This window comes from Cenococcum geophilum (genome assembly GCF_001692895.1).
Source record: "Cenococcum geophilum 1.58 unplaced genomic scaffold K441scaffold_8, whole genome shotgun sequence".
NCBI classification, from domain to species: domain Eukaryota; kingdom Fungi; phylum Ascomycota; class Dothideomycetes; order Gloniales; family Gloniaceae; genus Cenococcum; species Cenococcum geophilum.
This window is the reverse complement of record NW_027137566.1, coordinates 3532118-3600545: the sequence shown is the minus strand read 5'-3', so window position 1 is coordinate 3600545 and position 68428 is coordinate 3532118. Positions and strand designations below refer to the sequence as shown.

The window sequence follows — 68428 nt, the reverse complement described above, 5'->3', positions numbered from 1 at the left end:
CTAGTATATGTGTGCTAATAATAAGGGAGCTATACGTTTAACCGGCGCCTCCCTAGCAAGTCTCTAGCAACCCTTATATTCTTTTATTATTCTTATTATATACTTAGTTTATATTTTCCTATTATAGCTATTAAATTTAGGTAATCTTAAGTCCTAGTATAAGGCGTTCCGTTTGTTTTACTATCTTATATATAGTTGCTGTATTATCCGCCTAGCGTCCCTTTTCTACCCTAAGGCTTAGGGGAACCGCTAAGACTTTAACGAGGTAATCTTCGCGGAGCACTTTTATGCTAATACGTTCTCCTAGCCTATCCCCTACCCTTACGGCTCGTTCCTTTGCCTATTAGTCCCTTAAGGTAACTCTAATATCTCTACTCCTAAGGTAACGAACTATAATAGCGTTATAAACCTCTTTGCGAATCTTTATAAGGACTTCTATTTCTAATTATCCCCTAAGCCCCTCTGCTTTTTCTGTGTTTAGTTATATTATAATTATATACCCAGATATTGTCTTTAGGGGAGTAGGTTCCCTATATTATAGAAGCGCAGCTATAGCGGCTTAGGTGCGGTTTGCTAGTAAGAAAGGGTTTTATTTATTTTTAATTTTGCTTAGCCGTTAGAGGATTTAATTAAGGGTTTACTAGAGGGGCGCCTAAGGTTCGCTAAACTAGCGGAGCCATTCTACTAGCTATATTAGTTCGTTATAGCTAACGGTTGCTCCCCTATAACTACGGATACTAGACGCGTCTAATAGGCTTTATATTTTGTTAAATGCCTTTTTAATAGAGGTCTTTCCGCTTTATAGTGTGGTATTCGCCCGTTCTTATTATAGAGGGCTATTGCTAGGCGTGGTTCTGGTGGACGCGCGCGAGTACAAACCACCGTCGTTCGACGTGTGCCTCCCCTGCGATGCGTGCATCTTAGGGGGATTCTCTGGGTGTTTTTTCAGGGTTCTTTTGGTTGGTTTTGGTCTTTTTTGGGCCGGGTGCAGCAAGAGCTCCAGTGGTTCATAGAACTTTATTATAAAGTTGCTAAGATTAAGAGATCCTATTACTAAATAAGATTATAACATAATCTTAGTAATAATAGATAAGCTAATTGTTTGTATTAACTTAATAATACAAGTAAGTCGTATCCAGGGGCACGAAATACGTATAGTATTATATGCTCGTTTAGATAGTAACTGTCGATTCTATTAAGGTAGACTACGTAGTCTATATACTAACGCGCCTCCCCCCCTAATTAGTTAGTATATAAGTGGTTAGTGCACCAAACGCGTAAGTACGCGTTTGGTACAATAGGTGCTGTAATTATACACTGGCGGTACTTAAAGATAGACCCACTTATATATAACCTCCGTAATTGCTTTTAATAGAACCGTAAAACACAAAAGAAATACATAGGAAATCTCTCCTAAGGTGCCTTCTAGGCTGCCTTCCAAACGGTGCTTTAAGCTGGCCGTAAGTCCTACTTACGGCCCGTAAAATAAACCGTACGGCCTTCCGACGGACTGTAAATAAACTATAAGTGCTCCGTTAGTCACGTTCCACCCATTCTATAACCTTTAGATTAAGCTTATTTATATTAATTAGGGTTTTTAGAGCTTAATACGGCTTTGCCTTAGTTATAGCGTCCGCTAAGTTGTCTCCGCTGCTAATCTATTTAACCTCCGTAATCTTACGTCGTTCGTAGGCCTAACGTAAGCATATTAAGTCGACTATAAGCCTCTTCTCTTATGTCGTACCTAGTTTAACTATGCAGTTGTAAAGGGACTTTAAATCGGTGCATAGAACTAGGGGTAATTACTTTAATTATAGGATCTTCTAGATTGTTAACTTAATTGCGGCTCCTATATTAAAGCTATAAGCTAGTGTATATAGCTTAAAAGCTAGTATACTACGGGTTACTCGTTTACATTTAATTAAAGACTAGTAAAGTATATTTGCATCCTAATTACGGTCTATAAGTACAATTACAAAGCCAATTTGTAATAATAGGTCCCTATTATTGGCAAAGGAGGCGTCCGTAAATACTAGTACGCTAAGGGAATTTAGGTCTAGTGGTACAAAAGTAAATCCTCTTATTGTATTGTTAATTTGCCACTAAATACGCTTATTAAGCTGCTTAGTATTTTCCTCTTACGGATCTATTACCTAGGCCGTAAAGAATAAATCATAGGCAGATTTAGGTTGATAGACTATAGTAATATAGGCGCCTCTTATACGCTATACAACGTATTAGTCCTTTATATTTACGGTCTTACGGGTCTCTCTGTGGGAACTAGTAAGGTCCGTAGGCTTTACTATAACAAGCCTTAGGTTTTAAGCTTAGCATTCCTAAGTTAGCTAGATTAAGTTACCCTTTTGTGTAATTAAGCCTCTATTAAACTTAATTGGGGTCTACTCAGTTAACTACTCTCGCGGCTTTACTAGGAACTTGGCTTCTTATAGTTTAGTCTCTTTAGCGTCCATAAAAGTCTAGTCTGCTAAAAAGAGGGTATTATTTATTTAGAGTCTAATAATACTAAGGCCGTTTAATAGGGTGTATAGGAGGCAGGGGTTATAGGTCAACTATTCCATTTTAAGTTTACTAACATAATACTAGTAATACGTCTTAAACCAATGATTTCTAGCTTCTAGCACTCCGTAAAGGGTTTTTATAACCTATAAAATTGTTCCTAGTTCCAAGTTAAGCTTAAGGGGTAGTTATATAAAGATGTCCCTACTTAGGTAGGTATTAGACTGCACGTAGGCTTATAAGATATCCCATAAGTAGAGGGCTACGGGTTTAGTTTACTATAGCCCCAGCGTAAGTATAAGTATAATCCGTTAGCTAACTCATTAAATTATAGGCGATTATATAAGGACTAAGTTTTTTCCTTAGTCGTTATAGGCTTATATAATAAGCCTTAACTTTTTAAAAGCTTTGTTAATACTAGGGTACTTAATTTTATTAATAAAGCGTAAGTTAAATATACGGACGCCTTATAGAACGTCTCTCTCCGTTATAACCGCAAAGACGCCCTTTTTAAGTAGTCCGTTAATCTTTTTACGTTATAAGTCCGTAAAAGGGGTTTCCTATACTAGAACTAATATATCTGCAGGCGGAGATTACCTTACGGATATTCCTGCGGAAGTCAGGTAATTCTTTATTATAGGGTTCTTAGTTACGGGGTACTTTCGGAGGCGCCCTCGGCCACGCTTTATAGTAGGTTTAGTAGGTTTCCGGGGGACTTCTAAAATAGGTAAAGATGTTTCCGGTTTATCTAGTTCGGTAGGTACTTTCTATTTATCTAGTTTAGCGGGTACTTCTAGTTCGTCTAGTTTAACGTTATAGGTGTTCTCGGACTAAAAATAGGGTTTTACGGACGTGCTTCTAAAGTTAGTTAGTCCGCTAGGAAGTTATACGCAGCACGTTTCGTTTTCTACAGCTAGTAAACGGTAAGGTCCAGTCCACTTGCCGCTTTTACGCTATATAATAACTTTAGAATTAAGCGGGAGGTCATAAACTAAGGTTATGTTTAGCCTATTACGGTAGTGCAGAGCGCTATTAATAGTTTATTTAGCCCATAGTTTAACTATTTCGGCCATTACCTTCCGTATTACAGCTGCTTATTCCATAATAGATGGGGTAGGAGGGTCTAGATTACTTATTCTTAGGTAGGCTCCGTAAACTAATAGGGTGGGTACTAGTCCGTTAGGGCCAGCAGTGTTATTAATAGCTTTTACGGCCATCTATAGAGCCAGTTCCTTTTAGATGTCCTTACATTCGTCCATAATAATCTAGTAAGCTCTCCGTAAAGCTAGGTAAGCTCGCTTAATAAGCCTAACGGACTAATACGCCTTAACTAGAACAGCTTTTATTAATATAGCTATGGCTATAGCATACTGCTGGAATTCCTTGCTAATAAAGTTCCTACCGGCGTTATAGGTAATATACTTAGGAGGTCCAATGTACGTATCAATCCAGTAGATCCGTAAAATATCCTAAGTATGCTTTATGGATATATTTTGCAACTAACGGGCGGCTTAGTAGCGGGTTGCCTTATCGATTATATATAGTACTAGGCTGCCGTTAATATACATAATATCTACGTACACTAAGTAGTTAAAGTCAAGATCCTTACAAAGTATGAACTTAAATCGGCCTGGGGAACGTCCGTATTTCTAGCAGTAGGAGCAGTATTTAGTTAGGTGGTTAATTACCTTCCTATTAACGTCATTATGTCCAGAGCGTTTAAGAACTCTATATAGCTTTTTGGCTAACGGGTGGCCGAAACGGCGGTATAGGCGGTGGATTTTAGTACTAGTAAGGTAACACGGGTTATAGTTAAAAGATTCCTAAATATAGGTCCGTAAAGTCTCTCCCTATATAAGGAACGGGTGTCCGAATTGTCGTGTAATTAGTAGGGTAGTATACTTACTTCCTAGGGCAGTTACGGGGCTAATTAGGGTATCTGTAACATTGTTGTAGTAAACCTATAGCCTGTCTATATCCGCGAGGCAGAGTAGAAAAGGGGTGTCCGCTTTTACTATATAGAAGTTAACTAAGCCAATTAGAGTCTTAACTGTAACTAATTTAATTAATGCGGTTAAGCCGATGCCGAATTAGACGTTTATGGCCCCAGTTTATATAGTATTAATGTCCGTATTATTATTTATAGTGGTCTTATATACAAGGTATTATCCATAACCTACAGTAGACTTCTTAGAGGCACCTATATCGATTATAATACCATAGAATTCTTTGGGGGTATAGTGTTCTATAGTAATATATGCAAATAGGTCCTGTTTGTGGTCTATAACGTCTATAACGGGGGTACTTACGGATTAGTTTTTAGGCGCAATTAAGTGTATAAAGGAACGGTCGGCTAATACGGTCATAATATTAAAGGCTTAGCTATCCATAAAAGGTCCAAAAGTGGTTAGGAACGTCTCTAAGGTCTCCTATTCCTAAGTATCTAAGTTAAAGTCAATTATAAGGGCTTCTATTAACTTATTAGGAGGCTCCTCTTCTTTCTCTCCTTCGTATTCTAAAATAAACTAGTTAATCCGGCTATTAAATCTCTTCTTAAACTTATTACGTTTTTCCTAAGTATACCTTATAGACCAACATCTTTCCTTGCCGTATATAAAGCACTTCTAGCTAGTTCGTCTACGGGGGTATGCTTTTATATAGGGGTTGCTATAGGGGTTACGGGTGGGACTTAGTCGGTACGGGTACTATTGGCGGTAACGGCGGTCTATAAAGTAGGCTTCTAAGTCTATTTGCGGATATTAAATATCCGTAATAAAGGCTTAAGTGCTGCCTAGTGGGTTTAAGACTTTATACGTTATAATAGAGGAGCGTAGATTATTAATAAGGCTAGCTAAGGTATCTGTAGGCTTATAATAGGTATACTTATAGGGCTCTACTTCCTAGCAAGCCGTAATAAGTTTATTATATAGGAAGTCGTTTATTCGGAGCTTAGTGTTAAGGCTATACTATAGGTGCCGGAGGTCTTTAATAAGGATTTACAGGCACTCTATAGTTAATTTTTCAGTATTCTTGTTAATTACGGTCCGTAGCTTAGTCGCATTCCATTAGGTAAGAATATCACGCTTATATTCTAGTCCTTTAAAGTAGTTACGTGTAGCTTCGTATAGCTTATTAAAGGGAATACTAAGGGGGTTACTCTTAAGGTTAGTGTAGTAGTGGTCAAGGGCTAGGCCGCGCAGTATAGTAGAGTAGGCTTAGCTAAATTCCTATTTAGGAATATCAGCCTTCTAACAAAGGTCCGTAAAGATAGTCAGTTTAAAGTCAAAGTTATCATTTTCACCGCTATACTTGGATTCGTTAGTATAGAGTTTAGCTAGGTTAGCTAGTTCCTTGCCGTAGGTCTTTACTTAGGTAGTTTACGGATCTGTAACTTAAATAGCGGAAGTATTTTAGTCCGTATTTTGGTTTACGGGGGTATTGCGGTCCGTAACTTAAGTATTAGGTGTGCTTTGGCCAGTAAGATCAATTCCAAAACCACTTAGGTTTATAGGGCGAATTTGGTTAAATAGGTTAGGTATAAGGCTAGCGATCCCATTAAGTTTGGAAGAAGTAAAGAGTTTTTTAGTGGCTTTAACCTAGTCTAGGATTTCCTCTTTAGTCCATTCTATTTGGTCCTTTTTATATATTATATTATATAAAGACTATACAACAGTAACTCATTTATCCCTTTTAACCCATACACCTTAGTAACGTAAAAGGGTTTATAGGTTACGGATAGTAGTAGGGTTGTAGGCCTTAAGAATAGCTTCTGTAAAGTCTATAAAGTCTTCCTAGTATTACTCCCATAGGTCGTCATTCATAAGCTTAAAATATTCATATTTAAGAACTTTAAATTTAATATAGTTGTTAACATCGGTAATAGACGTAAGGTCAACTCCCTGCCTCCACTTTTCTTGGCCTTCATCAACTTGCTTCCTTAGGTCTGCCATACTATATAGTATAGTATAGTACGTAGTAGGTGGAAGAGGTCTTATAGTGGTCCGTAAAGGCGGTTAATATCCGTAACGGTTCGCAGGAGGGTAAGGGGCTTCCGTAAGGGGTCCGAAAAAGGGGTCGGGGTACTAAGGGAGGGTATAGTAGGGGTAGGGGTTCAAGGTTTAAGCAGTGTACGAGATGGATGGATTGGATCTAGATCCAAATCCAGTTAGCCTCAAATCCATTAAATCCATCGGATCTGGATCGAGATCCAAACTTTATCCATGCCCAGGCTTCAATTTTGCCGTATATTAAGCCAATTCTGGCAATTTTCGCCACTTATATAACATAACGGCCCAGTGATTTTCAGTATAATCTGACTACAGCTGTTTGCTAAGCTCTACCGCAGCTGTCTACCAAGTTCTACCGCAACCGTCTACCAAGTTTCACCGCAACTGTCCACCGAGCTCCACCGCAACTATCCACCGAGTTCCACCGCAACTGTCCACTAAGTTCCACCGCAACTGTCTACTAAGTCCACCGAGTTCCACTACAACTGTCTACTGAGTTCCACTGCAACTGTCTACCAAGTTCCACTATAACTGTCCACCGAGTTCCACCGTAACTGTCCACTAAGTTCTACTATAACTGTCTACTAAATCCACTGAGTTCCACTATAACTGTCTACTAAGTTCCACCGTAACTGTCTACTAAGTCCTACTATAACTGTCCACCAAGTTCCACCGCAACTATCTACTGAGTTCTACTATAATCTACGGACCGTGACTTTTACTAACTAATTAGGATTTTCCATGCCCGGCATAAAAAATCGCTATTAGCTCGCTTACTACTAGCGCCTTAATAGCACTCGCGAGGATTACTTAAATTAATAACCTCCGCCTCTTAGACCTAATTAACTCTAGGGGAGTTAACTTTATAGGCTTAAGTAGAGTCATATTAAGTCTTAAATTAATAATCTTATTCTTATCCTAGGAGTAAAGACATAAAGTTGCCTAGATTATACTCTACTTAAGGTAATTACGGCGTTTTATAATTATCTGGCTAAGACGGCTAAAGATACGTTCTAGCTTATTGCTTATAGCTGGAATTAATAGGAGATTAATGGCCATTTGAGCAAGGTGCGGGTACTATTCACAGCTAATAGTTCTCCACTACTTAATTAGGGTCTCGTAATCTTTAACTTGATTTTGCGTACAATAGCGATTATATTTATCCTGCACGGTAGCAGAACATTATTAATAGCTACTCTTCTAAAGACCTTTTATTCTATAGGCCTCTATAATATTAAGCTCACGCTTAGGCTTCTTTTTCTCCGGGGATAGAGCTTCTAAAATAGGCTATTGCTTATAATCTATAAGCTATAGATATTTAACTAATTTACGGGCAGACGTAATCTAAGTCTTCTTATACTCCTATTAAGCTTCTATATACTGCCAATTGTATCTAGGATAGAGGACAACTGCGGTAATATAGGCTGCTGACTTATCGATCTTTATATAGTACTATTAAGCCTTATTAAGTACGAACTTAATTTATATAGCAAAATGCCATTCTCCTTTAATTAATAAAGGCGGTATAGATTTAAAGCGTTTATATATAGAGGTAAGTTCTTTAGTAATATATTCGATGTCCTGCTAAACATTAACTAGCCTATATAACTTGCCATTACCTAGTTGGCCTTATAGGTCTATAGTTGCAACCCAGTATAGTTTAAGTAAATTTTCGTACTATATTAGAACCTCCTAATTGTCCGCAGTAAGCGCATTTATAAAGATTATATTCTAAGCACTATCCTAGTCTTCTAGCTAAGTAGATTCTGGCCTCTCTTTTAGTCGTTTTACGCGTTGTTGCTCTAACTATATAAAGTCTTTAAATGGCGTGTGAAGCTGATTTAGTGTATAGAATTCCTTATAAGTACTATTCTAGCGGGTAGCGTTAGATTGGGAGAGGTCTCGGGTTATTATTATGTCCCATTAATCCTCCGGGAGGATGCTCTGGAGATATATCTTTTGGCCTAATAATTTGTTAATACTATTAATTAACTTATACTTTTAGAACTACCTACTTTTATACTACCGATGTCTTCTTTAAGGGCTCGTATATACCTATATAATTAAGTTATAAGCTTTACTAACTAGTCCTCGCTTCCTCTATATCTATAACTATGCCTTTATATCCTTAAGTACTATATCCTCCGCTTTAAATAAATCTAGGTTATAACTGTATAAGAGGTAGCGGGTAATAATATTAATAATATGGCCTGAATAACGTAGCCGGCGCTTAATTAGATTAAAGTCGAACTCCTTTATAATAGCCATTATCGCCGTATTATTATTGGTCGCATTATCTAGTATAAAATACCTAATCTGCTTATTCTTAATGCCAAAGTCTTTAATTACGGTAATTACGCCTTCTGCGATATTAACGCCAGCATATAAGCTAGTCTACTTTAGAATTAAGAAGAGTTGCTTAAGGCTTAAAATCTTTATTAAGAAAATAGGCAATAACACTATTAAGTAAAAGAAGGTTGCCCAATGTCTATAGGTTAAAAGATAAATAGATCTTACTAACCGCGCGTTATAGCTCTCTCTTTACTGCCGCCTTATAGTAAGTATAGCCCTTAATAATCTAAGATCTAACTAACTATCTACTAGGCATATATTCTGCTGCTTAAGGCGACAGATATTTAATAAACTCGCGAAAGACTGGCCTATTGACTTGCCTAAAAGACACGTTATTATAGACGATCTATTGAAGAAGAAGTCGCCTAAACGTCTTCTTATTAAATGCACGCGCTAACTTATTAAGAACTTGCTGCTCCCGGGGATTATTTATATTAAGACCTTTAAGTACAGAGATTGACTTTAACGTGTACGGCACCTCCTTACCCTTCTTGTTAAATGTACGACCATAGACCACTCAAATATGCTTTATGATATTAGAGCTTCCTTTGCGGGTGTTTTAGGAGTGGGCCTTAATACTATACTTATAATAACACTCCTTATAAAGCCACCATTGGTTGCTAGTCTTATAGTTCTCTATTAGTACACCTAACCGCCAGATTAGGGAGGAGAGCTTGCCGTTACCTTTAGAGATTGGGATAATATAGCTAGGTAATCTGTTCTAGTTAACCTAGGACCAATTAAACTGACTTTTATCTTTAGGAGGAGCCTCACTAGCGCACGCTTTAGCAGACTAATTAGCACTAAATGTACTAAACGTTGGAGCTGTTGTAAGAGTTGAGATCTTAGGTATATCGGGATTAGGCATCAGCGTTGTTTAAATTATAGTAGATTAATTTGGTTTAGTTATATTAGAGACTTAATCTTCTGGCCTCACTATTATATCTAACAAGTTAGGAGACCAGGCGGTACGGCGGTGAGGCTGCTAGGTAGGGCCATCTTGTGGCTAGAGGTGTAGAGGTATATTTAAGGGAGGTGGTGGTGGTAGAGGTAGAGGTGGTAAAGGTAGTTTGGTAATAGCCTTCTTCTTTCTTAGCTTTAGAGGTATAGTTAATAGTAATAATAAGAATAAGAGGTAAGAGACTTTATTATTTTTACTGTTATCTAACTATATAACGCATAAATGTACCAGTTTACCCCTTTTACGCCATCTAATGGTTAGTGTAGTGATTAATGCATTACGGCGTTGCCTTAACAACGCCATAAATGGATAACTATTGGATCTAGATCTATATCCACGCCACCAATGGATTAGGCGTAGATTAGTGGATTAATAGATCCCAATCCAATCTCGATCCATCCATCTCATACACTGGGTTTAAGGGTAGGGGGGTTCCGTACAGGTCTGTATTCGCGTCTATTATACTTCCGGTAAACCATACTAAGACTTAAATAAGTATATAGAGTTATTAATAAGTCCGCAATCCCCAACTTCCGACCTTCTAGCAGGTCGTACTAGGATTCTAAACGGGTGGTCGCTATCGTATATATCGCTCGGGGGGAGGTATCAAGTAATTGCTAATCTGTGCGCGCTCACTAATTAGTGTTTGTATCAACTTAATAATACAAGTAAGTCGTATCCAGGGGCACGAAATACGTATAGTATTGTATACTCGTTTAGATGGTGACTGTCGATTCTATTGAAGTAGACTACGTGGTCTATATACTAACGCGCCTCCCCCCCTAATTAGTTAGCATATAAGTGGTTGGTGCACCAAACGCGTAAGTACGCGTTTGGTACAACAGGTGCTGTAATTATACACTAATAAAGTAGGGATACTTTATAGCATATATAGAAGAAATCTTAGCAGAAGATATCGCTAGAATCTATATTAAAGAAGTATTTATAAGACATAGAGTACTAAATAAGATTATATTAGATAAAGATCTAAGATTTATAATAGTATTCTAAAAAGTATTCTTAGCGGAGTAAGAAGTTCAAACAGTAACTTCTACTGCATATTACCCGCAGACAGATAGTTAAATAGAAAGATTAAATTAGACACTAGAACAGTATCTAAGGCATTATATTAATTATATATAGAATAATTAGGTATTACTATTACTAGTTATACAGTTTATATATAATACAACACCCTAAGAAGGAATGGGTATATTACCATTTAAGGCGAATTATAGGTATAAGCTAAGAATATTACTATCGCTATAATAAGTAAAGAAAATAAGTAGTATAGCTAAGCAAAGAATAGAGACGTTAATAAATCTTTATGCAAACCTTACGGAAATAGTAAAGGTGGTACAGTAAAAAATAAAAAAGTACTACGACGCTAAGAGATCTGAGGGACCAGATCTTAAGGAGGGAGATAAAGTATAGCTACTATACAAAAATTTTAAGAGTTAACGACTAAGTAAGAAGTTAGACTATGTTAAACTAGGACCTTTTAAAATTATAAAGAAGATTTTACCAGTTATATTTAAGTTAAACCTACTAGCTAAAATAAAGATCTACCCTATATAGTATATTATAATGCTAGAGCTAGTATACGGGAATATTAAGCCACTAACCTATAAAGCAGACACGTATAGAGGATAAAAGGAAGATAAATAGCAAGTTTTAAAAATCGTTAGTTATAAAAATGTAGACAATAAAATATAGTATAAGGTAAAGTAGATAGGCTATAATAAGACTACCTAGAAGCCACTAAAAAATTTAAAGAACACTATAGAAAAGGTACAGGAGTATTAAAAGAGAAAAGGTTAGGCAACATTAATAAAAAAGAATTACTAAAGAACGAGCTACCTAAGGGGGATATAGGAAGAACAATTGCTAAACTACTTAGAGTTATTTCCTTTTCTATTAGAAGAGAATCCATTTTTTTATTACTAAGTTCCTATAAACCTTATTTTATAAGTTTCTACTCCTTAGAACAAACCTTCTTATAAACCTTTTTAAGACAAAGTAAATAAGCAAAAGCAGCAATCTAAGCCTCTAAGGCCATCTACTCTATATTATAAGAACATTCTAAATCTACTAAAGCTTAAGTTAGCTTACCATTAAGCTTTATAGTAGTAGATTAGACCTAAACCCCTAGCAGCAATTAATAAGGGGACTTAAAGACTATTAAAAGTAATAGGGCACGTATACTTAGCGTTAGAGACAGAGCGAACGTTATAGGATAATTAAACATTCGCTTTAGTGCACTTTAAATAAAAAGAGGGTTACTAAGACAAGGGACTCGCTAGCGTAATATAAACTAACCCCTCTTTCGCATAGCGAGAACACGGAGATGGCATTATCTTACTAAGAGATAATATTACAGCAACAGTCCGAGCACGGCGTTGTGCTTATAAAGAAGAAGAAGCTTTAGGTATAATAAGTAAAAATATTAACTAAATTAATTAAACGGATATTATACCTCTAATAAATAACTTAGAGATACTAGGTATCTTTAAAGACAAAAATAAAGAGGAAAGAGATGGTATTATAAACGCTTTAAGTATAATATTATAACTACTTAGAGAAGAGTTAGAAGAAGCTAGTTAGTTAATAAGAGTACGGTCTAGTATAGAACTAGTGGAACTATATAACGAGGAATAGTAACTAAGGTTATATAATGTTGTATATAGTGTACGAGTTGTATAAACGGAACGTACGTATAATAAGTATAAGACAAACCTTACGTATAAGGAGGATTTCTTAAGAGTACGGATGTGTATTTAAAGGACTATAGTCTTTACCTAGATAGTTCCTTCCTTATAGTAATTCTTAGAATATAATTAGAGTTAATCTATTAGGCAACTACTTCACCAGTTATTATTACGTTGTTAACTTTCCTATATTACCTATATACCTAGCCTATTAACAAATTTACCGTAGTTCCTACTATAAGGTCTACTAATTTAAGTCAATGGCAACAACAAATAGGAAATGAAAGAAATACTAGCCTATAAGCTAGTAAGGAGAACGTTAAAGTACTATATTAGTTAGAAAGGCTATAACCTAAATCCTACCTAGTACCCTATATAGAACTTTATTAGCAGTCCCTATAAGCTTTAAGAATTTTATAGCCGTTACCCTAATAAACTAGGACCCCTAAAGTACCTAGATAAGTAAATAGAGTACTAATATAGTAAAGATAATAGGCTACCGGAAGAATATAAAGATAAGAACGCCCTATAGGTGTAATATAGATATATAAAGCCTAAGGGCAGGCTTTACTAAGGGGGGGGGGGGGAGGGGGTAATATTATAGCACTAGCAGAACTTAGTAGAACTTAGTAAAACTTAACTAGTAAAACTTAATAAAACTTAGCAAAACTTAACTAATAGAACTTAATAGAACTTAACTAGCAAAACTTAGTAAAACTTTACGGTTATATAACTAGAGGACCGTATAAAAGAACCCTACTTTAACCGGCGCTACTTTTCTTCTCCTTTCCTTTCTCTAGCTTTAGATCCTTATTTATAGACAATCTAATTATATAGGCTTATATACATCCTTCTTACTATACTTATACCTCAGTTAACTAAGTCGCTAATATCTACCATACCTATATATACCCTAATATTAAGACTTTTACATAGAAATTATGGCAGATACTATAATACTAGCCTATTCTTGTAAAGGATAATGCCTTAATTTACTTAGTAAAAGCTACGCGCCTAGCTTAGGAATAAAATAGTATGCTTATAATGGAATAGCTAGCAAATTCCCCTAATTTAAATATAATTAAGAACGTCTAGAGGCTATTAAAGGGGAGGATATAACGCCGGTTCCCTATAACAAAGAAGGAAGTACGGTAGTACGCCGAGGAGGAATGGGAGAAGCTCGAGCCTAAAGAATTTAAAAAGTACACAGGCAATATAAGGGAGCGCTGCTTAGCTGTAATTGCTGCTAATAGGGGGCCTACAAAATACTAAATAAGCACTGTTTTTAATATGGCGATATAGCAATTATAAGCACTAACGGAGGCGCTTGCAGAGAGCGCTGGTGACCCGCTTAGGTTACCCCCTTATATGCCTAGAGGAACGTCAGTTCCGAAAGGAGTTTAGTACCGCCTAAGAAAAAATTAGATTGGGCTCGTCTCGCCCTCTCGCCCTCTCGCACTCTTCTTCGCTCTTATTTGTTAAATCTTCACGCTCTTATTTATCAAATCTTCTCGCCCTCTTATCAGTTAGCCTTTTACCTCTTTAGGCTAATTAACGTATTCTCTTCGGAATTTCTTCGCGCCGCCGGTATAGTCAGTTAGGAGGTGTACAGGGTTGTGTACGGCCAGCTTCACCCCCCCCTTTAGCGAGCGCTGTGAGATTTCAAATTCGGTACTCGCATCCAATCTCGCTTAATTGCCACCAGCTATACAGAGTAATTATACAGTGATGTGCAGAGAGCTCCAAAATTTTACATTCGGTACGCGCATCCAATCTCGCCTGATTGCCACCAACTGTACATAGTAATTGTAGCGAATGCCTATGGCAACGCGCAAGGACCTTTTTGGTTACCCTGGAGAATCGCCTTCGTCGGCCAGGGGAATCAAATTGAAGCAACTCAGAACTTGCCTGACGTACACTTCCTTGACATACGCTTCCTCTTTTGCCTATACCTCCGCCAAAACGCGAATACAACGGTGTCTCTGCAATTGCCGATGAAATTTGGTGATATCGTATAGGTGGAAACCTCACGATATTGACGAACTGCAGAAGTAAGGTTCTTGCAGCCAAGCATAAGGCTTCGCTACAATTACTATGTACAGTTGGTGGCAATCAGGCGAGATTGGATGCGCGTACCGAATGTAAAATTTTGGAGCTCTCGCTAAAGGGGGGGGTGGAAGCTGGTCGTGCACATCACTGTAGCAAACGGCTGTGGCTGCACGCAAGGACCTTTTTGGTTGCCCTGGAGAATTATTCTTATTAGCTAGGAGAATTAAATTAAAACAATTTAGAACTTGCCTGACGTACGCTTCCTCTTTCTCCCTTTTTTGCCTACGCCTCCGCCAAAACGCAAATTCAACGCTGTCTCTGCAACTGCTGCTGAAATTTAGCAATATTGTATGGGTGGAAACCTCACGATATTAATAAAGATCACGACACCGCGGAAGAAGGCCGATCGCTAGAAGCAAAGTTGTTAAAGCCAGGCATACGGCTTCGCTACAATTACTATGTATAGCTGGTAGCAATTGAGCGAGATTGGATGCGAGTACCGAATTTGAAATCTCACAGCGCTCGCTAAAGGGGGACACAACCCTGTAGTGTATTCGCTTATTGAGATCGGCTTATTGTTCGCTTAGGTGTACAAGGGGGTAACATGAACGGGTCAGACGCCCACCCTGCTAGTATGGGTGAAGAAATAAGCGAGTCCAGAGTGACATAGCGGGGCCAGGTTATTTTGTTTACTGTACTAGCAGGGTGGGCGTCTGACCTGTTCATGTTACCCCCTTGTAAACGTCCTGTCTCCTTTATAAAGTGGATCGTAGCTTTGACCGCGCTAATATCTGGGAAACGCCACAAAAACAAGGGTATGGCCAGAGCGGGTCGGCCGTCCTCCCTGCTAGCGTGACCAAGGTGTTCGTCTACCCCAAGATACGAGCATATTCAGTCGGGTGGCTTGCAAATTCGCCTTCTTACTACGCCATACTCTGGGCTGTGCGACCAGCCACACCTCTTACCCGCCCCAAGCTGAATCTATTCAAGCTTCTTGCAACACTTAAGATATACCTTGAGCAGTATCATGGTTACATGTACTTCTTTGGTAGAGCTTAGCGTTCTATTTTCCTTTATCCTCGCTAACCTCAACAGTTAGGACTTGTACTCTCGGCGTACGAGCGACTTGCCGTGCCTCACGCTTAACTTAGGCTGCCGCATTTGAGCCTCCTAGGCGCCATTTCCCTACCGCATGCGCCCGTCAGCATACCCCGAAAGCAATGCGTCTTTTGCTACGTAGCAACACTAGCAACTTCAGCTTCGCCGAGGAGTTCATAGGCGACGATGCAATCCCTCCCTATGCGATACTCTCACACACATGGGGGGCGGATACTGAGGAGGTCACCTTCGAAGACCTAACAAACGGCACAGGCGAGGATAAGCCTGGCTTCAAGAAGATCCAGTTTTGTGGAGAACAAGCACGGAAGGACGGCTTGCAATACTTCTGGATTGACACCTGCTGCATTAACAAAGCAAACCACGCCGAACTCTCGCAGGCCATTAACTCTATGTTTCGGTGGTACCGCAACGCCACTCGATGCTACGTCTATCTATCAGATGTCTCCAGCCCCCTTTTTAATACCAATGAAGAGTTCACTTCGCCGCCGTGGGAGCCGGATTTCCAGAGAAGCAGATGGTTTACTCGGGGCTGGACGCTCCAAGAGCTTCTTGCCCCAAGTTCGGTCGAGTTCTTCTCCCAAGAACAGAAGAGACTTGGTGACAAGAGATCGCTAAGGCGACAGATTTACGAAATAACAGGAATTCCTGATTTAGCGCTTCAAGGAGCTTGTTTGTCGCAGTTCAACGTCAACGAGAGATTGTCGTGGAAAGAAGGCCGGCACACCAAGCTCGAAGAAGATGAGGCGTACTCATTGTTAGGTATTTTCGGCGTTTATATACCCCCTATCTATGGCGAAGGGACTAGGGGGGCATTTAAACGGCTCCTGGACGAGATTAGCAAGCTAGAGAAATGCATGAAAGACTTACGCCTTACCGACCCCCGCGATGACAAGAAGCGTATTGAGGAGACTAAGGGCGGCCTGCTAGCCAACTCATACCACTGGATCCTCGAAAATCCCGACTTTCAACGATGGCGTGACGACCAGCAGAGCCGACTGCTATGGATCAAGGGCGATCCTGGCAAAGGCAAAACGATGCTGCTCTGCGGCATCATTAACGAGCTACACAAGTCGATAGCCAACACGGCTCTTCTGACCTACTTCTTCTGCCAGGCCACTGACTCGCGGATCAACGACGCCACGGCCGTGCTGCGAGGTCTGCTTTACTTGCTTGTTGAACAGCAGCCATCGCTCATCTCGCATATACGGAAGAAGCACGACTATGCGGGCAAAGTCCTCTTCGAGGACGCGAATGCCTGGGTTGCCTTAACGGAGGTCTTCACGGACGTGCTGCGAGACCCGAGCTTAAACACCACATACTTCATCATCGACGCGCTGGATGAGTGTGTTACCGACTTGCCAAAGCTGCTCGACTTCATTGCGAAGCAGTCACCCGCGTCTTCTCGCGTCAAGTGGATCGTCTCCAGCCGCAACTGGCCGGACATTGAGGAACGGCTAGAGCGGGCAGGCCACAAGGTGAGGCTGAGCCTTGAGCTGAACGCCGAGTCCGTGTCAACAGCTGTCAGCATCTTCATCGAGCAAAAGGTGTCTCAGCTGGCGCAGCAGAAGAAGTACAACGAACGGACCCGAGACGCCGTGCTAGAGCATCTGACGTCGAATGCAAACGACACTTTCCTCTGGGTAGCTCTGGTGTGCCAAAACCTCGAGGCGACGTCGGAACGGAACGTGCTGAAGAAGTTGGACTCGTTCCCGCCTGGACTGGACTGCCTGTACGAGCGGATGATGCAGCAGATCAGCAAGTCGGACGATGCTGAACTCTGCAAGCAAACGCTGGCTTCGATCGCACTTGTGTACCGCCCAGTCACGCTGGCAGAGCTGGCGGCCCTCGTCGAACAGCTCGAAGACATAGCTGACGACCCAGAGTCGATACGGGAGATCATCAGCCTTTGTGGCTCATTCCTCACCCTGCGAGAAGAGACAATTTACTTTGTGCATCAGTCGGCCAAGGACTTTCTCCTCGCTAGGGCGGCTGAAGTAGTGTTCCCATCTGGAAGGGAGGATGTTCATTATACTATCTTTGTCAGGTCACTCAAAATCCTGTCCAGGACCCTGCAGCGGGATATGTACGGCTTAGGAGCGTTAGGATATCCTGTCGAGGACGTCAAACAGCCAGATCTAGATCCGTTAGCAGCATCGCGCTACTCGTGTATTTACTGGGTGGATCATCTATGCGACTCAAATCCCACGTCTTCAGCGATCCATGTAGACGATCTGCAGGACGGAGGCGTTATCGATGTGTTCCTAAGGAAGATGTATCTGTACTGGCTAGAAGCTCTTAGTCTGTGCAAGAGTATGCCGAAAGGCGTGATCTCGATGGCGGAACTGCGGTTGCTGGTCCAGGTATGTTCGAAACAAGCAATATAGATGTTTGTCATACTGACACAAACTAGGGAAGAGAGGAAGCAACTCCATTTACTGAGCTTGTTCATGATGCGCATCGATTCGTTATGTATCACAAGAGAGCAATCGAGAGTAGCCCTCTTCAGGCATATGCATCTGCGCCGCTATTCAGTCCAACAAGGAGCTTGGTGAGAAGGCTGTTTCAGCACGAAGAGCCGGAATGGATCATTATTAAGCCGGCTATGGGCGACGGCTGGAGCGCGTGCCTGCAGACGCTCGAGGGCCACAGCGACTACGTCAGCTCAGTGGCCTTCTCTCACGACTCGGCCCGGCTCGCGTCGGCGTCAGACGACGGCACGGTCAAGATCTGGGACGCGAGCAGCGGCGCGTGCCTGCAGACGCTCGAGGTCCACGGCGGGCTACGTCGGCTCGGTGGCCTTCTCTCACGACTCGACCCGGCTCGGCGTCGGCGTCAGACGACGGCACGGTCAAGATCTGGGACGCGAGCAGCGGCGCGTGCCTGCAGACGCTCGAGGGCCACAGCGACTACGTCAGCTCAGTGGCCTTCTCTCACGACTCGGCCGGCTCGCGTCGGTGTCAGGCGACCGCACGGTCAAGATCTGGGACGCGAGCAGCGGCGCGTGCCTGCAGACGCTCGAGGGCCACAGCGACCACGTCAGCTCAGTGGCTTCTCTCACGACTCGGCCCGCTCGCGTCGGCGTCAAACGACCGCACGGTCAAGATCTGGACGCGAGCAGCGGCGCGTGCCTGCAGACGCTCGAGGTCCACAGCGGCTACGTCAGCTCAGTGCCTTCTCCCACGACTCGACCCGGCTCGCGTCGGCGTCAGGCGACCGCACGGTCAAGATCTGGGACGCGAGCAGCGGCGCGTGCCTGCAGACGCTCGAGGGCCACAACGCTACGTCAGGTCAGTGGCCTTTCTTCACGACTCGGCCCGGCTCGCGTCGGCGTCAGGCGACCGCACAGTCAAAGATCTGGGACGCGAGCAGCGGCGCGTGCCTGCAGACGCTCGAGGGCCACAGCGACTACGTCAGGTCAGTGGCCTTTTCTCACGACTCGACCCGGGCTCGCGTCGGCGTCAGGCGACCGCACGGTCAAGATCTGGGACGCGAGCAGCGGCGCGTGCCTGCAGACGCTCGAGGGCCACAGCGTCAGCTCAGTGGCCTTTTCTCACGACTCGACCCGGCTCGCGTCGGTATCAGGCGGCGGCACGGTCAGGATCTGGGACGCGAGCAGCGGCGCGTGCCTGCAGACGCTCGAGGGCCACAGCGTCAGCTCAGTGGCCTTTTCTCACGACTCGACCCGGCTCGCGTCGGTATCAGCGGCGGCACGGTCAGGATCTGGGACGCGAGCAGCGGCGCGTGCCTGCAGACGCTCGAGGCCACAGCGACTACGTCAGCTCAGTGGCCTTCTCTCACGACTCGGCCCGGCTCGCGTCGGCGTCAGACGACGGCACGGTCAAGATCTGGGACGCGAGCAGCGGCGCGTGCCTGCAGACGCTCGAGGGCCACAGCGACTACGTCAGCTCAGTGGCCTTCTCTCACGACTCGACCCGGCTCGCGTCGGCGTCAAACGACCGCACGGTCAAGATCTGGGACGCAAGCAGCGGCGCGTGCCTGCAGACACTCGAGATTGGCAAAGTGCTCCGCAACATATCATTCGGCACCACTGGCTCGTATCTACGCACTGAAATTGGTACTGTCAGTATTAGTGCAACGCCATTAGCTCCAAGTAGTACGCGGACTGTTATAGAGCCTCAGAATCCTAGATGTCAAGGCCTAGCGTTGAGTTCAGATGGGACCTGGATAACACACAATTCAGAAAACATAGTATGGCTACCGTCAGAGTATCGGCCGTCATGTTCGGCGGTGATAGGGAAGAAAATTGGCATTGGTGTTGGAAGTGGAAGAGTCTGGATATGTAAAAGTTTAACTTGATATGTCCTAGAGCGTTTAAATAGAGATAACCCACTATCCTTATTTTCTTTTCTACCTCTATTTTATAGAGGGGGCCGGGGATCCAGGGGACTATATAGCTTTCTAATTTGCCACATTGAGGCTTCGAGCATCTTCTGATCAAGTGATAAGGCTACTTATAGAACTACGTGTTAAAGTTTTGCCACTTGGACCTCGGTAAATGGAGACGAAAACGCATCGATCAAGCTAGCAGGGAGGGCGGCCGACCCGCTCCTGCCCTAACCTTGTTAAGGGTCTACTTCCTGGGATTGAAGAATAGAGGAAATAGGGGAACTGTGGTTGGTGTTGGAATAAACGGTCTTGAGTGTGGCGTTGTGGCGGTGATGCACTGCCTCCGCTGCTCGGCGTTTGGCTTGGCGCGGTTGCTGAGTCAACTAAANCATGCCGAAACCCCCAACCTGTATCCTCGTCAACGGATACACATCAAAGGTACAGGCGCTCCCTAGGCGGGTCTTCCGCAGGGATTAGCACTAGCCCCACAACCGGGGTTTTTTAACCCCAGGGCTCTTAATCACACCTACACTTTCAAATTCGGCGCCATTGACGTATTTCAGACCAACCCTTTCGTTTATGGTCGTCGGAGCAGAGTTCCTCCAGGCTTCGCGGAGCCACCTCTGGGGGCGATCTCTTGTCTTCTTCGTCCTCCCGGTACTCAACCGCATCATCGTATTGGCTGACAAACGTTTCTTCGGCGTCCACAGCTTGTGATTGGTTTTGGTGGCGGGGGAATTCCGACTGTTGAGATTCTGCCGAAGGGCTTAATGCTAGCTCCGGGAAGGCATTATTGAAGTTTAACGATGACTGGAGGTGCGAGCGGCGCCTTGATTTGCGAGATTGTTGTTCGGTCTAGACGAATTGTTAACAAGCAATACTGAGCTCTCTCGAAGATATCTCTTACAGCACGATCCCCTCCCGATTTTTGAAGGTCACCTACGATGGTAGCAGAAGTAGGTGCCATGCGAACGTTGCTATCCGCGTGACCTTGGCTTTGATCCTGCTCGTCCGTCTCAAATACTGCCTCAAGTCGACGTTGGATAATCCCGCGAACTTGAGGGTCCTCACAAAGTTGCCGGAAACTCATCTTGTGCTTGCCCAGAGGTAACACCCGTTCAATGAGGTTGGTTTGAGAACTTCTTTGGGTGTCAGAGGGTTCAACCAAACAAGAGTAGATAGAGGTAGAAGACCAGGATGCTATTTGGGAAACAGAGCGGTTATGTAAAGAGAAGATTGAATGATTCAGTCGTGTCAGCGAGAAATGTAAATAACCCAATAAGTGCGACTCCCTTTGAGTGAATGATGTAGACTCAGGGACATAAACAGCCGTTATGTGCATGTTGTGGAGAATTGTGAATGAATGAATTGATGCAATACGACAACTCTCTGCTAGACCCGGCTTTCCAAGCACAAAATAGTGCTTTTCTTGAAGATTGGACGCCGAACGGATTGACTAAAGGCGATATTACTGACTTGAAGCTCCAGCAACGCTAGATCGTGACTAGGCGAGGTTATGCAAAGCACGACCGGAAACTCCCTTTGATGCGCGATCGGGAATAGAAGGAATATGTACTAAAGGGCCTGAAAATGCTCTTACCCTTAGGCATGAATGCTGAAAACGTTCATAGTTTGCTAGAAAATGTTGGAGATCTTAATTTCGCGCCCTGTTTTTTAAATTCGAACCCACAGCCTTTACGCCTTGCAAAATGACTCCATCCTATGCATAGAATTCGTGGGACCCTTTTACCACTTCGATTACATCTTCTCACTGCCTCCCCTTGTCAAGTAATTCTACTCCAGTCCGCACGACTCCGACTGTCGCTCCCGTCTGTATCGCTTCGCTGCCTCCGCCACTCAACCTATACTCAACTTCTGCCAAACCTTCCATCCATGTAACCATTGTCTGAGCCGGAACGTCCTTTTTGACAAGCTCCTCACTCAACGCGGTCAAGATATCTGCTAGCGCCAACCCTTTAATTGCCTTAATTGCGTTGATAGACCTAAGACAGCTCGTGATATCTGATGTGCTTGTAAGATCTTGTAGAATTTGGTTGATATCAGCGGGATGCGGAGCTGCAATGCAGTCATAGATGGTCGTCTGGTCAATCAAATCCCTCTCCAAAGTTTTTGGGTCTAGAGCGGGTTTGCCTGGAGGTTGTAGTGGTGTACTGGAGGCATGGCAGGCTTGTAACACATTCAATGCTCGCCTCATATCACCTTTGGCAAGTGTTACGAGGGATTCGGTGGCGTCAGGAGCAATGTTCACATTTTCTTCCACGATAACCCTATCCACTAAGCTGCGAATGTCGGCGTCCTTTAGAGGAGAGAAACGGAAACGTGTGCAGCGGGAAAGCAGTGCCGGAGAGAGTTTGTGGGTATAGTTGGCAATGATACAGAAGCGGGTATTTGCGGTGTACTTCTCCATTATTCTTCGTAAGGCCATTTGCGCAGTCGAGGTCATGGCATCGGCTTCGTCAAGTATGATGAGCTTAAATGTTGCAAGGGAGGTATTTTCTCCAGCCTTAGGAGCGGCGGAAAATATTTGTTTCGTGCTGCTGAAGGTTTTAATTTGTTCTCTATGGGACAGAGTAAGCCGTTTGGTTTTAGAGGGAGGATCATAATATAACTACCGGACAACCTCAATGCCTCTATCATCACTGGCATTCAGCTCTAGCACCATCTGTCTCATATTTTTATTCCCGTATATTCGTCGTGCGAGAGCTAAGACTGTCGATGTTTTGCCGGTTCCTGGTGGTCCATACAAGAGAAGATGTGGTAATCTCTAAAGTCAATACATGTCAGCTCGGAAGTGAGAAGATAACCCTAAGGCGAGGCTTGAACTTACATTTGACTCTACAAACTTATTAATTGTCGCTAGAATATCTTGATGCCCAGCGACATCATCAAGAGTGTTCGGTCTGTATTTCTCCACCCTGGGATCAAATCAGCTCATGAAAATCTAAGTACGGACCATAAAAAGTACCATGGTAGAGAATCTTCAGCTTCAACCGGTAGATTTGCAGCGCTCCTCTTTCCTTTTGAGTCGGTGTTGTCTGAACCGAACTTGATTGCGCTATCCACAACTGGCGCATCAACGTCCATGTCATCCTCAAAGTCTGACATGTTTGCAAGATTATACAACCTTAAACAAAAGAGACAATGAAATTTTAGAAAGAGCGAGAATACGTGGAAAAGATCTGAAGGACGAGTGATGGGTTGAGGCTGGGAGACGCGCCAAATCGCGAAGACGTGTAAATTGCATCTGAAAATTACGCATCTTATCTCAATCTAACAGCTGTATTCAATCCTCCCACTTCAGCCCTATGAACTCGCTAGCCGCAGCAACGCATCCCCCCTCCGCAACACCACAATTGCCGTGCCTATTATAGCCTTCTCTTCCCCACTGATTCCCTGGGCAGGCTGAGCACCTCCACCATGCCCGTATGTCGTTCATTGCTCTAATTCTATCCCATTCACCCTTAGCTTGAGCTGACGCAATTTACTAGGCATACCATTCCGTCTTTCTCGACGAGCCAAACCAACACATAATCGGTACACTTAACTTCTCGCATACTCCATATAACGACCTGACATTTGAATAGGCAACTTTGCTCTCCTCCCTCTCCGCACACGCACACGTGGCCCAGCCCTCCAACTGGCCCCGCTGCCGCCGGACATCACAGACCTAACCGTTGATGCCTCACATGAGTCGTACGACCCCCTAGACGAAGTACTCTCATTGTTCCGAGCCAACACCTTCTTCCGAAATTTTGAGATCAAAGGTCCGGCGGACCGCGTGTTGATTTATGGCATTTTATTCGTGAGCGAAGTGCTAGGGAAGATTAAGCCCGGTATGAGTAGGCGGGAGGCAGAGAAGGTGCGCTATAGTTTCTTCTATATGACTATAAACCACTTGGAGAAAGATAGCTCTGCAAGCGCGTAGATACTGGTCCTCGAGGAATGACATGTTTCCATGGCATAGCATGGCTAAAGCTAACGGCGGCGTTACTTGTGACAGGCCGTCATGAACATCGCTCTGGACACTAACTTCGCTATCCCGGGCGATGCCGGTTTTCCGCTCAACCAAGCTTTCGAAGCTCCCCGTGACCGAAACGACGCCGAGCAACTACGAAATTACATCATGCAGATGCGACAGGAGCTGGCGCAGAGGTTACTGAATAGAGTGTACGGTGACGGGAATGTGCCAAGCAAGTGGTGGTTAAGTTTTACGAAGAGGAAGTTTATGAACAAGGCATTGTAGATGGGACTCTTAGGCGACTAAGTTAAATGTTGAAAATGAAGATGAAGGGCTTAGGTGAAATAGTGGCTGATATTTATCCTTGAGCTGCTTTATGGTGCTTTAAATTTTCATCCTATTCTCTACATTTTGTTTTCCATGAACGCCTTGTCCATGGTCGTACTCAGTCTAAGAGATCATGCTAAGCTTGCTACATCAGCCATTTTCCTCTTCTTTCCCGCCCTAAATCTACCGCGAGCTTCCACTTTGCCCTCCACAGGTAACACTCTCGTCGCTGTAAACAAGAACCCTTCTGCGCCGCCTCGACTTGTCATCAGCGGATGCGTTCTCCCAGGCAAGACCTGCCAAGACCTCACCCGGGCAGTCTGTAGCATTGGGGCTAGTAAAAGAGTCGGGTTCACCGGGAAGTCCGGGTCTACAGCCTCATACTCACCTTCCCCGAAGCCGCCGTCCTGGTTCATTTCCTTCTTGAACCTTTCAAGTTCTGGTTCCACTGAAAATTGAGGCTGTGTTTGCCTCGCCAGAAACGCTACCTTCCGCTCCTTGCTATACAAGTCACACAACCCAACGAGGGGCTCTACCGTTGGGTTAAAAACCACCACCTGGGCGGCGCCTCTTAGCAATGGCACACAGACTTTCAGCACCGTCGCGGGCTCCATCACACTAGCCACGACAAGTCCGTCAAATCCTCCCGCACGCGTCTCTTGAACTACCCTGGAGATTCGCTCCCAACGTCGTCGTTTCCGATAATATGCCCCTCGCTTACCACTTTTCCAGGTCGCGAGCACGCCATCCGAAACGACCTCAGGCTCGACGCAGCCAGGGTCCTCACTAGGGTGTAGTAGTTGTAACCAGCTGAGCGATTTGAGGCGTGTGAAAAGGGGGTGCGTAGATGTGGGGGAGGACGCATCATAGGAAAAGTATTTCAAGAAGCCCAGATTGGGCTGCGCATTACTGTGAATAACTGTGAGCGTGTTAGTGAGAGCGGACATAGCCGGAATATGCGGACGCGGTGCTTTGCGAACAGGCTGGGCCTTAGTGGAGAGTGGTTCCGATGCTGTTTCTTTAGAAGGTGAGGTGGGCACAGAGGTGTCGGAGGTTCGGTTGGGCGGTTGTATGTTGTCTGAGAAGAGGGCTTCTACAGGTGGCAGAACAACTTCTGAGCTTGGCGCGTCGACTATTACGAAGTCGCCGCCTGCATCTGTCTCCTGTTCTTGATCTTTTGTTTTCTTCTGCTTCTGTCCTTGTTCCTGCTCTGATTGTTCCTCCTCGTCTTCCAATTCTTCTTCGGGATATAATATACCCATCTTTTCAGCTAAAGCTGCGACTATCAAGCCTCCCGTGTCGTCCACGACAAGCCACCGCCCTCCACCAACCATTCCTTTACCATCGGCGGAGGGGACGATGCGACTAGATTCCCCACAATGAATGTTTGCCCAACTCCCAATGAGCCCAAGCATTTCATCCCTAAGTTCCATGATCCGGTGCGCCTCTTTGTCCAACACGAAATGCGCAAGCATTGATACATCCAGAGGCAGAACCGTAAATCGTCGTAAATACTTCTTCGACTTGCGCAAGGCATATTTTGCGAGGGAGAATGATGTTTTCTCATCTATTGCCATATGTGACGCCATTATTTTTGCTATTATTTCTTTCCCCGAACCCGTTCCAGTTTTTTTAAGCTCTTCAATTTCTTCCATTGATAATGTTTGCCGTGACGGGTCATCAACCGTCAGGCGATTGCTGCGCATTATCACCTCGTCATGTTCCCCCACAATATCGAACTCAACTCCTCCTTCTGCTAGCTCGTCCCTCGACTCTACTGGCGTGGCGTGGTCACTCGCGATTGATTCTGCATGCAGTTCTGACGCAGGCACGACGCGCAATTCTGTTTGCGCCCTTCCCTCTTCCTTGCCCAAAACCTCAAAGGTAAGGTAATACGGTCGTCCTAGCAGCAAGTTCGCAGGGAAAGAGCCATATTTCCCTATTGATATTGTCCTATGTGGTCCTATTAGAATTTCTCTTGTAGATATTCGAAGTGACTGGGGTCAGTGGATGCTCACTCCAACTAATCCACATACGTGTTTGGAATTATTTCGAGGACCTTCAGCGTCCCCGAAGGCAGTCGGAGGACAATGTACGTGTTCGGCCGTATGTGAGAATGCATTGCGTGGCTTTTCTTGAGGGTTACTGGGTTTATACGAGTAATGCAATTAGCCACAGAAGATGGCGATGGGTATTACTTTGGGCGAAGGAACAGAAGGAAAATAGCAGTGAGGGGCTACGCTGAGGTTTCCTAAACGGCTTTGAGACTGGCGGCGATCACACAGTCATCCGAGAAAGCTTGGGTTGGTGGGTTGAAAGTTTCGGCCTGGCGCGGCGAACGAGCGAGCGCGAGTGTTGCGGCGGTGCGGTGCCTGGGCAAAGTTCCAGCCCCCGTGCCAACTCGTCGTCATCGCGGGACTGGCCACCAGCCGCTTCCATCACCTTCAGGGCCGCGCAAGCAAGTTGCCCGCCAGAATATACCGCAACACCTGGCTTCTATCTTCTACCTAATACTTCCCTCCTAGAGACTTCTCTCTCACTCCATTCTGGACACTTAGAGCTATTGAAACAAGCACAAAATACAGCACAGCCACATCCGGAGGTCGAAGCCTCATCATCTCCAATTCTTGTAGCATCCGTACCGCTGTGAGAAGACCGACTCGCTCATTTGAAGCTTCATCAATATCACACAAGTTGAGATGGTGCTTCGAAAACCTACAGCAGACCTCGTCCCGGCCCCCCTTTCGCAAGCCGTCAACAACCCCCCATACCCAACTACCCCAATTTCATCTGAGCCACCACCAATCCCGGCTTCCTCTGAACAACATGAAGGTGTCTACTCGCCGAGCTTACATATGTCCCCAGATTTTCGGCTTAGAACATTGGAAGATGCAAAGGGGGCAAAGCATGAAGAAGACCCAGAGTCGGATTACGATAATTCCGACTGGGAGAAATCAGACGACGATGAGAGAGATACTCCAAAATATCTTCCTGGACCGTTGAAAATTGGAGGAGGTCGGCCCATCAAACAACTAGCCGAGAATGGCTTGCCGGCTACGCTCAGAGTGGGCCCACCGGAAGGTACCATACGAAGATCGCCGGAACCGCAAAAGACAGACCAGGAAATGGTATCAACTTCGTACGGAACCGCTAGTACTAGCTCCAAGGAGTCGAATCCACTGAAATCACACAATCCATACCTGCGGATGCAAAATACTGGACAGAGCAATTTCGGAGGCGAGAGTAGTGCCCTGGTCTGGGGCGACACTCCGTCTACAAATGCGAAATATGAGCCTCCAGTGGAACTGCCAACTGAAAAGACGCCTATTGATCAGATATCCAAACTCTCGCTAGGATACAATGCTTTTGCCCGGGATGATCCACAATCCCCATCTTTCAAACAGCCTCCCCTAATACCTGTTGACACCGAGACACCCTCGACCGCTCACCCTCGACATGATTCAAATGCTTCAAGCGCATGGGATCCGGGTATGGATATCTCGTCCTTGGACGCTTTTACCTCAAGGAGTCATGGGTTGCCCTCTGATACGATCCAAGAGGAGCCTCCACAACGGACTTGGCAAGAGCAGCAGGCGTGGGAGCAGAGCGAGAGACAGAGGAAAGAGCTAGAGCTAGCTGCTGCCCATGAAGCTGCACTTCGAGCAGAACAAGAGCGGAGGGCTGAGGAGGAATGGCACCAAGGAGAACAAGCTGCTAAAGTAGCTCTGCAACAGCCTTCAAGCTCTCAAAATGAGATACCCCCCGATTTACCTCCCCGGAGATCGCAAGATCAAGAATATCCACCTCCAAAGCCTCCGCGTCCACATGTCGAGACAGGACTTGGTGGTCCATCCGGGCGGCAAGAGGTGGACATGCCAGAGACAAGTGTGAAAAAGCAGAGAAAGGAGCACTACCAGATTAAACATATCCGGTGGTACGATGCAAATAAACGCGGAATCCGAAAATCACCCATCTTGACGCAGAATGCCAATGGACCATGTCCTCTGCTTGCTCTAGTAAATGCACTTGTGCTCTCCACGCCGGCGGATGAAGACACCGCACTGATCGAAACATTACGGACCCGAGAGCAGGTTAGTCTGGGCTTGCTTCTCGATGCCGTGTTCGACGAACTTATGTCGGGACGTCGGGGTGGGGCTGCGCAAGAGCTACCAGATGTGGGGGAGTTATACGCTTTCTTGGTCACACTGCATACTGGCATGAACGTCAATCCTAGTTTTGCCAAATCTGCCAATGGTATTTCACCAATCCACCCAGCTCTTCGACACCAACCCGGCGGCTTCGAGGACACTCGTGAAATGCGACTCTACAGTACCTTTAATATTCCATTAATTCACGGCTGGCTTCCCCCGAGCGAATCCCGCGCCTATGCAGCATTTGAGCGTGTGGCGAAGACATATGAGGATGCACAACACATACAGTTCCAGGAAGAGGAACTCGACAGGAAACTGCGCACAGAAGGTTTAAATGCGGATGAGCAACGCCTCTACGAAGACGTGCATGNCATCAAGGAATTCCTCACGCGTTGGCCAACCCAGTTAACTGAGTATGGGCTCGAAACAATTATCAGTAGTCTCAAGCCTGGGCAGATTGGAATCCTGTTCCGCAACGATCATTTTTCAACACTGTACAAAGAGCCCCGCTCCGAGGAGATCTTGACCTTAGTTACAGATGCAGGCTATTCTAGCCACGAAGAAATTGTTTGGGAATCTCTTGTTGATATCAATGGCCAGGGTAGCGAGCTTTACTCTGGCGACTTCCGCCCCGTCGGCAATAATGAATCTAGGCGCAACAGATACCCAAAATCCCGCATCACCTCTTATCAACAGCAAAGCCTCCTAGACATAGACGATGGTTCGGGCTGGACCACTACGGAATCTCGCAATAACCGTCGCAACCACCAACCTTCCGCATCAACATCCGCTCTTCAAACTCGTCAAGAAAGCGGCGTCATAACACGCCGGCTCTCGGCTGGACCAGCTTCCAGCAATCCTGCAGACCCAAGCAAAACAGAGCAAGAAGATCATGACTTGGCTCTCGCCCTCCAGCTCCAAGAGGAAGAAGAGGACCGCCACCGACGTTCATTAGAGGAACGGCGCCGCCGCGAGAACGAGCTCTCCCAGCAATTCCTCTCCGCTGAGCAACGCAACACCGGCAGCTCTGGGGTCCGTGGCGCCGAAGTTCGCCCCCTCATCCCACCACGCAGGAACAATATCCAGCGCCCCACCGTCTCAACGCGAGAGGGTCTCCCGCCCCCAACGTACGAGGAAGCGGCTAGTGTCCAGCCGTATCACCCGCCACATGGACACCCTGCGAGCCCGCATGCGCCTATCCGGCCGCAGGGGCAGCAAGGCAGTGCTTACATAGCGAACAGTCAGCAGGGCCCCCCTGGAACGGCGCGAAGGCGAAGCTCAAGACCTGGTGGGCCGCTGGTTGACCAGATTCCGCCCGGGAGCAGCTTGGGGAGGCCGGGCAGGAGGCAAAGCACCGGTGTTGGAGGGATTAGTGGGGTGGGAGAGGATCGAGATAAGTGTGTTGTTATGTAAGGCTATTAGGAAAATCGCGGGGAGGATGAGACAGAGTTGGGGTGCTACTGCTTTCTAGGCGTACGGTTATGGATTGGACTGGACAATACCCTTTCGATAGTTCCGTTATCGATACTGGTTTTTCCTTTCACTCTTCTCTTCTGGTGAGACGGTGACTAGACTGCTTGCGTGGCAGGAGAAGTCATCATTGTATGATAGAGTTTGTATTATTATTAAGCGGAACTCTTTATCTCACGCGCTTTATTATGGGAAACGGAGGGTATCTATTTTTTAAAAAAAATTCCACGTTTCTGAGTCTGGCTACGAAATTTGTTTCGCAACACGGGACAGGCTGTGTGGCAAGTTTAAAGCGTAGCATCTGGTGGCTGTAGTTTAAAAACGAGTACCAAGTTCTAAAGCGGTCTATTATGTTAAGTGAGTCTTTATATCATTCAATGACAGTAACTTAGACGCGCAATCAAAGTTATCTAGAAGCGTATTTACAGAAGTGTTCATGAGGAGATTCTAGTAGAAACGAGAGGGTGGCTCCCTGACGAATTACAGAAAGATAGCCACTATAACTGGCGCAGATTCATGTTTAAATCATGAACATCTTTAGAGGTAGCGCATCGAGAAGACAGTTCACTATCGTGGCAAGGGAAAGATAGCTAGACGTACTAGAATAGAAGTTGAGATTAAGTTACACCCCCGAATTAACTAGCTACAAAAAGCGTACCAGGGTACTGTAGATAGCGTTTTGCAGAGGGGCCAAGGAGACTTTTCGATCTAGAAGAGAACAACAGCAGAACAGACTGGGAAGCACTGTCCCCAAGCTTAACCTATGATAGATGCTCACTGTAAATTATTCAGGACCATCAATCCCCGCGACCGAAAGGTCACTGGGGAAGTGTTTTGTTGCCCTCAAAAACTCCTTCCCGTCCCAAGTCCTTAAATATGTCCTCCGTGTCTCTAGCCACTTAATAGCTCTCACGATTACCTGTTCTCGGAATGGATACCAACCATCGGAAACCGCAAAGCTCTTTGTTCCAGCATTTCTTACGAGAGCCTCATTACTTACTTTTACTAATTCATTGAAGAGTGTCCAATTTCTAACAATTCCGTCTTGCATCATAGGACAGTGCCTCTCGAAAGCTTCAAGCATGATTTCGGTCTCCGAGAACCAGTCTGGGTTGAATTGACGAGACTGATTTTGCCGCTGCCTAGCAAGGCTCACCGTTCATTTTATGTTGTGCAGGAGAGCGTCCTTGACAAACTGCACAGTGCTGTAACAACCTTTTATTCCCAAGAGAGCTTCATTGCGATCGAGCTGAGTGACCGACAATTCCATTCTCTCCCAATACGGCAAACTTTCGTCATCCAGAACTGAGTCAGGTACAGTTTTTGTCCAAATGGTGATGGGAAGATTACGCCACAGGATCTTCTCCTCAGGGCGTCCCAATATCCTCAGTTGTCTCTGCACACTGTGGAATGCCCGATAATTCGAATGATTCAAAAAATCCGTGAGATTGTGCCACCAGACCCATTCGCACTGCCCGGCAGTGGCACGCCTAGGCAGGATGCAATCCCATCCATTCAGACAAAGTGAAAATGTATTGGGCCTCCTCCAGATGTGTATGATCCTGACGAATCTGGGCCTCTCGGCCAATGTGCACGATTCCCGCCCCATTGTGTTGATATAGCGCCATCTTTGGAGCTGTACCGCTAATATAGCAGCTGATCCGGCCTAGTGCATTGCCCAAACTTTCGTTGCTGGGACGAAGGGTTGGTAAAGTGAGGGAGGCTCAGCTGATGAAGAAATTGTGAAAATTTGCGTGGTGTTAGGATCCTGTGGAAGGGGTCTTGGGTCAAGACGATTGGCTGCGTTAGTGACGGGCAGGGTAATCGTGGTAATTCCAAGTCCTTCAGGAATCAACTCAGAGACCGAATATATTACTGGAAATAGTGGTGTGGCCGACATCTATTGCCACCAGCACAGAATTGTGTCGACAACGACCTTCGTCGAGTTCGCATGGTACTAGAATCTGAAGTTGGAAGCATTTCTATTGAAAGGTTGAGGTTAGTTTATATGTTGAAGATCACGCGTAGTATTTTCGAAGAAGAGCCAATGACCTACTGGTCGTAGCTCGAAGTTCATTAAACAGTTTTTAGTGTAGTATTGAGGTGGGAGAGATCTTAGATGAAGCACCTTTACAAGATATTGCAGAAAACTCTCGCTGATGCTGCTACCGAAATATTAGATTTACTTCTAAGCTCGCTATTTTTATCTAGGCTCTATGAAATTATCTTTCCATGTGAATAACATCTCTCTTTATATGAGCATGGCCTCATTCACTATAATTCTCTAAAGTATCTATACAATGCATTCACTGCAAGCAACGATTTGGTGGCATACGGAATTCACGCCGGGGAAGGGAGATATATCATAACGAGACAAAATAATCTCACTACCATTTTATCTACTGCTACATCCCTGTGAAATCTTTTTTAACACACGACCTCGGACATACCGCTTTCAAGGACCATCACAAGAAACAATTATTCTCTCACAAGCCCTCGATCAGAAACCATGGCCTAGAACGCCAACAGAATATCTTTCTTTCTTTTCCCCGAAAGAAACAGTACTAGGTCTCAGGCCGTAGGCGACGGTCGCAACACCAGATCGCCCCATGGCATTGATGCTTAAATCAGGGTACCCCCGAAAAAAATTACAGAGTGAAGGTAGTAGACGCAAAACGCATCACTACACTTGCTACCTCTACGAATATGATATTGAGAAGAAACATATACCTCCGAACACTAGGAGTACGATAGGAGTGATCAACCTAGAAGAGCGGCTCGATCCTGGGTCAGTTCCACAAGACGCTTGCAATTCTGAGTATTTTATGATTTCACCAATTCCAATTATTTATGCACAGGCCGAATATATCCCTCCTCCGCCACCGGGTGAGACTCTGGGCGATGTGATGGAGAGAGTCAGTCAATATCTTGGATTAACCGAATTGAAGGTGACGATTTATCAATTCAATGGTAAAATGTTTGTTCATATTCAACGGAGCACTACGTTGCACTCCGTCAGTGGTGCTGGGGCAGGTGAACTTAATCAGGCACATGGGGGTATCGGCCGCACCTGCTTGTTAAAAAACTGGCTGGCTGTTTACCCTGGAATGAAGGAATGTCCCACATCTGGCAGAGCAGTTTGGTAGCGGAGCAGTGTGCAAACGGCCGGGCCTTCCATGCCGTGCAGAGGCAGCTTCGTCTAGCCGGAATTGCAAATGTTCTGGTACCATGGCACAAGATAAAGATTCCAGAGGACCTGATACTGGTGTTTGCTCCTGTGAAATGTCTTCCCGACGAACAAGATGGCTGAACGTGCCTATGTGAGGAAGCATTTTCAGCAAGCTATATTCTATTGAAGATGCCTTGCTATGGGAAACTCAAGGCTGGAATGTGCCAATAAATGGTTCATGCCAGGTGAACGTTAGGGGAATAGAACTTGCCCATCCTGTCGCGGGGAAGTGGTCCCTAAAGATATTGCATTCAGTGAGGGTGCCATTCCAAACTGGGAGTGTATAGAAATATCAGTAAGCCAACTAGATCGTCGATATGATTTACTCGACGGGAAGATACTGGTAGTTTATAAGCACCTCTTGATGAATTTGCTCCGGATGATTCGACTCGAACGTAACCGCACAAATCAGTCTGGAAGATTTAATGCTGGATTTTATGAGGAGATAACTCTTATAACGTGTTCGACAACTTTTGTGCGTCCAAAAGAGCGTCGAGGAAGATTTGAAGGAACTCTATGCGGAATTGAACACAGGGGTCGAAGCTGCTCTCATGATTAGTAGGAAGTCGGGCCCTGCCTTGATCGTTTCCAATGGGTTCAATTCGTCCCGAATCCGAACTGTCTAGCGCGCTATCAAGTGGTTGAAGGTTTCCCAGTGGAATGGTCAAGAATTTCTACAACCAGAACACCTTGTTTGACAGGAAGAATTGGTGCTTTTCGGAAATCCGGCAGTGATAATTCAGAGAGAACGTGAGCGTTGTAAAAAGATATTTTATGGGTAGATCATAATTAAGCCATTCTCTGAACCTTTCATAGATGGACTCTTCTGAATGGGACCTATACGGAATGGGGAATTTTCTGAAACTCTAATGGCACGATGTGCTTTTGGTGGAGCGGTTTCGTCGTATCTATGTATGCCTCTACCGGGCACCTTTAATCATTCCTTGAACTCGATCTCATAACGTTTTCTTAAAATGAACTCTGCCTACGGTAATGAATTTTCTTAAAGGACGTTGCTCATGCTTATATTCTCGCAGAATGGCGGCTACCTCGACAAATTGCTCGACAATGGTTATCTACCACATCCCGTTGTTAGAGTAGGATCCCTAACCTGACAATTGTGATCTCAGAGCCGTTCCTTGAATATTTACAATGCCCTCTTCTTAGACCCGTTCGTATATTCCTCCATTATACACTCTTCGCTCTCCCCAATTCTCAATGATCCCAAGGATGTTTCCAACCGAAAAGCGCTGGCCCGTCTTTCTTCGCGCGGTACATCAACTGAAGATATCGTCAATGGCAGTCCTATTTCTACTCAAGGTCCGCAACGTACGAAGAACCACATGCTTGCGCCTAGGCCTGTAGCAGCAAACCGGTAGAGGGGACGAACAGGGTGGATGTGGATTGGATGTTTGCCGTTGCCAGCCATGGTATCTTGGGATTTGAGCTCTGCAAGTTGTCAGTAAGGCTATGTAATAATCCTAATTGAGGTATCATCTCTACTGACTGTTTGTACAGGCCAATTGCTCCAAGACGGTGTGTTTCGATGGGCGCCGATGAAACTGCTCGCTCGTCGTTCGGTCAGATCGCAAGGGTCAAGCCTAAAAGAGCTTAGCGATATCTTGGCGAGCCAGGCTATCCGGCTCAATCGCGCTCCTAGGGCGGAAGTGAACGTATTGTTTGCCGCACCATGAACGTCCCAGCACTATTGTAAAACCCTTCTACCTATGGCAGCGCCCAGCCTCCTCCATCTTCCTATACCTGCTCCTCCTCAGCCTTCCCGTATGTTCCAACATAGCCTCCTCAACGGCCATTCTGCGACTAAATCATCAAAGCCTTAAGACGCGGGCGCTTTTCGGCTTCTAATTTCGTCGCAACACTCGATATACCTATCAAACAAGATGGCACAATCTCCGGCGGCGGCTCCGGTGAAGGGGATCACGCGCAAATTCCATGGATGCTCGAAAATCGGCGAATATGAGATAATGGGCAAGCTTGGTGAGGGTACATTTGGAGAGGTCCACAAAGCTCGACAGATACGGACAGGCGCAATCGTTGCGCTGAAGAAGATTCTAATGCATAATGAAAAGGATGGGTTTCCTATTACAGCTCTCCGCGAAATCAAGCTCCTCAAGATGCTCTGTCACGACAATGTGTTGAAGCTGGAAGAGATGGCTGTCGAGAGAGTCAAGGGTGAAGGGAGGAAACGAGCAATTCTCTACATGGTTACTCCATACATGGATCACGATCTCTCTGGTTTACTTGACAATCCAGACGTCCACTTCTCAGAACCGCAAATCAAGTGCTATATGTTACAGTTGTTGAAAGGCCTTAGATATCTACATGACAATCATATCCTGCATCGAGATATGAAAGCCGCAAACCTTCTCATCAACAACAGAGGCCGGCTTCAGATCGCGGACTTCGGTCTAGCTCGACATTACGATGAGCCGGTACCACAGCGAGGAAAAGGAGGCGGAGAGGCAAAGCGGGACTACACTACATTGGTTGTAACGAGGTGGTATCGCCCTCCAGAGTTGCTTCTACAGCTCAGGCGCTATACAACGGCAATCGATATGTGGGGCGCTGGATGTGTCTTTGGAGAAATGTTTAAAAGGAAGCCAATCCTCGCAGGCCAAAGTGACCTTAATCAAGCTCAGATTATCTTCGACCTGGTCGGGTCTCCAAACGATGACAATATGCCCGGCTGGAGCCAGCTTCCTGGGTGCGATGGAGTGAAGGCATTTCCACACCGAGTTGGAAATCTTCCACAGGTTTTCAGGGAGCAAGGCTCCGCTGCCATCTCTCTACTCAGCGAACTTCTGAAGCTTGACTGGCGAAAACGAATCAATGCAATCGATGCCATTGAGCATTCTTACTTTAAACTTGATCCGAAACCCATGAGGGAAGAAGATATCCCTACTTTCCAGGACTCCCACGAGCTAGATCGCCGAAACGCACGAGGTCAGAAAGCAGCCTTACCTCCAGCCCCTGCTGGTGGCACCGTAGGAATGGGTCCAAACGGAGAATGGACCGGCTCAGGACCTCCTCCAAATGGCGGTCCGTGGATGAATGGTGATAGACCGCCTCGAGGCGGCTGGCCACAAGACCGAGGACCCCCTGGAGTAGGCCCGCCGGGTGCCCGAGGTGGTTACGGCGGGCGAGGGCCGTACGATCATCGGCCACCTCCGCCTCCCCCGCCTCGACATCAACCAAGACCCGGTGGGCTACCTTACGGTGAAGGACCCCCGGGTCCCGCCCGACACGGTTTACCGCCCCCTCCTCCAGAAGGCAGACATCAGCTTCCGCACCCCCCTCCACAGTATCGGGGCGGGGTTGTTGAACCTCCATCTTATCGCAGTGGAGGCGGTGGTGCCGGTGGCGGAAACAGGATCGATACTTACATTCCTAGTTATTCAGATAACAACGCAGCGAGAGCACGAGATGACCGGCGTTCAAGAGAAAGCGATGAGCGTCCCCCACGAGAGGGCCGACGCGGCTCACGAGACTCTGGTCATTCCCCAGAAGGCCATTCCAAAGAGCGAAGACCGCCTTCGAGAGACGGCCGTGGAAGAGATTATAGAGCAGCCGATCGGCGCGACTTCGGTCGGGATCGAAGGAGCACTAGAAGCCGGACGCGGAGTCCTGACCATCGGGATAGGACGCGCGAACGGGAACGAGAGCGCGAGCGCGACTTGTACAGACGGTGAGAATAGTCGTATTGCTCACTCGTGCATTGAAACACGAAGCAATGGCGTATTGGGCAGCATTCTGGAAAATGGTCGGGCTGGCTGGGATCGGTCAACGCCATGCAAGGCGTTCGGTATGTAATACGGGATCAAGATGGAGTCAACGGTGGAACTAGTCTTTACAAAGCATTTTGAGGCGCAAATCAGCGGCAAGAGCGGATTTCTCGATTTACTGGCGCTTGAGAGCTATTTTAGTTAGTGTTTTTCTGAAGACAGACCCCTGGAATACCCTGACCTATCCATTTATTGCAACAATTAATGCTTCAGATAGCGTGGTTTGAATAAATAAAAATTGCTTGATGTGATGTAGCGGTATTAGGAATCAAGTGACGGCTGTCGTCTGGCATGGAAGGTATGGAAGGCGTCCAACAGTTTTTTCTTTTTCTTTTTCTTTTTGTTGGTGGTGATATCCCTGGTCTTGGCATGTGAACATCTTGAAGGCGGCGGCATGGCGTGATGGACCCTTGCAGGCGTGCAGGCGTTTAGCCTTGTTAAATAGCCCACCGATTGCGGACCCTAATAATTCTGCCACTCCCCTCCAAAATTTCCCCCGCTAAACAATATAGTCACAAGAAACGCTTTGAGCGCAGTTGCCAACCAACAACCAAAATGTCTTCCCCACTCACCAACGGATACACTCCTCGCTCCGAGCGGATAGCTCACCAGGAAGAGAAGAACCTACCCGGTGGTTGGGTCGTGCTCAAATTTGGTGGAACAAGTGTGGGCAAGTTTGCGGAGAATATAGCGGCGATTGTGCAGTAAGTCACCAGCGGCCCGCCCACCAATGCCGCCAGATAACAGCGGATGCTGAATACAATTAGGACAGGCCTGAAAGGCAATCGTGCCGCTGTTGTGTGTTCGGCAAGGAGTAGTAATACGAAGCTCGAGGGCACCACTAACCGGTGAGTCACACCTAATTATGATATCCGGAGGAGGGTTGAGGGGACGCCTGGCTGACGTGAGGCTTCGTATGGGAATCTAGACTTCTGCGCGCCGCGAGAGCGGCTGAAAGTGCTGGATCAAGACATTATGACGACATTGTCGAGGCTATACGACTTGACCACTTGCAGGCCGGCAAAGACGCCATCAAGTCGGAAGAGGTCCTTGCAGCGTACACTGAGAATGTTAATGCCGAATGTGATAGTCTTACGAAGATACTGGAGTCAGCGCAGCATTTGGAAGAAGTCACCTACCGTGCAGAGGACAAGATTGTCAGCAAGGGCGAGAAGTTGAGCTGTCGCTATATGACTGCGGTCTTGCAAGACCGTGGCGTTAACGCCCAATACATGGACCTTTCGGATGTGATTAAGTTCCCGGTCGCGGACAAAGGGTTGAATGAACAATTCTATTTGGATTTGGCCGAGGTAATTGGCCATGAGGTGCGTGCATGTGGAGATAAAGTTCCTGTTATCACTGGATACTTTGGCAATGTTCCTGGCGGAATACTGAACTCCATTGGACGAGGCTACACAGACCTCTGCGCCGCTCTTGTTGCTATTGGTACCAAAGCATCCGAACTCCAAGTTTGGAAAGAAGTCGACGGCATCTTTACTGCGGACCCTCGCAGAGTGCCCACAGCGCGTCTATTACCTTCTGTTACACCTTCAGAGGCTGCAGAATTGACGTTCTACGGCTCAGAGGTCATTCACCCTTTCACTATGGAGCAGGTTATCCGTGCCCGCATCCCCATCCGCATCAAAAATGTCATGAACCCGCGTAATAGCGGTACCATCATCTTCCCGGATGCTATCGAGGAAATCAACCCTCGTGCTCCCCTCCATGACCCGCGCCTCTTCCGCACCCGCTCTTCCAGCGGTATTTCGCAGTTACAGCGCCCTAAACGGCCTACGGCTGTTACGATCAAGCATAAAATCATGGTTCTCAACGTGCACAGTAACAAGCGCACCCGAGCTCACGGTTTCTTGATGAACATCTTCTCCGTACTCGGCAAGTGGCATCTTTCTGTCGATTTGATTTCGTCGTCTGAAGTGCATGTGTCTATGGCTTTGCATTCGGAGTCAGCCATGCTAAGCGGCGGAGGTGAAGACGAATACATGATCCAAGATGAGGATCTGCGCGGGGCTATCACTGACCTGAGCAAATACGGAACGATTGATCTCGTCCCAGATATGGCGATTGTGAGTCTTGTGGGAAGGCAGTTGAAGAACATGGTCGGTATTAGCGGAAAGTTCCTCTCCGTGCTCGGAGAGAATAATATAAACATTGAAATGATCTCGCAAGGTAAGTTTCAAGCCCTTCTCTCTCTCGCAGTCACTTTTCAACCTGCTCCTGTGTCGAGTTAGAAGCTCCAGTGGTGAGAGATAATCTAACGCTATACGTCATAGGTGCGAGCGAAATCAACATCTCATGTGTTATCGAAGAGTGCGAAGCTGATCGTGCTCTCAATATTGTGCATACGAATCTTTTCACATTTTTAGAATGAGCGTGTTGCATGTAGCGATGTTTTGGTAGATGGTGACAAAACAAAGCTCATTTCCAACTGCATAAGGTAAAATACCTCCGAATTTATAGAGTATGTTGGAGGGCAGAATCTTGCAACTTGGGTGGGTAATGCATTTACTGAGGATATTCTCAAACTTCATTAAGAATCTTGAACCCGAATACTACCTTACCGAATCCCTCTTGGGCAAAAGTGCAGCCAAAGACATTGTGAAATCTAGTAATTTCGTTTACACACTTTATTCACTTACTGATATGATATCCTGTTTAAATCATCAATATGCACGCGTCAATCTCTTCTCCATCTTGCTTCTGCATCCTTAAACTGCTCTATTCATAAACATTCTCCCAAACAAGTCACGTACCCGCACAGTGTCTCAATATCGAACAAAGAACTCTACAGTAACAACCACAATGGGTCTTTTCGACAAAAAGAACAGTAAATCACGCGCCGATGCGAGGTGCAGTATGTCTATTCCACCAAACTCTGGGGGAAATATGCTTATTTCGAGTGATACAGATGTGAATGACAAGGGCGCTGGCAATATTTCGAGGATCAATGAGCCCGAAACTCTCTTGAGTCAGCAGGAAGAAGATGAGCTCAGAGCTAAACTAAGGGCGCAAATGTTTGGCGGTCAATTTAAAGAGAAGGTCATAATAAAGATGGCTGAGGCCCGTTTTGGACAAATGCAAGCAGAAGAGGAGCCTGAATTTGAGAGCGAACACGAGGCCAGCGGGACTGGTCGAATACAAGAAAACGAACAGAGCAGTTACCTTGACAAGGATGGAACTGAACAATGCATTAGTCCACCGGAACGTGATGAATCAAGTAGTAGTCTTGGCCGATATCCTGAGAGGGATGGTTCTATCACGGACGATGATCAGGACTATGCAAAGCCAAGCATGGAATACAGTATGTCTATGTTCAGGTACAGGTACTTGACAGGGGGGCTGATGGGGCATCAAGGACTAGCAAACGGCCTAGAACACCCACAATCGAGAGTCAGTTTTGGGTTGGGCTCCTACTTCCCGCCATTCAACGCCAGTTTGGACCCATTCGTGGAGCGTGGAAACTCTAGCACGCCACCCCAGATGCATGGATATATTCACTCTGACGACCAGCACACTCACAGCGACGATGACTACTCAACCCAAGCCGATGTGTTGGATGAGTATACCAAAGAGTATCCAGATCTTGAGTATGATGGTGAGTATGAAGATCAGGAATTAACACCAACTAGGAATCTCTTCTGTGTCCCTCCACCTTCGAACCCAAGCAGTCGCACTTATGAATGCGGGATATCGAGCTCTTGCTTTCGTAGACCAACCCTCGAACAGCACCTTTCAGATTGCTGTCCAGGCTTCCAGTCAACCAGATCTGTTTCACAAGGTCAGAAAAAGCATCGACTCCAACCCCTTCCCAATTCACTTTATAGTATGAGAAATGTTCACATTAGGAATGTAGACTCCTTACTTAGCACCAATCGAGCATCCACCGCATCGGCCGACTCGGACGAGACGCTGCAGACTCTAACTCCCAGAGCATCCCCCGAGCAGAAACCGAGCCTCGTCCTCCCCAACCATAGCCCCACCGTACGATTCGACAAGGGGAAGCAGCCGTTCCCAACCTTCATCGTTAGCGAAGACAACTACGAGAAGTTTGCCGCATACGAGAAAGTCCGCACCATGCTCCTCGGGCGCTGGTTCGAGCCGAGCAACAGCACACTGACGCTCACGCCCCAATCTTCAGACCCCTCACGCTTGCATGGTATGCAGCCACAAACCCCAACTGGAAACTTAGTTCGGTCCGCTAACCATCCGACCGGTCGTGGCGGTGTAGGCAACTGGAGCGGCAGCACACCGCGGAGCCCTCGACCCGATGGACCGATTTGCTCATCTGCGAGCCTAAAGGGCAACCTGCGCAGCCCCAGCGTCAGAAGCGCTTTCAGTACCTTGCGCAGCGCGAGCGTGAGCGCGAGCGGCCAGCCGTCGCGGTCGCCGTCCGTTGCCGCAGCAGGCGGCGCCAGAGACAAGGGTAGGAGGGTGTGGGCGCCGCCAGCGAGGGAAGAGCCGTCCGTCCGCGCCCTGCGCATCGCGCGCGGTGTTCTGCTGGAGGTCAATGCGACGTTTGGCTCGCCGGCTGCGGGGACGTTCAATGCGCCGGATCTGGTCCCTGATGCCGTTGCTTCGTTTGAGAAGAACCTCTTTGATGCGAGGGAGGCTGAGCAGAGGCTCGAGGACTATGCTCTCGCTGGCAAGCGTGGCATCGTCGGCATTGATGGTAATGTGGTTGATGCTGCGGCGTATAAAAGGATGATGGGTCGGTATGAGAAGGATGCTAGGGAGAAGATTAGGAGGAGGAGGATTGAGGAGACTAGAATTCCCCTTTATGGGTACGAGGCTGCTTGGGCTGTCAGGTTTGTGGAGTGGGCTGAGCAGTGGGAAGGGGAGAGCAGGAAGTTGAGAGAGGATGGGCTGAGGGAGATGTTGGCGGCTAGGGGACCTCAAGCCGGAGAGTTGGGCTGGAAGACGCGCCAAGAGGATGGATTGGATGATGATGATGACAATGACGAGGACGAGGAAGCAGAGGCGGAGCTCGCTGAAAGCGAAAGTGTCGAAAAGGATGTTAGAGCGAGGATGGAGAGTTGGGCTGCTGAGGTGGATGCAGGACTACTGAGGGAGAAGGAACGGCAGGCCAGAGATGCGCTAGAGCCGAAGCACAGAGAGGCCGAGAGGAAAGCAGAGGTGGCTGCGCAGAAGGAAAAGATGAATGAGTGGAACCGCCAGCTCAAACAAATGGAGGTCAAAGAGAAACAGCGTCAGAAGCGCCAGGCAGACTATGATCACGAAGAGCTTGAACCCAAAGGGTGATTCTGGCGTTAACGAGCAGTTGAAGGTTTTCTAAAGACCCTTTGGAGTCTGTATTCACAGATGCAAATGTGAGCTGATGATCAGTGCTGTGGCACTGACTGGATCTGTAAGATTTTGTAATATCTCGTAAAGGAGTATTGGAAGAGGTGATTGGGTATGTATGATTGCATTGGACACGTCAGAAGCTGCAAAATGTGCAAAATGTGCGCAATGTGCAAAACGTGCAAAACGTGCAAAGTATGGTTTGTGTGATTGCACTGTGTGATTTACCTACTTAGGTGGTGCCAAAGGGAAGGAATGGAAAACATCGTGAAGTCTTGTCAGCGAAGAGTAACAGCGTCGTTTGTGTGACTGCTGCCTGACCTCTTTCCACTTTTAACTTTAAATTAGCTCAATTCCTGCTCGCGCCTTCTCCATCCTCTCAACAAAACCGCAAAGATCTGCCAGAATCTCATCACTCCATGCAGGGGCTACGTGGACTCAATAGCACTCATTCCAACATGGCAGAACTCGGCTTCCAAAGCCTAACGCCAGATGATGCCACCATAGACTCCAGCAACTGTGACGGTCGGGCGGGGCGCGAAAAATTTCTCAGGGGCATGACGGAGGAGGAGTCGGGGGAATCGGGTATTGTGTTCTACGAACCATGGTTCAACCCAGATACTAACACAATCTCTTTTAGACATGGATATGTTCAACGCCCCATTATACTCACCAGCGCAACCGCCGAACGAGACTCCTTCGAATAAGAGCGAGATGGCCGATTCTCCAGGTCCGCCAAAGCAAGGCGCTGAGGAAGCCGATCTTCTCTCTAAAAGTGGCGAGACCTGCCCAATCCTTCCGTGCCTACACTAATTGAAAGTAGTGCCTGCTCTCTTCGATCCTAAACTCCCGCCCGTGGGCCCGGAGCGGCAGGTTGCCTACGAGCGCCTCGTTAAGCTTCTCCGCGAGCGCTGGACCTTGGCTAAAGGAGAGCGATCTGCCGTGGAGCTGACGCGCGAGCTACGTGACGAACTGGCTTACGAGGTGGGGCGCTCGTTGCGTCTGGGGCGTGGTATGCGTACCCTATGGCGTCGGGATGCGGTTTTTCAATTCGAAATTCAGTGGTCAGAGTGGTTTCTGGAGAAAGCTACGATGGAGGAGACAGGTGAAGGGGTTGACATAACAGAGGAGAGCCCCAAGGAGAAGCCTACGTTACGGACCACAAACTTTGCCTACCATGACGGCTATGATGCTTGGTTCTACGGGGACGATGGAATGAGTTGTGTAAGATTAGCAGAGGCACCGGGGTTTTAGAGGGTTGCGTGTGGAAGCTTGACTGGGGAAACAGGGGTTGCTAGCAATTAAGGATGAGCCAGCGTAGTGAAAGGATATGAAATAATGCCCCTCTGAAATGTCCACTTCAATCACGATTTTACAATTCCTTATTCTAACCATGTTTCTGCGAAGCGGCACATGCCCTGTGTCCAATGCTGGACCTTTATACAGTTCACATATCAGCTGATTGATCGATGGCCGATATTTCAACGGGTTCGGAGAAAATTAATCGGGTATGTTGAAGTGCTACACCCACAGAGCGCGCTATTTAGGGAAAAGAAGTCATTATGCAAGCCCCTACACTTCATCACTAGGTCATTTCATCACATATGAAATATTTTCTTGGCATTGGGTTGGAGCTCGGCGGCCTACATGTTGGCATTCTGTTGCTAGGGACCCTTTCCAAAACATCGGTGAGCTACTTTATACGGCATCTCCACCTCTCCCTCGCCGGGTCGTTACTGCATGCAGAAGTATAAGGACATTGTGAGTGGTGATATTAGAGGGAAAGTTGCGAGGCTTTGCTGGGGTTTCAGCTGTAAGTTACCGCTTCGCTTACTAACTTACACCTTTTGCGCTCTACAAAAACCCTTCTACAACCACTAAAAACAAATCTTATTTTATAAAACTGGTAGATAAAACGATAAAACAGATACCGTTTGATAATTCTAGATACGTAGCAGCTTAGTAGATAATGTGGTTGTAAAATTTTAGGTGGTAGAGCGGTGGGCTGAGTATAACGTGCCTCACCCCCAAGCGAGACACCCCCCCAAGCGAGACACTGTTTATCCTTAACTAATACCCCCCTAATAAATAATTTAATAAAAAAAAACTATTAATATAATTATTTAATATATAGAAATTATTTTTATAAAAAAAAANATTTATTTTTTATATATATTTATTTTTTATTAATTTAGTTAACTTTTTATTAAAAATAGTAATAAATAAGCTATTTACTATTTAAAAATTCACTTTTTATATTTTTTATATTTTATATATATCTACATATCTATAATAAATCACTTATATATATAAAACTAATCCATAATACTATTATTAATATAAAATTTTAATAAAAATTTAGTAGATTAGTAAATTATTAAAATAGACTTATATATTATTACTATATTTATTATTATTTATTATTATTTTATATTATATAGTTATTATATAATATTATATTAAGTTATTAAAATTAGTATAATAGTATAATAGTATAATAACATATATAAATAATATATATTAATAGATAAAAATTTAAGTAATTATATAATGGTATAGTAATATAGTAATATAATAAATATTAATAAAAAGAGTATTTTTAAATAATTATAATATGTAAAACTAATAAATATTATAAATATTATTATTATTATATTACTATTATAAGTATAAAAATTAATTTTTTAAAGAAAACTCAAAGAAAAATTAAGAAAATAAGAAAAATTATATATTTTTATAATATTTTATATAATATTTTTAAGTTTTTTAATTATATACTATTAAATATATATATAGGTCATATTATGAAAATATACTTAATACTATTTATGTATAATTACTTATATATTACTTAGCTTAAATTTTTAATATATAAAAAAGAAAAAAATATTATATTTATTATATTAGAAGTTAGTAATTTTTATAAAATTAATTTTTATTAGTTATTTTTACTTAATATATATATTATAAAAATATAAAAAGCGTTAAAAATAACATATTAAAGTAATATAAAAACATTAATATAAAAAAGATTTGTTAAATTTTTTTTAAAAATATATTTATATATATAATACTAATTATTTTTATATACTTTGCAATTATATATAAAATTAATAAACTATTATAATATATTAAAAATATAAAAAATATAAAAAAAATTAATATATAACCTTAAGTTTAAAAATAAATAAAATGTAATATAAGATATACAGCCATTTTAAATTAATTTTATTAGGGTAGGGAGAATATAATTTTTTAATTTTTTAATCTAAATATTATTTTACTAATATAATAGCTTATATAAATATATTTTGTACTTCATTTAATAATAATATTAGTAAAGTTATTAGAGTTGTAAGTTAAGCTAAGAGTGTCTCGCTTGGGGGGGTGTCTCGCTTGGGGGTGAGGCACGTTAATATTTAAAGTCATATTTTTGTTTGCCAAGACTGAAATGAATATAAGCTTGTTCAGCCTTTAAATACTAACTACCGCTAAAAGCTCTATTATTATTTTATCTACTAAGCTGCTACGTATTTAGAATTATAAAGCAGTATCTATTTTATAATTCTATCTACTAGTTTTATAAAACAAGACTTATTTTTGGTGGTTATAGAAGCATTTTTGCAAAACAGGTGTATGTGTGGGCGGCTCGCTTATTCTCGCACGTGTCTGTTGTGACGTTTTAATGTTGCTTTCATTAGGCATCCTCATGTGTGGCTCCGTTAATATGTCCTCTTTGGGCCGCAAGTAGGCTATTGGCTCGGACGCTCGAGTCAACATCGAGCAGCACCTTCACTTCTGCCACCCCTTGACTTTTCTACATAGCCTTTCAAGAATCAACCTCTTCAACGTGCTTGTATGCTCTCGACTTGTTGGAAGAAAAGAAGCGCAGAATTACATCTTCAAAAGGTGTCCGCAGCCTCGTTTAGACTTTCCACCCCCGTTCCCCAACTCAATCCCCATCATGGTCTCTCATTTGACGGATATTCCAGAGGAGTTAATAGACAATATTTGTCAATTTCTTGCCACCAAAGATGTCAGCCGCTTTCGACTTACTTGTACCATCATCAGAAACAAATCCTATCATGCATGGGCAACAAGCTCCTTCCAGCAAATGGAGTTTATGATTACTCGCAACAGTCTCCAACATCTGATTTATTTTTCAAAGCATAAGAAGTTTGGTCCTTGTATCCGAGAGCTGCGAATCCACACCGTTTCTATCTCCGCGCTCAGCAAAGACGAATTTATTGCATGGAATGAAGAGAGAGGTGCGATCAAAAGGAGTGGAAGGCGAGCATACAATAGACTTTCTCACGACCAAAACAGACTTCGAAAACGGAGCATCGATGTCAGTATGCTTGTAGAGGCTATGCGAAATCTTCCGAATCTCAAGGTCATTAAGGTTTACGGCAATTCTGATGTCTCACGCGTTTGGGGCGTCAAACAGATTCGCAAGATGACTGGAATATATCCACCATCGGCTCCTGACCTGCGGCAGATGCGGCATTGGTGGACTACTGGAACGGTTGATAAAATGAACGCCCACGTCTTTGCTACAGTGCTATCCGCCATCGCGACAAGTGGGGTCAAGCTCCGAGGACTCTATATTAGGCCTCCTGTTGCTCTGCCGTCCAGGTTGCCAGTGACTCCGAATGGCAGAAGCCGCTCGTTCACCCCAAGGCAGACCCTCTCAGAAGCCCACATTGGACTCCTCAAGCCTGCTTTCAGCCAGCTTAAAGAATTGCACCTCACTGCGGCAAGCTGGAAGGATGATCCAGGGAAACTGATGTGGATCACACGTCTCTTAAGTCTATGTCCCGACCTGGAGGTTTTCCGTCTCACCGCCCCGCATGACAGTGCCCAGTTTATCAGCCGTATCTCTCGGTTCCAACTATTTCCAAAAATTCGTGTTCTCAGGTTCTCCAGAATCATCTTTTCCCCAAGCCATCTCATTAGCTTGCTCACCAATCATGCCAGTACCCTGGAAAGGTTCCATCTTCATAAATCAACAATGAAAGACTCAACAATGGAAGAAGGCTCTTACACCCATATTCTTAGGGCATTGCAGTCGTTGCCACGCTTAAATTTTGTCGATTTCAGCACTAATTTCATCACGGGGTGGTATAAGGCGGAGGAGCTATATGTATGGTATTCCGCTAACGGGTTGGAGGTGACTAATCTCATACTCGGCGCGGAAAACGGCAAAAAGATGGCTGAAGAGCTTGGAATGGTTATCACACGGCAGCTGGAGACTGGAGCGGCGTAAGAAACACTAAAATATGGAGCCTGAATAGATTGGATTCTATTTCCATTGTAGGTTATACTTGGATTAATTTAGGGAAGAAGGTGGTCTTTGAATTTGAGTAGGAGTGTCTTAGATCAACTAGATGGCGCGGCATGATATTTCTGCGAATCGAAATCATAACGCTGCTGCAAGCTTAGCTTGCATACATTGCCATTTATGACATTGCTTTGTCCTTGGAACTTCTCTTTTCCTTCTAGCATAGCTTTCAGGAGAGTACTCGACGTAGATACAAGTAGCCTAGCATGCTCTACAAGTGGCTGATGTCCGCACCGCTTCTTCTGCACCCGTGATCGGTCTTGAAAGTCGACCAGACATGCAAGGTTTGGAGGCCTGTCCGCATATAGCAAGGAATTAAGTGGTGCATTTCAGCGTGGAGAAAATTTATGTCGGTATAGCTCCAGTTCGATCACATCAGCGGTCCAGAGGCGAATGTGGCTCTTCCGCATGTTGTATACTGGAAATGCGATGATACGTCGGTCGCTCCATGGCTTCCATACCCTGTTCTTCCTCACTGTCCACGCCACTGGCGAGCCTCTCCACCGCCTCACCAAGCTGAGTCTGCGTGCTGGACCTCCAATCAGTCAACTGCACGGACTCTCCATCGCCCTCTCGCGCCAGCAGTGACGTCGCCGCGTCTGGTCCTCCCTCCGCGTCCATCTTCCCTTGCTCCTCCCTCGCCATGTCCTGCGCCGCCCTCACAACATCATAGTCGCCACGTTCGCAGTCCTCCAGCCACTTCTTGAAGTCCGGGTGCCGGTCGATCCGCCTCCCTTGCACGTAGTACGCCTGGTTGACCTCGACCATGACCTCCTCGTTCAGCGACGCCAGAATCCTCAACACGCCGCGCACCTCGGCCCCCTCGGCGCACTCGATGACCGAGAACCCGTTCGTCGCCTCGCTCCACTTCACGTACACGATGCCCAGCGCGCGCCCGATGCTGACGACCACGAGCGTCGTCACTAGGTAGATCATCGTGTAGTACAGGTTGCCGCCCCAGAAGGTGCCGAAGAAGAAGGTGAGCGACAGCAGGATGAGGCCCTCGAGGAAGCCGGCGAACATGGTGGGGAACGGCGAGCGGGCCTCGGTGGTCAGGTGGATGAGGATGGTGAAGGGCTTGCGGCGCGCGGGTGACCACGAGTGGATGTCGCGGCGGTTGTGGTACAGGAACTGCAGGCGGGCGAGGAAGGCGCGCAGGAACTGCGTCGCGATCTTGAACGGGTTGAGGTTGTGGGGCCGCAAGGGCGGGAGCCCGTTCACCACGTTCTGCACCGTTTGGATGTGCGAGACGTGGCGGATGGCGGTCGTGCCGTGCAGCAGGTGGATGCGCACGAGCTCGTGGTGGCCCAGCTGCCACGACAGGAACTTGAAGGCCATGCTGATGCAGCTGGCGGCGAGCACCCACCACGTCTGGCCCTGGGTCGTGCAGTCGTAGATGGGCCAGCCCGAGATGTAGTAGTAGAGGTTTGGGAGCGAAATGGTCAGGAGCAGGCCGACGTGGATGAAGAAGATGAAGTAGGAGAAGAGCCACCACAAGTTGCGCGGGATCCCCCAGTGCGACTTGCGGTTGCGGAACTCCTCGATGGCGCGGCGCAGCCGCTGGAACTCAACGTTGTCCGAATCGTGCGCGCCGCTGTTCCAGGCGTTCAACTCGGCGTAGGGGACAGCGTGGAAGGCGTCGTCGGCGCCGAAGGCGTTGATGGGTTGGCGGAGCCCCACGAAGAGGAGGATGCGGTTTATCCACGTGGAATTCTCTTGCTTCGAAATCCGATCTTGACCCAGTTCTTTTAGGCGGTTAAGGGATCGGCCGGGGAGCTTGGAGAGGTTCATTTTCTGGCGGGGATGTATGCCGCTCTTCGTCTTCACCGGCAGCCCGAAGCTCAATGCAGATGCCGACAAGCCCACGAAAAGGCTTGTGGAGAAGACCTCGGACGAGCTGGCAGCGTATAGATTTCCGATCGTGAGTAGCGTCGGCAAAAGCGTCATCAAAGTCGTTGACATTGCCATCGCCATCTGGACATATTGTGGCGTGACTTGCATGGTTTTGTTGATAGCCCACGCGCATTGTGGCTCAAGATCTCCTCCTGTACCGAGTCCAAACATACCAAATTTGGCCAGCCAGTATGGATCTGCTGCGGTCCATCCCGAAATGTAATCTGTTGTGACGGAGGGTGTATCTCGCGCATAAGCAGTTTTAAACAGCAAAGAAATGAAAAAGATGATGATATGCTGGCGCATTGTAGTGACGATAGGTAACCAGTATGAGAAGAATGGAGAACGTCAGGGATATGGCAGCTGCATGTATATGATTTCAGGGGGACATGAAGAGGAATAGAGAAATGAAGAGCCGAAAATTTTGGGGGTTGGAGACGTGCGGTCTAGTTAAGATATGAGTGGAGTGGGCAACCACAGTGAGAATGCCCATGTTGGTGGCGTTTTTAAAAAATCCTAATAAGCTTCGGGCTCAAGGCAGATGTGTCTGACGATATGGGCACTATTCTCCTTTTCGATCGAAGTAAGGATTCGAGCGAGAAAAGTAACCCGAAACTGACAGGGGCTGACATGGCTATTTATTTGTTATCTCGGCCCCCAGACCTTCCCGGTCGCTTGATACAACGCTTACTACTCTTGATCAATTTCACTGTCGGTGGTCTAGTCTCCCGTTTGGATACAGCAATTCTAGAGCCTAAATTAGGCAATAACTACAATTTATGTAAAGATTCTTAAAAGATAATTTTATTAAGAAGAACCTAGAGAACGATATGGAGGTAAGCTATTTGCTTAATTTTTCTACACGTGATGGCCGTCTGGTAGTGAGGTAATTATTTTGTACCCCTTAAGGGGATTTGATGACCCCGGTTTGGGATGAAGTTGGGGGCCAAAACAGAGCTAGTGAGCGGCATGCAGGTGACTCGCGCCAGACGGGAGACGAAGTAGCCCGTGCGCGAACGCCAGAATCAAAAGTACGCGTATGGTTACAGAGCCTTGATCTTATTGATTCTATTGGTTAGATCTTATCGATAACCCACGGACCTGAATCAACGTGCTAAGGGATAAATACAGTCAGAACACTGATAACGGATGCTATTAGCGAATGCAGAAGTGGAAGCTTAGCCTCTTAGCAAGTCTTAGCTTCTCAAACATCGATACATAGTTTCCTGGAGTTCGCCCAGCTACTATTCTCCGCTAAACAGCCTATCTTATTCGATTTCAAAACGAGTGTCACGGATACATCTGCCATTTTTCCCATCTAATCCTCCCATCTCTTTCTAGCTAAGCTCAAATCCATTCCTAAATCTTCTCGATTCCCCCATTTCCCGCATACTCTAGATTGTCCATTTGTATAATACTCCTCTTCCTCTCTTGCACGGCTACCATCTCAACAATACTCATATGGCGACCACCCTCGCCCATCTGCTCCATTTCCGCAAACGAAAGTGCGGGCCTAAAATTCTTGCTCTTCCACGCCTGGGATACCGTACCGTAGAGCTCATCGACTTGCTCGAGAGAAAGGCCTTTAGTTTCATAGATCATGAAGTAAACGAATGCAATGCAGACGAGGCAGAAGGAGCCCCAGACGAAAAAGACTTTGGATTGTAGGTTGGCATGCGCGGGGTCAACCATGTAGGGCGTGCAGTAAGCGATGGCCTGGTAGGCTTATTAGAGAATACACATATCGAATGTTCCGGTCTGAGTAATATGCGGATCGCTCGAGGGAATCGGGAAAGGGGGTGGGAGAAAAGAAGGGTAAGTCTACTCACCCAGTTCAACAACCAGTTACTTGCGGTTGTCATACTCAAGCACTTAGCCCTGACCTTCAACGGGAACAGCTCACCAGTCACAACCCATGCGACTGGGCCCCAGCTGCTTGCGAAGAAGAAGATGTAAATGCACACAAAAGCGATGGCCGCGCGTTGGGCGGGCAACTCGGCGGTGCCCGATGCGGTCCCCGTAATTGCAACAATAAATTGGCAGACGCACATGCCCATAGCTCCAATGAGTAGGAGGTTGCGGCGACCAAGCTTCTCAACAGCGTAGAGGCCGGGAAGGGTTGATGCTACGTTGATTGTATTGGTAATAACTTGAATAATGAATGGGTTTTGGAATCCAGCATTCTTGAAGTACTGGGTACCATAGTAGACTGTGAGTTACAGACACTGGTTAGCGGCTATCCGTGATATGCGGAATACGTCGGAAAAGGCTTTATGCATGAGGGGAGATAGAATGCGCACATATGAAGTTTACACCAGTCAGCTGCTGTAGAGCTTGCAAAAGACAGCCGGTAAGTAGGCGCTTGCCCATGGTACCTCTGATGCATTCTAGATACGAAGCATGCCCAATGCTCATTTCGTAATGATGATTCGCTTGCACTTCGTTGAGTTCCTCAAGGACGGCTGGATGGTTAGGCGGGAGACGACGAAGTTTACCGAGCGAAATTGCAGCCTGAAGTGTCTTGTCAGAACTCAGCCTGGGGTTTTTAGTGAAAAAGGAGGTACCTTGTCATAGTTGTCTTGCTTAATAAGGTAGCGAGGTGTCTCTGGGAGGAGCAGAAGACTGGCTACAAATTAGATGTGCTAACGGAGTTTCTAGAGTTCTATTTACCCGAGAACGAGAATTAGAGACCATAAGAACTGAAGAGCGATTGGAATTCGATAAGATCCGGTATCATTGCGATCCTTCGTGGAATTGTTGACAATCGCGGCAAGTAACAAGCCGATAGTAATGGCAAGCTGGTAGGCCCCAACAATTGTTCCTCGAATCCATTTCGGAGAAGTCTCAGACTGATACATTGGAACTATTATAGAAGTTAGCGGACTCTTGTTCTGGCGGATCCCCTAGCCGGGGGCCCGAAGCACACTCGAGCTTGCACCAACTTACTGATAGCAGAAATCAGACCAACGCCAAGACCAGCGGAAAACCGCCCGGAAATGAACAAAAACTGTGATGTGGCAGCTGTTTGACTAATTACACCAAGGTTGAAGACACATCCGGCAGCGATCATAAGACCAAGCCGACGGCCCACCCTGTCTGCAAGCGGAGCAGCCGAAAGGGCCCCGAAGAAGGTACCGGCGGACAGAATCGAAACGATGAGCGAGTTTTGAGAGGCAGTAAGTTTACCATCATTGCCAGGAGTGGTGAATTTCTCGAGCCAGTAGGGCATGGCCAGGATGCCGGAGATGGTTCCAGTATCATATCTTAGAAGCCGTGTTAGTTTGAAGGTGTCGTTGGGGGGTTGTGGATTCTGACCCGAAGAGCACACCTCCAAAAGCTACAAACAGACCAATACAGATAGCAGGCCTGAGCCAATTAGTTTGAATGAAATCCCAGATCGAGTGAAGCACCCACCAAGCTTTGCCTGGAACATCGGCAGGTTTCTTGAGAGCAAATTTCCCCATTATTGCGAGTCAATTACTGCGGTGGAGGGTGGTAGAGCTGGGGGGAAGACACCTAATTTTCCAAAGGGGACCATGAGGTACCACTCTGACCCTCAAAAGATCGAGCTCCTCCGCTCTTATTTAAGGCAAAGGACTCCAGATGTCCATCCCTGCCATAATACCCCCCCCAGCCTCCACTATCATGAAACGGCGAAGGTGGTCAGGAGTGTCCACTCCGAATTTCTCCTCGCGCAAGCCCAAGCTGCGGTTCCTACAAAATATTAATGCCTCATCTAACGTCCCATGATGTAAGTGCATGCGGGAACTGAAATACAGCGCCTGGGTGATGCCGGGGGAAGTAAAGAGGCGTCCACGATACCCCACATTTAAGTTTCCAACCATGATGCAGACGGCGGACAAGCAGGGACGTGCGCCCGGGATGGAAGAACGGTTGAAAACAAGCGTGTGGTCTCCGCCTCCAACTTCTCCATCAAAGCTTGATGAGCGCCTGTGGACCATGTAGGCCAAGTATGTCTAAAATGCCAAAATTCCGATTTGTGACATGCATGAAAGTTAAAAAAAATGAACGAGAGAATGTATTCTACATGAAAATGTGACATGTAAGACGCCTCTGAGACTTTAAAAAAATACCGCCTCGGGGAAGAGAAAATACCTCGATACCAACAATCTGCATTGTCTAAGAGTTGTACTGTCCAAGAGTTGTACTGTCCAGGAGTTGTATTGTCCAGGAGTTGTCCGGGAGTAGCAAACTGTCTCTGCGGAAGGAATTGCCTTTCATATCGCCTGCATGCTTATCATTCCTTATCTAGGTATATATAAGGCAGCTTGTCAAAGGGTCCTCGCGAGATGTGCAGCAAGATACAGAGCTCCGCTGACAGCTAACGAGCCCTGCCTGCGATCGCTGCAATTGGGATGGGTTGATAGGGGAAATACCCTTGGGAGTATGCGTATCACAGGATGCGGGGATCCGGTTAGCGGTATCTTATAAATCAGACGCTCCATAGTAGAATTTATCTAATAAATCAGACCCTCGGGAAGAAACCCTGCCACGGTGTAGCGCTAAAGGCTAGCGCCACGCTCGTAAACTCCTATAAATACTTAAGCCAATTAGATTACCTTACTTTAGTCCTATAGACTCCTATAAACTCCTTACCTAATTAGATTCTATTAAAAGGACTTTCTCCCTAAGGGTCTAAGAGCAAATAGGCGCTATTTATATATACTCTAAAATCCTTATAATTAGATCTAACTAAAAGCTATTTACTTCCTCTATTTAGGTAATAAAAAAATAGATATTAATAATAAAATAGATATACCTTTATTTAGTAATTTATAAAACTCTTTATCTAATACCTCTCTTAGCTCTTAACTAATATTTTAATAAATACCCTAATAGATATTTTAATAAACTAAATAATAAGTTTAATAGTAATACTATTAAGGCTCTTTAGCTTTTCTTTAATAAACCTTATTAGTAGCTAGGTAACTAAAATACCAAGCTAAAGACTAGGAAGTAGAGAAAAGGATACGTCTATATATATAGTGCTGTAATAACTTATACCTAGGGTTATTTACTAAAACTCTTACTCTATAGAGCTAGTCTTTTAGTTCTATTACCTCTATCCTTAAAAGCGTTACTATTAAAAAAATTTACCTTTATTAGCCTTTAGTAGATTTATTAGGCATTTACCCTTTATAGCGTTAACTATACTATAGCTTACTATCCTCTTATATTAATTTTCCATATATCTCTCTAATATTAGTCTATTTATTATTATATAATAGTGGTTTATTTCTTTATATTCTACTTTAATTCCTTTCTCTTCCTCTTTCTTATCTTAATTAAGCTCTTATATATCTTCTTTATTTCTATATATAGGCTTAGGCCTTAGTATAGCGCTATTTCTCTTCTACTTTTTCTACCTACTTTACTAATACGTCTTTTCTACTCTAGGATTACTAGAAAGTCCTTCTTTAGGAGACCCTAAGGCCCTTTTATGTTACGGCACTGGCAGAAAATGGCAGAACTTGGTTGGCAGAACTTGGCAGATCTTCGCACCAGCAAGTTGCTACAGATTGCCGCATATTGCGGTTACGTGACGCAAAGATCTTATAAAACATTAAGCGGCGCTACTCTTCTTCTCCTTTCCTTTCCCTAGCTTTAGATTCTTATTTATAGACAATCTAATTATATAGGCTTATGCGTCCCTCTTACCGTGCTTATATTTTAATTAACTAAGTCGCTAATATTATCTAAAGCTCTTTCTACTCTCTTTTCCTAAGAAGGAACTTAAATATATCTATAGAACTATAAATAGGACAAGAATATAGAATAGGACCCTAAGGATATTATTAGGACTATAAGGACAGGACCTAAAAAAGAAAAGAACAGAACCCTAAGGAAAGGACTATAAGACACGCATAGACTAGAACCCTTAAAGAAATTACCCGGAATTACCTAATACCCCTACTACTATGCTACGAAATATAGTAGTAGGTAAAGCAGCTATAGGACCCTTAAATACTTTAGACAAAGAAATAATTAATGTTTTAAACCCCTAGGCGGAACTTACGGCAGCTAATACTAAAATTAAATAACTACGAGAGCTGCTTAAAGCTAGAGATACCTCTATATCTAATAATAAGTCATTATTAAATAACTAAAGACTTGCTATAGCCCTTTAGGCCCTATCCTAGCGCCTTAGTAGATCCGCTAAGGCCTATATAGCACTAAAGCAGTTAGTAAAGGTCGCGAATCCCCTATTATTTACGGATAGGATAGACCTAATATTTAATAACTAGAAGCTTTAATTATGGGATAAGCTTAAAGTTAATACTAACTACTTTCCTACCCCCTAAGCTAAGATAGCTTATATCTTTAGCCGTACTAGCAAGGACGCCTAGATATATTTACGCGCGTAATACACTAAAGATTTAGTAGACCCCTTTATCTCTAAAGAAGAAATAATTAAATACTTGTCTTCTATTTATAAAGACCCTTTTAAAGTATAAAACGCCCGCCTTAGCTATAAAAGCCTAAATATAAAAACAGTGGAGACCTTTTTAGCCTTTTAGACCCGCTTTTTATACCTGGCTAAATAGGCCTAGATCCCCCAAGAAGACCTACTACTAGACCTTTTTAATAAGCTTACCCTAGACCTATAGTAGGCCGTATTACTAGCTTATACTACGGTATAAACGTTAAAAGAACTTATAGACTATTACCTAGCTATTAACTAAGGCCTCTGTTAAATTAAGGCACGCGCTAATTGGCTAAAAACTAAAAACCTTATAAACTAGGCCATAAGTACTACGAGAACGGCCTATAGTACCCTGGCATAATTAGCAACCCCTATAGCACCGGCCGCTTAGCCTATAGTTAACCTAGCAGCTAGCCGCGTAGCTACCCCTACTATAGGTCTAGTGTATACCCGGCCTATATATAGCGACCCCTATATATAGGCCCTTAGTAATTAAAAAGCTTACTTTTTATACGGTTAACTTAGCTACCCTATAAGAAACTGCCTAATAAAGGTAAAAACAAATAAGGTCCTATTAATTTAGGAGGATAGTATAGAGTTGGAAAAAGAGAAACTTTAGGGGAAGACTCCTCTCTAGGGTTAAAAGGAATTAATATATTATATATTAATCTAGGTCGGCTAGTTAGTAAAAGAAGCTGTACTATCCCTTATACTTTATTCCATAATAGATATTAAGTTTTAACCTCTACTTTAGCTAACTTAGGAGTAAATACCTTTACCTTAATTAATATAAAGTGCGCTATAAAACTAGCTAACCTTTTAAATACGCCTTTAGAAGAACTGCCTAAGCTAATTCCTATTTATAGGTATAACAGATAGGTAGGACTACTTATTATAACTATATTACGGATTTACCTTTATATTAATAGATAAAGGCAGTATAATATCCTCTTCCTTATTACGGACCTAGGAAGCTATAATATAATCTTAAAAAGAAAATGGCTAGCCTATTTAGGCTTATAGCTAAATATATAGAGTAAACAGCTTATCTAGTATAAAACCCTACCCCTAACTCCTTCCTTTATAAAAGAAATTAGCATTATAATAGAAAATCTTATACGGCCCTAGATTAATACTATTTGCTAGGCTAATGCTATACGTAGGGACTAGGCCTTTAAGAAAGATATATAGCTTAATCCGTAATAGATCTATATACTACGCCGCCCCTAAACTACCTATATTATACTACCCGTATTAAAGACCTAGGAAGTTAGTAATAACCTAAAAAAGCCCCCTATAGAGAGCTTAGGCCCTATATAGCTACAAAGAATAGTAAGGAATGTTAGACGTTATACTAAACTAATAAACCAGAGGGATAACTTACGAAAGATGGAATAGGAGCTAAAAAAGATTATAAACCCTAGACCATAAAATACGGTCTAGTAAATAGTTATAAGGAAACCTACGGACCTCCTACTATTAATATCTGCTATATTAGCGCCGTAGGATTCTACTAGAACTTAGTCTAGCCTAATACTATTACTTTTACGACTAGCTTATATAAAATTAACTAAATACTTAAGGAAAAGGAAAGCGAGCTTAGCGGATAGGAAAGCGAGCTTATAGATAAGGAGCTAGTAGAATAAAAACTACCCTATTAATACTAAAAGTTTAAGGACGTATTCTCTAAGGTAGTATTTAATATACTTCTACCGCACTAACCGTATAACTATAAGATTAAGATTAAGTCAGATAAAGAAAACGCCCTTAGCTATACCCCCCTCTATAAATAATCTATTGCCAAGTTATAGGCTATTAAGTAGTACCTTGTTAATAACTTAGTAAAGGGGTTTATTAAGCCTAGCTAGGCCCCTTTTACCTCCCCTATTTTCTTTATAAAAAAGCTAAATAAAGGACTTTATTTCTGCATTAACTACTATAAGCTTAATAATATAACCCGCAAAGACCGTTATCCGCTATCCCTACTTAATAAGATACTGGCCCAAATAAATAGAGCTAAGGTATTTATAAAGCTTAATATCCGTTAAGCTTTCTACTAAATTAAAATAAACCCTAAATCTATAGATTTTACTATATTTTAGACTTAATATAGATTATATAAATATAAAGTACTTCCTTTTAGACTAACTAACGGACCAGCTACGTACTAACGATATATAAACGATATACTCTTTAACTACCTTAATAACTTCTATACGGCCTACCTAGATAATATTATAATTTACTCTAAGAACGAGTTAGAATATAAGGAGCACGTCTATAAGGTCCTATAATAACTTTATAAAGCTAGCCTCTAGGCCAATATTAAGAAGTTAGAATTTAGTATGAAGCGTATAAAGTACCTAGGGTTTATTATTAGTACGGACGGAATTAAGGCTAACCCGGAAAAGGTAGCCGTAATTAATTAGTAGGAACCACTATAGACCTTAAAAGGGATATAGTTATTCTTAGGCTTCTATAACTTCTACTAACGCTTTATTAAGAACTATAGCAAGATTACTTAGCCCCTTAGCCGCCTTACTATAAAGGACTGGCCCTTTTACTTTAACACCGTATATAAGCAGGCTTTTAATAAGCTTAAGAAACGACTAGTCTCCACTCCCTTACTTACCCACTTTAACCTAAAACGGCCCTTAATGCTAGAAACGGATGCCTTAGATAGTATTATTACTAGCGTTTATTCCTAGAAGCAGACGGACGGAGAATAGCACCCCATTACTTATTACTTAAAGACTATAATAGATGCTAAGCTAAACTACCTAATCCACAATAAAGAAATATTGGCTATTATCTCTAGCTTTTAGCACTGACAAGTATAGCTAAAAGGGACCCCTAAGCCTATTTAGGTAGTTTCGGATTATAAGGCCCTAGAATACTTTATAATAACTAAGGCCCTTATAGCCTAGCAAGCGCGCTAGGTAGACGTTCTATTTTAGTTTAACTTCCTAATTATATATAAGCTAGGCGCTATTAACCGTATAGACGCTCTTATAAGACATAAATAGGACCTAAATAACTAGATAGCCGCGAAGATCTTATTATAGACCTAGACGCTACTATAACTAGAGCACCTTAACCCTTAGATATAGGAAGAACTAAGTACTAAATCTCTAAGCGCTAAGATATGTCCTATTAACTCTACGGAATTCAACCTTATTAATAAACTACTATAAGCAAACTGTATAGACCCTTCTTTACAGGAATACCGCGAAAAGGTAAAGGATATTACTAGCCTATAGTCCCTTAAAAATAGACTACTTAAGCACTGGGAATGGCTAGTAGTAGTAAAGGAACAGAATTTATAAACCCGGCTTATTACCGAAGCATATACCTAGGTCTCTACAGCCTACCCTAGAAAAAAATGTAACCTGTAAGATTATTAGTAACTATTACTACTAGCCCGAAATAGTTATAGATATTAACCGTTACGTATAGAATTGCAATAACTGCTATAGGTTTATAATTCCACAAGATAAGACCCCAGGACTATTAAAACCTCTCTTAATACCCGACCGCCCCTAATAGTATATCTCTATAGACTTTTATAAGCTACCTATAGACCGCGACGGATATAATATGGTTATAATTCTAGTTAACCGTTTTAGTAAGCACCCGTTCTTAATTCCCTATTATAAAAATATTAATGCTAAGGAGGTGGCCTAACTATATATCTACTATATTTACCGCATTTACGGACCACCAGATACTATAGTATCCGATTATAGCCCGTAATTTATATTAGCCTTTTAAAATAAGTTTACCTAGATCCTAGATATTAGGCTAAAGCTCTTTATAGTATACTACCCCTAGATAAACGGCTAGACGGAGATTATAAATTAATATTTAGATTAGAGACTTTAGCCTTTTATTAACTACTTCTAGGATAACTAGGGTAAACTACTACTCCTAATAAACTACGCCCAGGCAACCCTACCCTATAACTCTACGGGATTTGCACCTATTTAACTAGAAATGGGGTATTTACCCTAAATAAGCTTTAACTAGGATAGACTAGAAGGACTATAGACTATACGCGAGAAACTGTTTTATAAGGAAGCCTAGCAGTACGCTAAGCGCTTAAAGGAAGCCTAAACAGTAGCCCGTATAAATCTAGAAAAGGCCTAAAAATTAATAGTATAGTAGGTAAATAAGTATAGGCGTAAACCTAATTTTATTATAGGTAATATGATCTAGGCTATAATAAAGAACTAGAAGACGGAACGGCCAAGCTATAAGCTAGACTATTAAATAGCGGGACTATATGAGGTCCTTAAAAAGATAGGTAACTTATATAAAGTAAAGCTCCCGGATTTAATTAAGGTTTACCCTGTTTTCTTGCCAGATAAGCTATAGAAAGCTATAAACGACCTATTATCTAAATAAAAGAATAAACCTCCCCTACTAATTTAAGTTAGTGGCGATAATAAATAGAAGATTAAAGAAGTACTAGCCTATAAACTAGTAAGAAAAACGCTAAAGTACTATATTAGTTGGAAAGGCTATAACCTAGACCCTACCTAGTACCCTATATAGAACTTTATTGGCAGTCCCTATAAGCTTTAAGAATTCTATAGCCGTTACCCTAATAAACTAAGACCTTTAAAGTACCTAGACGAGTAAATAGAGTACTAGTATAGCGAAGATAATAGGCTACCAGAAGAATATAAAGATAAGAATGCCCTATAGGAGTAATATAGATATATAAAGCCTAAGGGCATGCTTTACTAAAGGGGGGGTAATGTTATAGCACTGGCAGAAAATGGCAGAACTTGGTTGGCAGAACTTAGTAGATTTTTACACTAGCAAGTTGCTACAGATTACTGTATATTGCGGTCACGTGACGAAAAGATCTTATAAAACATTAAGCGGCGCTACTCTTCTTCTCCTTTCCTTTCCCTAGCTTTAGATTTTCGTTTATAGACAATCCAATTATATAGGCTTGCGCGTCCCTCTTACCGTGCTTATATCTCGATTAACTAAGTCGCTAACATTTTATATCCTACCTAAGTATATCTTAATATACTTTATAGTACTATAGTTACGCTTCTTTAGTACTCTTTATATAACGGCCGCTTTAATATATAGCTATAGGAGATATATTTACTTTCTTCTTAAGTAGTACTATAGCCGTTTACTTATACCTAATAGTTATTTTCTAAAGGTAAACTACTTAGACCTTTTAGAGTAGCTTAAGGAGTAATTTAGGGAAGCTATTTTTGGTTTCTTTAATAGTTAGATAATTACTATATATAATAGACATAAATAGTAAAAATATAGACCGTATATTAAGTTGATAATCCTAAATATTATATTATTAATAATTATTCATTGCTTAATGTCTAATTTAGATCCCTATTAGGCCTACGCGGACTACTCCTTATTTATATATAGGGAGAAAACTCTATTTAAGAAAACCCTATAATCTATCTCCCTACCTTTTAGGACTTACCTACTTAGCGCCTGCAAGACGCCTACGAGTTACCTATAGTGCTCTACTACCTTACTTTTTAACCTCCTTAGGAACCACTGCTGCCGTAATAAGCTTACGGACGCGCTAGTATTATAAACTTTACTTTACCACTATAGAGTTATTAGGGGGCGCCTATTACTCGCCCCTTTACCTTTTATTATTATTTCCCTTATAATTTAGAACTGGTTTAGTATATTTTAACTAATAAGCTACTAGGTAACTGCCTTAAGACCTTTTTATATTAAGAGCAGCATATTATAGTTCTCTATACTAGCTACTAAAAGCATTACTTCTTAATTAGTGTGTAAGGGGCATAATAGTATTATCTATTTTAGTATCTATTTTAGCTAGCCATATTTATATCTCGGGCTACCTACTAAAATACCTACCTAGTAGAGCTAGTCTTTTAGTCCTATTATTCCTATTCTTAAAAGTATTACCATTATATTTTCTACCTTTATTAGGCCCTCTTAGAGCCCTTAAGTATTTACCCCCTATAGCGTTAACTATGCTACGGCTTAGGTTCCTCTTACCTAAGTTAGCCTCTATACCTTTAACTTATATACGCCTCTCTATTGTTAGTCTAACTAATATTATATTATAGTAGATAGTTTCCTAAAGTTTTTTTATACTCTACTCTAGCTCTTTTTTCTTCCTTACTATTATCTTTACTGGCCTTTTATACGTCTTCTATTTTTCTTTATATAGGCCTAGGCCCTAAAGCGGTACTATTATTCTTTTACTTTCTTTACTTATTTCTCTAATATATCTTCCCTACTTTAAGGTTATTGGTTTATTCTCCTATAGGGCACCCTAAGGTCCCTCTATAGTTTATTTAGGCGTGTTTTAATATACTTTATAATATTAGAGTTACGTTTATTTTACGCCCTTTATATTATAGTGGCTTTAATATATAGTTATAGGGGGGGAATATTAGCTTCCTTCTTAAGCAGCACTATAGCCGTTCGCTTATACCCGCCTATTATACTCTAAAGGTAGGCTATTTAGACCTTTTAGAGTAGTTTAACGAGCGATTTAGGGGGGCCTTTTTTAGTTTCTTTAATAGCCTAAATACTGGACCTATATATTATGGTTAGCTAGATAACTACTATATATAGTAGGCGTAACCTCTAAAAGTATAGACCCTATATAGAATAAATAATCCTAGATAATGCAATATACTATACTTAGCCTTTATAGGCCGCTTACGCCGTATATACGCTCTACTAAAGCTTACTATCTATCTATACTCTTAGTACCCTTAGGCCCTAAACTAGTTAACCCCTAAAGCCTTAAATATGAATTATATACTAGAGATCTATAAATTAGTTACGTTTTCTTATAAAATAAATTAGCTAGTATTTCTCTAGTAAGAATTAGACTTTATATTATCTTGCCTATTCTATATAGGTATTATAGGCTTTCTCTAGTGTTTTGCAATTCTCTACGGCTGTTAGCCTATATATAATTAGGTTTATATCGTTAATAAAGCCTATCCCCTAGGTTGCCCCCTTTTTTTTTTTAAAGAAATTAAGTAGGTTACTTATAAAGAAAAGGAAGAGTATAGGCGAGAGGGGTAATCCTTATAGTATTTCTATTGCAACTATAATAGAGGAGCTCTAGTATCTACTAAAGACTAGTAATATTTCTTTTTAGCCTATAAACCCTTAAATAAATTATACAATCTATTTTAGAAAGCCCTTTGCCCTAAGAATATATAGGAGACGCTTATATAGTACGTTATTATAGGCACTACTAATATTTAGGCTAAGTATTAATACTATAAAGTCCCTTCGCATCGCCTATATAGATTTAATAGTAGTAGTAAATAGCGTAAGTACTAATAGTATTAAGCGGTTCTTTCTTACCCCTATTTAGCTTTGTAGTAGTAGGGCGTATTCCTTAGCCATATCTGCTATATAGTCCGCTATTACCCTTTTTAAGATCTTACTAAGGGTGTTTTTTAAGGTAATAGGGTAGTAGCTTCCTAGGATTAAGTAATCTACTTTACCTTTTTTTAATAGGATAACTGTTGTTATAGATCTTCTAAGTCGCGGGTAGTAGCCTATAGTAAAGTATGCTTTAGCTATATCTATAAGCTAGGGTACTATAAGTAGTCTATAGGTCTTTAAGGACTTATTTAAAATCATATCTAATCCTAATGCTATATTATTTAAAAGGCGGCTAATAGTTCTGGCTATTTCCTCTATTATTATATCGCCGTTAACCTATAGGCGAGTTACTAGTATTTTACCTATAATATTACTAAGGTCTACTAAAGCTGGTTAGGGGAAGAACCTTTTTATAAGGATTTTTACCTTTTTATTATTGTTATTGTAAGAGGCTAGTTTAACCGGAACGTATAATTATTTAATTAATAGTATAAAATAAGAGTTATAGGTAAGTAGAAGATAAGTTAAGGTAGAATAATCTTTATATATAAAGGATAAATGCTTTCTAACCTCTTCTATTTAGAGACTAATTACTAGTTCTTCTTTAGAGGAGAACAAGCTCCCTATATAATCCTTTTAAAACGCTAGTAAAACCCTTCGCCCCTTATTTATTTAACCGTATCTCCTAGGACGTAAATAGAATATAAATAGGATATAAATAAAACCTTTTACTATCTTATCTAATATGTACCTTCTAGGGAATTCTATTATAATTACCTCCCCTTTAAGGGTCTTGGTCCTTTAAGACTTCGTCTTTACTAAGCTTTTATAGAGTTCTAGCTAAAACCACTAGGGAAGATTCTTATTAGAAAGGTACTCTATAATGCGGCTTATAGCTAGTTCTTTACTAGCGTAGAACCTTACTTTATCTTTAGTTCCTCTACTCTTCTTCCACTATAGCTCTTTATAATGCCTTTATAATAGAACTAAAATAATAATAATAATAATAATTAGATAGGATTTACCTTTCTTATTATAAGAGTTTGTTATAAGTTGACCTAGAGGTTGTCCTATATAACGTGTCTACAAGCTACTATCCCTATTTACCTAAAATAGGTTCTAATAATAACGTCTTTATTTTAATTTCTTCTAGTTTATAAGCTATCGTCTTTTACACATCTTTTTATTAACAACACCACTTATCTTATCTTTTAGTAGACTGTTTTTACTATATCTTAGCTTTTAGCTTTTATATCTCTAGCTATCCTTTTATAACTGCTCTATTCTCTTCTTATAATACGTCTATAAGTAATAAAATCCCTATTTTATCTCTATTAATAATACTAACTTCCCATAATATTCTTTTACAATATCTTATAGTTATACTACGCGTCCCTAAACCGACGGTAGTATTATTTTAGTGCCACCCTAGACCACCTCTATTACTCCTACAGTAATCTCTTTAAAGTGCTACCGTTATTGCATTTACGCGCTTATACTAGACCCGTCCTACGCCTATAAGATACCTTATTCTAGTAAAAATAAATCTAAGTATTCCTATTGCCGTAGTAGGAGAAAAACCTATATTCTAGTATTTTTTTATTCTGTTCTATTCTAAATTTCACTAATTATATTAGATCCCCGCTATCTATACGCATAAGACTTATAAGCTCTAGCGCGCTATCTAGGATTTCCACCTTTATCTAAATAGCGATAGATAGCGATAGAAGGTATCTACCCTTACTTATAGGCTTTTTAATTTAATAAGGGTTTCTACTACTATAGAGACGTAATAATCTTAGATATATAGTATCTAAGAGCGTATATATAAGCAGCTTACCCTTATAAATAATAATATCCGTACTTTTACGCGGGCCTTTCTAGCTAGGTAAGTTTCTCTAGTAATATATTTAGGAACTATACTAATTTTCTTAGCTAACGGCTTTCGGATCCCTACTTAGATACTAATTTAGAGCCTAGGGATACTAAGGATAGCGATAAAAGTTAAGATAAACGTTCTCCTTGCCGGTCTTCTGCCTATGCTAGTCCTTCTAGTTCCCGTTATACTAAGAAGAATATTAGTAAAAGTGCTAATGCTTCTAGGAATGGAAGTACTAATAATACTATTAATAATAACGTTAAGATGGAAGAGGAGGCTCCTATTACTACTATTAGTATTTAAGTTATTATCTAGTTCTTTCCTTATTTTTATAGAATAGCTTTATATAGTACTTCTCAGGTACCTCTAAAATGCCCTATTATTAGGAATTAGCTTTATACTTTAGGGATACCTTTATTTTAGGCTTTAGTAACAATTTATATAAAGGCAGTGTACTACTATAATCCCCATATATAATAAACGGGTAGTGTTTTTATAGGTGCTTTATAATTTCTTAAAAATTTTAATTCTTTATAGGCTGTCTTTTTGCTCCTTTTTATACTATTAACTCTATTATATATCTCCGGTGCTAGACCAAATACTTTCTTTTTATCCTTAGGGGATTCCTCTAAATCCCTAAAACCTCTTTTTATAGTACTACTACTTATTCTTAAATAGCGTCTTCTTTAGATAATATCCCTAGTAGTTCTCTTATAAATCCTTATAGGCTTTCCCTTATAGGGTTCTAGGATCCCTATTATAATAGTAAAACATTTCCATTTTTAATGCCTATGCTTAACCTTATAGTTTTAATTTATAGGGTTTTCCCTATTATTTCGTCTATAGTATATCTGGAACCATTACTAGATCTTTACCTTTAGTCCTTAAGAAGGTTTTAATTGCCGTATTATATCCCGGTTAAAGGCGCTTCTTAGGTTCCTAACTATTATACGCCTAAAAGTATCCTTCCTAATAGATTAAGAATTCGCGCTTTTTCTAGCGCTATCTTTAGTTTAAAATGTCTTCTATATTCTATTCTAGTTCCCTATTAATTTCGCTAAGTAGTAGTAGTTTTACACCGTTTTTTCTCTAATACGGCTTTAGTAAGGAAATATAAAATATAGGATATATTAGATATAATTTTAGCAATTTTAATTTATAGGCTTGATTTCCTTTAGTTTTCCTAACTATCTTAAAGGGTTTAAGCTACTAGTGATCTAGCTTCTTCTTAATACGTTTTATTTGGATATTTTTTATAAATAGTAAAACTTCGTCTTCTATCTTAAATTCTTTCGGTATATATTTTTTGTTATAGTACCTTTTTTACACAGCCTAGGCGTCTAGTAAGTGCTTTTTAAGTTCTTCTCTGCGAATTCTTATTTACTTAATTCTCTTAGACGCTACTAGTGCCTCCCTTTTAGAAATAATGTCCTTAATATTTTAAGGGTTATTTGCTTTTACCCCAAATAATGCTTTATAAGGGGTTATTTTTATACTGCTATAAATGCTTATATTATATACGTATTACGCTAAAGCTAACTATAATGTCTAATTATCCTATTAATAATTAATATAGCAGCGGAGGTAGTGTTCTAATAACGTATTTAAACGCTCTGTTAGCCTATCTATTTATAGGTAAAAGGCAGTACTTATTTTTTACTATATTTTTAATAAGAGATAGAATAAAGACTAAAATGCGCTGTTAAATATAGTACCTCTATTAGATATAATTCCCCTTAGCATACTAAATAAGAGCTACCGTTTTAAAAATAGGTCTACTAGTTCTGCTACTATAATTATTATTATAATAGTAAAGTACTCTAAGAACTTTATATATCTGTCGATAATTACTAAAATAGCGTTAGTAACCTGTCTAGTTCTTATTTTAGTAGGGGGTAAGCCTATTATAAAATCTATTATTAATTTTAATATAGGTCCCTACGGAATAGGAAGCACTAATAACTTGCTATATAGGTATTGTCTAAATATCTATACCCTTTAGTATATATTATATCTTAATATATAGTCCTTAACTTCTTTAGATATTCTATCCTAAAAGTATTTCCTTTAAACGGCCTTAGGGGTTCTATTAGCACCGTAATAACCCCTAAAAGGGTTATTATAAAAAACCTTTAGAATTTTGTCTTAAACCGCTTAGTTCTTTAGGGTATATATAGCACCCTTAAAGCGCAACAAACCCTTTTAGTCTTACTACCATAGCTTTTTAGTAACTTTAGCTAAGTTAGTCTCTACTATATCTTTCTACCTCTCCTTAGAGACGAAGACGTCCCTTTATTATACTTAAAGAAGAAGATTTAAAAAGGTTTTATATAGATCGCCTACTTCTATTTTACCTACCGCTATTATAGATATAAGGCGTAGTATAAGATGTTTTAAACTATTAGTGCTAGTAGATTTTCCTACCATTATATAATATACTATGCTGCGGATAGGCATCTTGCCTATCCCCTTTAGATCTAGATACTTGCAGCTAATACGCCGTTAAGTTAAAGGTGCCGCGATACCCCTAGCATATCTTATAAAATTCTTGCTAATTCTAGGGTATACTAACTTTATAACGTCTGCCTGGCCTATAACCTAGTCTATAACTATATCCTATAGCTCTATAATTATAGCGCTTTATAGCTATATTACTAGGACCTCTACCCTACTATAAAATTCTATAGTTTTAGGGAAAGAGTCTTCTTTCCCCTTAAGCAAATTTTACAATATAGGGATTATTTCCCCTATACTGTTCTAGATCCTTTCTATTTTATAATTTAGACGTCTTAATAACCTATTAGCAGGATTTATCTTTCCTAGGCGGTATATAATTTTAAAGTTATACTATAATAGTGCCTCTGCCTATCTAGCTTATTAACTACTTAATACCTTTATAATTATAAAGTATTCTAGGTTATTATAGTCTATAAGGACTTTAATAGGGTAATTGCTTTCTATATAATAATATCGCTAGTACTTTATTACTGCGACTATTATAAGTAGCTCCTAGTTATGCGTTATATAACGTTATTCTATAAGGGTTATTTTTCTTAACTAAAACGCCATAGGATGCTATTTTCTGTCTTTTAATTAAGATATAATTACCCCTAGGGTAAAGCCAGATATATCTGTTTTAAGGTATATAT

General features: G+C 43.0%; 14 protein-coding genes across 14 annotated transcripts; 8 read left to right on the top strand and 6 right to left on the bottom strand.

Moving 5' to 3' along the window:
* Nucleotides 1–15796: 15796 nt before the first annotated feature.
* K441DRAFT_630257 (HET-domain-containing protein) lies at nt 15797–20183 on the top strand. The gene is made up of 3 exons (XM_067646263.1): nt 15797–18073; nt 18124–18374; nt 19619–20183. The coding sequence occupies exons 1-3, from the start codon at nt 15815–15817 to the stop codon at nt 20028–20030; spliced, it is 2922 nt and encodes a 973-aa protein (XP_067507716.1). The 5' UTR covers nt 15797–15814; the 3' UTR covers nt 20031–20183.
* A 411-nt stretch (nt 20184–20594) lies between these two features.
* K441DRAFT_674833 (uncharacterized protein) lies at nt 20595–21150 on the bottom strand (the record flags this gene model as incomplete). The annotated part of the gene is made up of 2 exons (XM_067650799.1): nt 20595–20915; nt 21004–21150. 2 exons carry the CDS (start codon nt 21148–21150, stop codon nt 20595–20597), a joined length of 468 nt encoding a protein of 155 aa, XP_067507715.1.
* Nucleotides 21151–21828: 678 nt separating this feature from the next.
* On the bottom strand, nt 21829–23186 carry K441DRAFT_674832 (putative DNA replication factor C subunit Rfc3; the record flags this gene model as incomplete). The annotated part of the gene is made up of 4 exons (XM_067650798.1): nt 21829–22639; nt 22694–22845; nt 22909–22996; nt 23047–23186. 4 exons carry the CDS (start codon nt 23184–23186, stop codon nt 21829–21831), a joined length of 1191 nt encoding a protein of 396 aa, XP_067507714.1.
* Nucleotides 23187–23498: 312 nt separating this feature from the next.
* Nucleotides 23499–24411, top strand: K441DRAFT_741267 (ARP2/3 complex, 21 kDa p21-Arc subunit; the record flags this gene model as incomplete). The annotated part of the gene is made up of 4 exons (XM_067654375.1): nt 23499–23504; nt 23570–23615; nt 23666–23940; nt 24082–24411. The coding sequence occupies 4 exons, from the start codon at nt 23499–23501 to the stop codon at nt 24322–24324; spliced, it is 570 nt and encodes a 189-aa protein (XP_067507713.1). The 3' UTR covers nt 24325–24411.
* An 86-nt stretch (nt 24412–24497) lies between these two features.
* Nucleotides 24498–26488, bottom strand: K441DRAFT_546230 (Gcd10p-domain-containing protein; the record flags this gene model as incomplete). The annotated part of the gene is made up of 2 exons (XM_067642847.1): nt 24498–26319; nt 26403–26488. The coding sequence occupies 2 exons, from the start codon at nt 26486–26488 to the stop codon at nt 24498–24500; spliced, it is 1908 nt and encodes a 635-aa protein (XP_067507712.1).
* Nucleotides 26489–26805: 317 nt separating this feature from the next.
* K441DRAFT_655184 (uncharacterized protein) lies at nt 26806–30404 on the top strand. The gene has a single exon (XM_067647808.1). The coding sequence runs from the start codon at nt 27066–27068 to the stop codon at nt 29928–29930; it is 2865 nt and encodes a 954-aa protein (XP_067507711.1). The 5' UTR covers nt 26806–27065; the 3' UTR covers nt 29931–30404.
* Nucleotides 30405–34218: 3814 nt separating this feature from the next.
* Nucleotides 34219–34746, bottom strand: K441DRAFT_655183 (uncharacterized protein). Its single transcript, XM_067647807.1, has 3 exons — nt 34724–34746; nt 34550–34665; nt 34219–34497 (listed from the first exon to the last, which is right to left on the bottom strand). The coding sequence occupies exons 2-3, from the start codon at nt 34643–34645 to the stop codon at nt 34432–34434; spliced, it is 162 nt and encodes a 53-aa protein (XP_067507710.1). The 5' UTR covers nt 34646–34665; nt 34724–34746; the 3' UTR covers nt 34219–34431.
* A 159-nt stretch (nt 34747–34905) lies between these two features.
* Nucleotides 34906–37241, top strand: K441DRAFT_655182 (Pkinase-domain-containing protein). The gene has a single exon (XM_067647806.1). The coding sequence runs from the start codon at nt 35118–35120 to the stop codon at nt 36924–36926; it is 1809 nt and encodes a 602-aa protein (XP_067507709.1). The 5' UTR covers nt 34906–35117; the 3' UTR covers nt 36927–37241.
* A 333-nt stretch (nt 37242–37574) lies between these two features.
* K441DRAFT_545158 (aspartate kinase) lies at nt 37575–39408 on the top strand (the record flags this gene model as incomplete). The annotated part of the gene is made up of 4 exons (XM_067642799.1): nt 37575–37723; nt 37787–37867; nt 37948–39206; nt 39311–39408. The coding sequence occupies 4 exons, from the start codon at nt 37575–37577 to the stop codon at nt 39406–39408; spliced, it is 1587 nt and encodes a 528-aa protein (XP_067507708.1).
* Nucleotides 39409–40804: 1396 nt separating this feature from the next.
* K441DRAFT_345999 (uncharacterized protein) lies at nt 40805–42530 on the top strand. The gene is made up of 2 exons (XM_067641297.1): nt 40805–41193; nt 41266–42530. The coding sequence occupies exons 1-2, from the start codon at nt 40863–40865 to the stop codon at nt 42294–42296; spliced, it is 1362 nt and encodes a 453-aa protein (XP_067507707.1). The 5' UTR covers nt 40805–40862; the 3' UTR covers nt 42297–42530.
* Nucleotides 42531–42720: 190 nt separating this feature from the next.
* K441DRAFT_655180 (uncharacterized protein) lies at nt 42721–43709 on the top strand. The gene is made up of 3 exons (XM_067647805.1): nt 42721–42923; nt 42979–43113; nt 43162–43709. Exons 1-3 carry the CDS (start codon nt 42797–42799, stop codon nt 43590–43592), a joined length of 693 nt encoding a protein of 230 aa, XP_067507706.1. The 5' UTR covers nt 42721–42796; the 3' UTR covers nt 43593–43709.
* Nucleotides 43710–46302: 2593 nt separating this feature from the next.
* On the top strand, nt 46303–47604 carry K441DRAFT_674824 (uncharacterized protein; the record flags this gene model as incomplete). The annotated part of the gene is made up of 1 exon (XM_067650797.1): nt 46303–47604. One exon carries the CDS (start codon nt 46303–46305, stop codon nt 47602–47604), a length of 1302 nt encoding a protein of 433 aa, XP_067507705.1.
* A 225-nt stretch (nt 47605–47829) lies between these two features.
* K441DRAFT_345913 (uncharacterized protein) lies at nt 47830–50168 on the bottom strand. The gene has a single exon (XM_067641296.1). The coding sequence runs from the start codon at nt 49876–49878 to the stop codon at nt 48055–48057; it is 1824 nt and encodes a 607-aa protein (XP_067507704.1). The 5' UTR covers nt 49879–50168; the 3' UTR covers nt 47830–48054.
* A 534-nt stretch (nt 50169–50702) lies between these two features.
* K441DRAFT_605087 (general substrate transporter) lies at nt 50703–53338 on the bottom strand. Its single transcript, XM_067645360.1, has 8 exons — nt 52987–53338; nt 52888–52938; nt 52519–52835; nt 52243–52435; nt 52137–52194; nt 51873–52083; nt 51402–51781; nt 50703–51288 (listed from the first exon to the last, which is right to left on the bottom strand). The coding sequence occupies exons 1-8, from the start codon at nt 53034–53036 to the stop codon at nt 50932–50934; spliced, it is 1617 nt and encodes a 538-aa protein (XP_067507703.1). The 5' UTR covers nt 53037–53338; the 3' UTR covers nt 50703–50931.
* Between the last annotated feature and the right edge of the window lie 15090 nt (nt 53339–68428).

What these genes read in the sequence shown, in the direction of transcription:
- K441DRAFT_630257 (XM_067646263.1), top strand. Translation starts at nt 15,815, where the DNA reads ATGCGTCTTTTGCTACGTAGCAACACTAGCAACTTCAGCTTCGCCGAG. An exon ending in AACTGCGGTTGCTGGTCCAG is followed by an intron (nt 18,074 to 18,123) that starts GTATGTTCGAAA and finishes GACACAAACTAG; the next exon opens with GGAAGAGAGGAAGCAACTCC. An exon ending in GGCCACAGCGACTACGTCAG is followed by an intron (nt 18,375 to 19,618) that starts CTCAGTGGCCTT and finishes CGACTACGTCAG; the next exon opens with CTCAGTGGCCTTCTCTCACG.
- K441DRAFT_345999 (XM_067641297.1), top strand. Translation starts at nt 40,863, where the DNA reads ATGAGAAATGTTCACATTAGGAATGTAGACTCCTTACTTAGCACCAAT. An exon ending in AGACCCCTCACGCTTGCATG is followed by an intron (nt 41,194 to 41,265) that starts GTATGCAGCCAC and finishes GTGGCGGTGTAG; the next exon opens with GCAACTGGAGCGGCAGCACA.
- K441DRAFT_655180 (XM_067647805.1), top strand. Translation starts at nt 42,797, where the DNA reads ATGGCAGAACTCGGCTTCCAAAGCCTAACGCCAGATGATGCCACCATA. An exon ending in GGAGGAGTCGGGGGAATCGG is followed by an intron (nt 42,924 to 42,978) that starts GTATTGTGTTCT and finishes AATCTCTTTTAG; the next exon opens with ACATGGATATGTTCAACGCC. An exon ending in AGCCGATCTTCTCTCTAAAA is followed by an intron (nt 43,114 to 43,161) that starts GTGGCGAGACCT and finishes AATTGAAAGTAG; the next exon opens with TGCCTGCTCTCTTCGATCCT.
- K441DRAFT_345913 (XM_067641296.1), bottom strand. Translation starts at nt 49,878, where the DNA reads ATGCGCCAGCATATCATCATCTTTTTCATTTCTTTGCTGTTTAAAACT.
- K441DRAFT_655182 (XM_067647806.1), top strand. Translation starts at nt 35,118, where the DNA reads ATGGCACAATCTCCGGCGGCGGCTCCGGTGAAGGGGATCACGCGCAAA.
- K441DRAFT_655183 (XM_067647807.1), bottom strand. Translation starts at nt 34,645, where the DNA reads ATGGCTGGCAACGGCAAACATCCAATCCACATCCACCCTGTTCGTCCC. An exon ending in GCGCAAGCATGTGGTTCTTC is followed by an intron (nt 34,498 to 34,549) that starts GTACGTTGCGGA and finishes CGATATCTTCAG; the next exon opens with TTGATGTACCGCGCGAAGAA.
- K441DRAFT_605087 (XM_067645360.1), bottom strand. Translation starts at nt 53,036, where the DNA reads ATGGGGAAATTTGCTCTCAAGAAACCTGCCGATGTTCCAGGCAAAGCT. An exon ending in TTTGGAGGTGTGCTCTTCGG is followed by an intron (nt 52,836 to 52,887) that starts GTCAGAATCCAC and finishes ACGGCTTCTAAG; the next exon opens with ATATGATACTGGAACCATCT. An exon ending in TCTCTAATTCTCGTTCTCGG is followed by an intron (nt 52,195 to 52,242) that starts GTAAATAGAACT and finishes ATTTGTAGCCAG; the next exon opens with TCTTCTGCTCCTCCCAGAGA.